The 58,555-nt window shown below is 41.8% G+C and overlaps 6 protein-coding genes across 6 annotated transcripts; 2 read left to right on the top strand and 4 right to left on the bottom strand.

Annotated features, from left to right (window-relative positions):
- Positions 24,807-27,614, bottom strand: LOC8078750 (bidirectional sugar transporter SWEET4). Its single transcript, XM_021456034.1, has 4 exons — positions 27,551-27,614; positions 26,302-26,714; positions 26,086-26,205; positions 24,807-25,157 (listed from the first exon to the last, which is right to left on the bottom strand). Exons 1-4 carry the CDS (start codon positions 27,597-27,599, stop codon positions 25,068-25,070), a joined length of 672 nt encoding a protein of 223 aa, XP_021311709.1. The 5' UTR covers positions 27,600-27,614; the 3' UTR covers positions 24,807-25,067.
- LOC8078749 (bidirectional sugar transporter SWEET7b) lies at positions 29,964-32,178 on the bottom strand. Its single transcript, XM_002454997.2, has 4 exons — positions 32,126-32,178; positions 30,849-31,240; positions 30,620-30,745; positions 29,964-30,427 (listed from the first exon to the last, which is right to left on the bottom strand). Exons 1-4 carry the CDS (start codon positions 32,151-32,153, stop codon positions 30,332-30,334), a joined length of 642 nt encoding a protein of 213 aa, XP_002455042.1. The 5' UTR covers positions 32,154-32,178; the 3' UTR covers positions 29,964-30,331.
- On the top strand, positions 36,524-38,954 carry LOC110433427 (protein ALP1-like). Its single transcript, XM_021455556.1, has 5 exons — positions 36,524-36,665; positions 36,758-36,878; positions 36,995-37,528; positions 37,619-37,844; positions 37,930-38,954. Exons 3-5 carry the CDS (start codon positions 36,995-36,997, stop codon positions 38,379-38,381), a joined length of 1,212 nt encoding a protein of 403 aa, XP_021311231.1. The 5' UTR covers positions 36,524-36,665; positions 36,758-36,878; the 3' UTR covers positions 38,382-38,954.
- On the bottom strand, positions 40,596-42,259 carry LOC110433360. The gene is made up of 4 exons (XM_021455290.1): positions 42,177-42,259; positions 41,550-41,916; positions 41,129-41,315; positions 40,596-41,029 (listed from the first exon to the last, which is right to left on the bottom strand). The coding sequence occupies exons 1-4, from the start codon at positions 42,257-42,259 to the stop codon at positions 40,596-40,598; spliced, it is 1,071 nt and encodes a 356-aa protein (XP_021310965.1).
- On the bottom strand, positions 47,436-50,762 carry LOC8084375 (phosducin-like protein 3). The gene is made up of 4 exons (XM_002454996.2): positions 50,426-50,762; positions 49,973-50,116; positions 48,575-48,783; positions 47,436-47,987 (listed from the first exon to the last, which is right to left on the bottom strand). The coding sequence occupies exons 1-4, from the start codon at positions 50,665-50,667 to the stop codon at positions 47,830-47,832; spliced, it is 753 nt and encodes a 250-aa protein (XP_002455041.1). The 5' UTR covers positions 50,668-50,762; the 3' UTR covers positions 47,436-47,829.
- LOC8084374 (FACT complex subunit SSRP1) lies at positions 50,926-57,906 on the top strand. Its single transcript, XM_002457172.2, has 16 exons — positions 50,926-51,116; positions 52,269-52,454; positions 53,266-53,371; positions 53,470-53,606; positions 53,974-54,057; positions 54,143-54,234; positions 54,320-54,428; positions 54,528-54,614; positions 54,727-54,819; positions 55,991-56,188; positions 56,265-56,416; positions 56,504-56,657; positions 56,753-56,851; positions 56,932-57,099; positions 57,236-57,314; positions 57,466-57,906. Exons 1-16 carry the CDS (start codon positions 51,063-51,065, stop codon positions 57,585-57,587), a joined length of 1,920 nt encoding a protein of 639 aa, XP_002457217.1. The 5' UTR covers positions 50,926-51,062; the 3' UTR covers positions 57,588-57,906.

Below are 58,555 nucleotides of genomic sequence, written 5' to 3'. Positions count from 1 at the left end.
GCTTCCAGGCGGCGGATCCGCTCTGCCTCCTCATCCTTCTTTCTCTGGCGGCTTCTGTAGGTATCTTGATCGGCTTGGAATGATTGCAGCCACGGAACTGCCCCATAGCCTCTCGTACGCCCAACGTGCTCAGGATTTTCAAGCGCATAGGTGAGTTCATCCTTCTCCCTGTTAGGCCTGAACTCACCAGACTGAACCGCCTCTCGTGCACGGACTAGTCTCTCTGCTGCTCTAGAGATTTCTTGGCCCCAAACTAGCGCCCCGGTGTCTGGGTCCACGCTTTCCCCATGACCGTAGAACCAATGCTTGGAGCGCTCGCTCCAATTCTTTGCTATTGTCTCGGGTGTGACCCCCCTAGCAAGCATCTCTTGTTCCATTCGGTCCCACTTGGGAACAGCACTCTTATAACCACCTGATCCCATATGATGGTGGTATGCCTTTTTACTGGCATTCTCTTTGTTTCTATTGGCTCGTTCCTCGCCCTCTTCTGATGTTTTGTACTGCACAAAGTCATCCGAGAAGGCCCTCAGCTTTACATATTGCTTGAGGTTGAAATCTGGAGTCTCGTTTTTCTTGACATATTTATTGTACAAAGACTTCTTCCAATTCTGGAAGAGTACTGCCATCTTCTTCATAGTCCAGTCATAAATTCGCACCTTCAACTCTTCATCGTTGGTGTCAATGGTGAAAACGTCTGTGACGGCTTTCCAAACTAACTCCTTGTCACGATCAGAGACAAAACTGATCTCACGAGCACCTCGCTTCTCTCTCCATTCACGACAACTGATCGGTATTTGATCTCTTACAAGATATCCACAGTGACTAACATATTTATTTGCATGCTCACCAAGTGGTCTGCCTGTAGCTATCTCAAACTCAGAGATTACATAGCGGCCCTCCAACGGCTTCTTTGGCCCTCGTGGAGGTACGCTTCTCCCCGTAGAGGTCGATCCAGAAGGCTACACGTACATATAGAAACAAAAATACTAAATTAATAACCAAGTAATAAGTCTAAAACCTAATGTAAGAGATGCATTATTTATATATGTTTACATTTACATACCTCGCCAGTATTTTCTTCTTGTTGCACGACAAGTTGTTGCTCAGGGGTATTGCCCTCTTGTTGCTCAGGGGCATTGCCCTCTTGTTGCTCAGTAGGATTGCCTTGCATGATGTCGTGGTAATCAACAAAGTACTGACTACCGTCGTCGATCATATTTTGAATGGCAGCTTCCATATAATCAGGATCATCATGAAGACGGTCAGCCATTTCTATGTCTGCAACCATACACACACATATATATATATATATATATATATATATATATATTCTATATAAGATAAGAAATACACTAATACTACTACAAATGAAAGTGTTGGAGTGCTCTAAAAATAATACTAGGATCTTTTAAGCCAAGTAATACATTAATAAGAAATACACTACAATTCATAATACACTACAATTCAAAACACTACAATTCATAATATACTAGAATAACATACTAAAAAGTCTTTTAAGCCAAGTAATATACTAGAATAATATACTAAAATATAATACTAAAAAATAATACTATAATAATAGTATAAACTAATAGTATATGTTTTAAGCCAAGTAATACACTTGCACATAGAATAATGTATTAAAAAATTCATACTACTACAAATTGATACAAGAATAATATAAGTGCATATATATACATAATAATAAATACACTAGAATAATATAAGTGCTAGAGTGCTCCAAACTAAAAAGTAATACTAAAAAAATAATACGGACAATAACACTAGAATAATATACTAGCACACAATATATTTCATAACAATTCAAAACACTAGCACAAAATATATTTCATAACAATTCAAAACACTACAATTCATAATATACTAGAATAACATACTACAAAGTCTTTTAAGCCAAGTAATATACTAGAATAATATACTAAAATATAATACTAAAAAATAATACTAAAATAATAGTATAAACTAATAGTATATGTTTTAAGCCAAGTAATACACACTTGCACATAGAATAATGTACTAAAAAATTAATACTACTACAAAACGATACAAGAATAATATAAGTGCATATATATACATAATAATACAAAATAATAGTATATAAACTGTTCGGTATGAAATATAAGTGCATATATAATGATACAAAATAATAGTACAAAATTAAGTGCATATAAAATAATAGTATATATACATAATGATACAAAATATATTAATAATATAAAATAATGATACAAGAACAAAATGATACAAGAATAATAGTATATATATATATATATATATATATATATATATATATAAATTGTTGGTATTCATATATATCTATACAATTCATATATACAATTTTAGTCTATACATATAAACTGTTTTGACATTCATCCATATATATATATATACACACGAGCGATCGATACATGAAGAAATATACGTAGATCTGTGGAGAGCCGCTGCAGCGACGCTGGAGATGAACGGCGGCGCTGGGGAGACAAACGGGCGGCGCTGTAGATGGCGGCGGCGGCGCTGGAGACGAACGGCGGCGCTGGGGAGACGAACGGGCGGCGCTGGACGATGGCGGCGCGGAGATCTCTGCTCGACGAAGACGAAGACGAAGGGAACTGCCCAGATCCAGGGCGCCGGCGGCTTATATAGGGGCGGACCCTTTAGCACCGGTTCCCACTATGGGCCGGTGCTAAAGGCCCATTTTTTAGTTTAGAGTTTTTCAATTGTTTTATATATACAGTTTATATTATAAATTGTATAGTAAATTAAATATTTTGCATAATGTTTTTAAAACAGTGACATATATTGTAATTTGTTTTAATGTACACATGAAAATTTTTAAACTTAAATATCTTATTGTATTTTTATAATTTGCAATGATTTTGTAAGAAATGTTTAGTATTTTGTTAATGCAAAAATATATTATTCCAATAAATTTACAAAAACTATATCCAATGAACTGGAAATTTATTTTCACATCATATTGACTTAAAACTTTTTATTTTTGTTATTTATTACTAGGAATGCTAGTTGGGTATAATTTTCATCAAATAAAAAATCATATACAAATATATATCTTGATGAACACACCCTTTGACCGAACCCTAGATTGTCCCAAATGGAAAAGTCATGAATACAAAGTTTGCTACACTCATCAAGTTCTACATTTTGTCTAATGGTCAACTTTTCATTTGGAAAAGTTTGAACCACTAAATTTTGAATTTTCATAGAACTCATAGCCACGCAGCGGTTTCGGAACCCTAGATGGTCTCGAATGGAAAAGTCATGAATACCAATATTGTTCCACTCATCAAAATCTACATTTCATATATAGACCATTTTTGCATTTGACAAAGTTTTGGGAAGGTGTAGTTGAAAATCCACAATTGACACATATAGTTTCATATAGTTTGTGTGAGATTCAAGAATTGGTGGGTATTGTTAACTTAGACTTTCTCAAATGGAAAAGTTGTGTATATAAAAAGTTTAGATCTTGAAGATATCTAACAACTTTGTATTCAAAATATTTTCATTTGAAGTAATTTAGTTTGTCATTTGACCAAGTTTGACCAAAACCCGTCTTGGATTTTATAGAAATGTAATTAGGATTGGCTCAAAATTATCCAAATGGAAAAATGGACAATATATAAAATATAGATCTTGATGATCTCCAACAACTTTGTATTCAAACTTTTTTCATTTCAAGTCATCAAATGGGTTATTTGACCAAGTTTGACCAAAGTCAAAGCATTGGTTTTTACAAACACACCCTTTGACCGAACCCTAGATTGTCCCAAATGGAAAAGTCATGAATACAAAGTTTGCTACACTCATCAAGTTCTACATTTTGTCTAATGGTCAACTTTTCATTTGGAAAAGTTTGAACCACTAAATTTTGAATTTTCATAGAACTCATAGCCACGCAGCGGTTTCGGAACCCTAGATGGTCTCGAATGGAAAAGTCATGAATACCAATATTGTTCCACTCATCAAAATCTACATTTCATATATAGACCATTTTTGCATTTGACAAAGTTTTGGGAAGGTGTAGTTGAAAATCCACAATTGACACATATAGTGATGATAAATTTTGCATTTGATGATCTCTAACAATTGGAAAAGTCATGAATACAAAGTCATGAATACAAAGTTTGTTACACACATCAAAATTCACAATTCTCAAATATAGTTTCATACAAAGTCAAGCCGACACAACAGTGAACTTCTTCTTGACGTATGACCCTTGGTTATGATCCTGCCGTAACCATGGAGTATCCTCATTGTTTAACAGAATGCTTGGGTCTTTGTTGACTATGAAGGGCGGAATTCGATCATCCCTTTCGTAATCGCCTGACATGTCTGACTTGTCCTCAATTCCGACAATGTTTCTTTTTCCAGAAAGGACAATGTGGCGCTTTGGCTCATTGATGATTGAGTGGTCATCATTTTTTCCTCTCTTTGGTTTCGTAGACATATCTTTGACATAGAACACCTGACTCACGTCTGCAGCAAGGACGAATGGTTCGTCTTTGAACCCACTATTGTTAAGGTCCACGGTTGTCATCCCATACTCCTTGTCGACTGTTACCCCACCTCCGGTCATCTTCACCCATTGGCACCGGAACAAAGGAACTTTAAAATTAGCTGCATAGACTAGTTCCCATATGTCTTCTATGCGTCCATAATATGTTTGTCTGTTCCCATTTGGATCCGTGGCATCCACGCGTACACCACTATTTTGGTTGGTGCTCCTTTTATCTTGGCCAACTGTGTAAAATGTGTTACCATTTATCTCGTACCCTTTGTATGTGAGGACATGCCATGATGGTTGCCTAGCCAACAAATAAAGCTGCTCATCAATGTTTTCATCACCTTGACATTTTTTGCGCAACCAATCGCCAAAAGTTTCCATGTGCTGACGCATTATCCAAGCTTCATTCTTCCCGGGCCACTAGGACCGTAGGAAATCTTTGTGTACCTCAACATATGGTTCCACCAATGAGGAGTTCTGGAGAACTGTGTAGTGTGCTTTATTGAAGTAATCGTTTCCCGTACCAATATTTGTTTTCTTCCCAAGTGTTCCCTTTCCGCTGAGTCTGCCCTCGTGTCGAGATTCAGGAATGCCAATTGGGTCAAGGTCTGGAATAAAGTCAACACAGAACTCTATGACCTCCTCTGTTCCGTAGCCCTTGGCAATGCTTCCTTCTGGCCGGGAACGACTATGGACATATTTCTTTAGGACACCCATGAATCTCTCGAATGGGAACATGTTGTGTAGGAACACAGGACCGAGAATACGAATCTCTTTGACCAGATGAACTAGGAGGTGTGTCATGATATCGAAGAAGGATGGAGGGAACACCAACTCAAAGCTGACGAGACATTGAACGACATCATTCTGCAGAGTAGCTAGTTGCTCTGGATTGATTGCCTTCTGAGAAATTGCATTGAGGAATGCACATAGCTTTACGGTGGCTAGACGTACGTGTGGAGGTAGAATTCCTCTTAAAACGACCGGCAGCAATTGCGTCATTAGAACGTGACAGTCATGGGACTTCAAGTTCAGGAATTTCTTCTCTGGCACATTAATTATTCCCTTGATATTGGAGGAGAATCCAGATGGGACCTTGATGCTGCTAAGACATTCAAACATGCTTTCCTTCTCTTCTTTGCTCAGAGTGTAGCTAGCAGGGCTTAAGTAATGACGTCCATCATCTGTCTTTTCTGGATGCAGGTTGTCTCGTTCTTTCATGCGCTGCAAGTCTTGTCGTGCTTCAAGTGAATCCTTAGACTTCCCGTAGACACCCATGAATCCGAGCAAGTTCACACAAAGATTCTTTGTCAGGTGCATCACGTCGATCGCGTTGCGGACCTCTAGGACATTCCAGTAAGGTAGCTCCCAAAATATGGATTTCTTCTTCCACATGGGTACGTGTCCCTTAGCATCCTTGGGAATAGGTTCGCTGCCTCGTCCCTTTCCAAATACTACTTTTATATCCTTGACCATTTCGAGTACATCATCCCCGGTTCGATTGAGAGGTTTGGTCCGGTGGTCTGCCTTGCCTTTAAAATGCTTGCCTTTCTTTCGTACTGGGTGGTTCACAGGAAGAAACCGACGGTGGCCAAGGTACACGACCTTTCGACATTTTTTCAAAAATACACAGTCAAGGTCTTCATAACAATGTGTGCATGCATTATATCCCTTGTTTGACTGGCCTGAAAGATTACTCAGAGCTGGCCAATCATTGATTATTACAAACAGCAATGCTCGCAGGTCAAAGTGCTCTTGTTTGTACTCATCCCACACGCGAACTCCTTGTTTGCTCCATAAAAGTTGAAGTTCCTCAACTAATGGCCTAAGGTAGACATCTATGTCATTGCCAGGTTGCTTCAGTCCTTGGATAAGCACCGGCATCATAATAAACTTCCGCTTCATGCATAGCCATGGAGGAAGGTTGTAGATACATAGAGTAACTGGCCAAGTGCTGTGACTACTGCTCTGCTCACCGAAAGGATTCATACCATCTGTACTTAAGGCGAACCGCAAGTTTCTAGCATCATTTGCAAAATCTAGGAATTCTCTGTCTATCGCTCTCCACTGGGATCCATCGGCAGGGTGTCTCAGCATATTGTCTATCTTACGGTCTTCTTTATGCCACCGCAACAACTTTGCATTGTCCTTATTTCTGAACAGACGTTTTAATCGTGGTATTATAGGAGCATACCACATAACCTTGGCTGGAATTTTCTTCCTATGACGTTCTTCACCCTCAACATCGCCAGGATCATCTCGTCTAATCTTATACCGTGATGCCTTACATACTGGACATGCATCCAAATTCTCGTATTCCTCCCCACGGTAGAGGATGCAGTCATTAGGACATGCGTGTATCTTCTGGATTTCTAATCCCAAAGGGCAGACAACCTGTTTTGCTTCATACGTAGTGGTGGGCAATTCGTTGCCTTTCGGAAGCATCTTTTTTATGATCTTCAATAACTGCCCAAATGCCTTGTCAGATGTACCATCCTTTGCCTTCCATTGCAGCAATTCTAGTGTGGTACCCAGCTTTTTTTGCCCCTCTTCAGCGGTGGGATATAGCGATTTCCTGTGGTCCTCTAGCATGCGCTCGAACTTGGCTTTCTCTTTATCACTTTCACATTCTCTTTGTGCATCACGGATGGCATCACCAAAAGCATCATCGCCCCGATCATCTTCTGCCGCCACCTCTTCTTCCTTATCTCCCCCCATTGCAACATCATTGAAGCCACCGTACTGAGCAATAATATTGGCATGGTCCAATTCTTCTTCTTCTTCTTCTTCACCTTCATCCATTATAATCTCGCTTTCTCCATGTTTGGTCCAACAAATATAGTTTGGTACGAAACCAGACTTTAATAAGTGTGAATGAAGAGTTCTTGAGTTAGAATATTCCGTCAAATTCTTGCACACGGCACATGGACAGCACATGAAACCGTCCCTCTTATTTGACTCGGCCACACTTAAGAAATAGTGCACGCCATTAATGAACTCTTCGGAGCGCCGATCGGCATTATACATCCAATTACGTGTTACCATCTGCATTAAAGATAACATATATATTATGAAAACCATGCACACATATAGTTTCTCATCTTATTGCACAACATGTCTAAGATACATAGTTGATTAATTTACGAAAGCTTGGCTACAACAAATACAATCGCAACTAGCATTAAAAAAACAAAACTAAAATACACTTAAGCAACATAATTAGTTCGCGTCCGATCCCAACTATAATAGATAGATCATTCGCTTGATCAACATCATTGAACTCCTTTCGTCGGCTCACTGCCTCACCACCTTCAGCCTCAACCACCTGTGCAAAAGATTTCTTAATGTGTTCAATGTATTCTTCCTCCCAGTACCAACCTGTACATCCGCCGGTACCGTCCCACTGAAATTAAAAGAGAGAATCAAAAGTTTAATTAATATCATTTAAAAAAATATGCATATATATAAGCAAATGTCTGGAAATAACTCACATTACGATCTGGACACTTGTAGAATATACGACCCTTGTTTACTCCCTCTTTCGACATTTTGTACTCCATCAAAATCTTCTGCCCACACTTGCCACAAGTAATGAGAGGGAGTTCCGGACGATATCGCTTTTGAACCCGTTGAGAGACTGAAGACCCGGTCACGGTTGCCATCTACTATCCATACTCAATTTTAAAACAATTATAACTTCCACATTTACTAGTAAACATGTATGATACAATGGACATTATATGTAGTAATAAAAATAAATCAAGTGATATTAACAAACCAATTAATTTGAACTATCCTACTTTCTATGATCATAAAAATATACTATAATTCATTCTTGCAAAATACATTAAAACTAGGTCAACCATGAAATATGATATATATATATGGATACTAATTCATGTGAATGATTCAAAATAACAAAGTGGATTTGAGCTAAAAAATGATGGGAACATCACAAGCCAAAAACAACATGAAAAAGACAAGAAAGGCTGAAGTTAGTCACCTCCAAGCACGAAGAGACGATGACGGAGTCGAAGAAGATCAACGATGGGCGTTGGAGATGAAGAACAAATGAAGAACAAACAAGAAGAAGCTCCAAGAACAACAATGGTGCTCTCGGTTTCAAATGGGTAGAGAGGAGGAGGGAGCCGGCCTATAAACCGGACCTTTAGCACCGGTTCAGAGCAAAAACCGGTGCTAAAGGGTTATCTTTTAGCACCGGTTTGTAACACAAACCGGTGCTAAAGGGTTTGCCTCGGCCCGTGGCTCTGGCCGGTGCTAAAGGGACCCCTTTAGCACCGGTTCTTGTTAAAAACCGGTGCTAAAGGGTCCCTGCCCCGACAGCACATGTCAGTAGCCGTTGGGCAGGACCCTTTAGCACCGGTTTGTAACACGAACCGGTGCTAAAGGGGTCTTTAACCCCGGGCCGCAAAAAGGCCGAGGTTTTTGGCCATTTTGGGCATCGACCAATGCCTCATTCTGTAGTAGTGATGCTAGGGAGGGACGTTTCATGTTCCGTACGTGTCTAGATTAATTAAGTTTCGGTAATCTACATTTCATGTTCTAAGTTAATCTACGTTTATTTCATGCATGTCGTCCCGTGTCTAGATTAATTAAGTTTTTGTAACTAAGTTGAATAATCTGAGCTTATCAATACATCTGATCAAATCTCAAGACAGACCTCGATCGTCGGCGTGTCTAGTGTACCGGGCGCTTCCGGCGACCTGTGTGAACACCATGTATCCATGCATTACAATTCACGCTGATGCATGGCCGCTCTTCATGACTTCATGCCACCAGAGTTGCCAAACCCAAAAAAAAAACTTGGAGAACTAAAGAAAGCCGAGAGCAGCGAAACCAGCAGATAGCTAACAAGAAAGCAGCATGTTTTGCTTGGTGCGACGGTTGTTCCTTTTCCGAGTCTTTTATCTGTATGCCATTATGAAAGATCGACCAAACCAGGAGACCACTAAAAAGTTGTTTCGCACCGCTGTGCCCAATTTCATCTTCGACTATACCTGTGTACCATTCCGTCCATTTTGAAGCCTAACGGGAGTTAAGTAGCTTGGCAATAGACTTGAATGCCCTTAAGCCATTTGGTCTTCACAATAAATTTTTCTTGTCTCCTATGCCACTAACTGCCAATTTTCTTGTCCCCCGAGCCTGGCGCTAGACCAACTGATCATCATACTTGACCAACATTTCAAATTAAGCACATACATATTAGTGTTTTTCACTCGCAACAAATCACCCAACAGTATTTCTGTCATGGCTTATCAACCAACCGTATTTTTTGCCATGGCTAGTCACGTACAGAAGATAACATATATGAAAAGAATGACAACGTTACCTGTACATAACATAGAAACTTATTGGATTCTCACCATGCGTACACATTAGCTTTCGAAATTACATAATAATAATAATAAAAATCTAGATGAGATGAATTTGTATTCGTATTTCATTCATTCACGGCCACTGCAAACATTTCTCCAAGCCAAACAAGGCGACCGTATCTATCTTCTGTGGCTGCGCCCCTGACCCCACCTGGCAGAGTCAGAGGAGAGCTGCTCCTCCGCTGAGCAAACCGCTCTGCTCCAATCCGCGGCGAGCAGCATGGCTCCGCGGCCGCCGCCGCCGGAGCTGATGGACAAGCTTGTGCAGAAGATCCTCCTCCGCATCCCGCCAGACGACCCCACGCGCCTCCTCGGCGCTGCGCTCGTCTGCAAGCGTTGGTGCCGCATCGTCTCTGTCGCCGGCGCTCTGCTCCGATCCGCGGCGAGCAGCATGGCTCCGCGGCCGCCGCCGGCGGAGCTGATGGACGAGCTCGTGGAGGAGATCCTCATCTGCATCCCGCCAGACGACCCCACGCGCCTCCTCCGCGCTGCGCTCGTCTGCAAGCGTTGGTGCCGCATCGTCTCCGCCGCCGGCTTCCGCCTCCGAAAACAGATTGAGCATCATCACGAATGTCCTGAATCACCACACAGGATCTTAATGCCTGGATCACACTGGAAACAAATGTGTTGCTGCGACGACGGTGCTGGTAGTGCGAGATCCCCGGCCTCGTGCAGACGCTTTAGCTCCTCAGCGTTGCCCACGAGCTCCCCGTCGGCGGAGCGCGGCGGATGCGGTCCAGGAGCGCCGCCAAGGGCCGGGTGATGATCCGGCTGCTGCTGCTGCGCGGTCCCAGTCGCCGCGGCGCGTGAGGCAGCAGCGGCGGCTGGCGCTGGCGGCAGCGGAGGAGGCGCGAGCGCGGCGTGCGCCGGCAGGCCCAGGTCCCACCGGAACGGGTGCGCCGCCGAGCATCAGCCGCGTCGAGGAGGTCACGGAGCCACTCGATCCCGCTCGCCCTCGCTCCTCTATCTCCAGTGACTTGTAAGGGTAGGAATGACATTATGCTATCTGGGACCTACGTGTCAGACCTCTTAAACGGAAGAAAACGAACGGAATAGAGACGGAATGGCATAGAGGTATAGCCGAAGATGAAGTTGGGCACAGCGGTGCGAAACAACTTTTTAGTGGTCTCCTGGTTTGGTCGATCTTTCATAATGGCATACAGGTAAAAGACTCTCCTTTTCCTGCTTGTTGGCACGGTGTCACGGAATTACAGGGTCCCCAACCTCCGGGGCCTCGCCGAGCGCGGCATCGACGGCGACTGCACAGACGCTACGAGGAGGCCTTGAAGCCGGAAGCCCGCTACTTGTGACACCAGCACCAGAATCACCGCCGGCAGCAGGATGAAGTAGGCCGCCGCGACGAGGACGAGTACTATAGTTGCTGCTTAGGAACGTTTTCATGTTCCGTGTCTAGATTAGGGCCTTTGTTTAGTTCCCAAAATATTTTGCAAATTTTTTTATATTTCCCGTCATATTGAATCTTGCGGCACATGTATAAAGCACTAAATATAGATAAAAGAAATAACTAATTACACAGTTTACCTGTAATTTGCGAGACGAATCTTTTAAATCTAGTTAGTCCATGATTGGTCAATATTTGGCAATACAAACGTTATATTTTGCAAAAAATTTTAGAAGTAAACAAGACCTAGATTAATTAAAGTTCCCGTAGTCTACATTTCATGTTCAAAGTTTCGGTAATTTATATTATCTTACGTGTCTAGATAAAGTTTCGGCACAATCTCTAGGTGCTGATTATATATGTTTTGTTAATCAGGTGCTGGTGGTGGAATAGATGTGTAACTAAGTTGAATAATAATACTCATGCTGTGTTTGGGTCGGACGATGAACACCATTCTTTTTTTTTTGTGTTTTATTGATGTCTCTTTTTAGATTTGAGTTGATGGTGTTTTTTTTGTTAGGATTGAAATTCGTGGTCACATGGGACTCGAATCTCGCACGGTGAAGTACATGACGGTACTCTCTTCGTTCCAAATTATAGATATATTAAGAAACTTGAAGACACTGCCGCAACGAGCCCATTTCCACCTCCGTGGCGGGCACAGTTTTCGCCCGCCACGGTTATTCATCCACACGCCAGAACTACCGACCACAGGAACGCCCGCTGCGGTAAACGATTAACCGTAGCGGGCAATATAAAAGGCCCGCTTCGGTTAATCTTATTAACCGCAGCGGGCTTCGTAACATATCCGTTACGGTTAATGCATTTACTGCAGCGGGCTGTTTAAGATACCCGCTGCGGTTAACTGACATTAACCGTAGCGGGCACTGTATATTGACCGCTTTGGTTAACCGTTGCCACTATAAATAGCAGCCAGCCGACCCTCTTCTTCTTCCTGACGGCTCCTCTCTTCCAAAACGTGGGGGAGTGGTTTTGCCCTAAAATTTGACCAAATAATTGAATTGTGGTTTAGAACTTTGATTTTGTGGAGTAGGACATAAGAGGTACATAGGAGCTCTCTCCCCTCTTTCTCCTCTTTCTCTCACTTTTGAGCCTCCTCTATGTCTATATATAGCTAGATCTAGATCTAGTTTCATGGAGGAGAGAGAAAGTTGTGTTTTTTGTCTAGATTCTTAATGGATGCATATGAAACCTTCTTCGCAGACACGAGATGGATAGGTCGGAATGGATGTACGGGATGAATCGGGTGCTTGACCCTCGATACCTTGTTGAAGTGAGGAAGTTTATTGCCGCGGCGAAAGCTCACCGTGAGAGATCGAAGCGGACGACAACCATATGTCCATGTTCTCAATGCAAGAATCTGACAGCCTTCACGAACGACGGTACGGTGCAGTCTCGCTTGATTCGGTTTGGTTTCATGGAGGGGTACACAGTCTGGACTCATCACGGTGAAAGAGTGGACCCCAGTGGCGATGCATCTGGTTTGAGCTCGGCGTCGACGACCATGAACCAAGAACCAAGAACCAAGAGCGCCCATCTCATCTCCAACGACTGCAGGGCCAACCTGTGGCAACAATGACAGTGCTCGTGATTACATCACGATGGAGGATATACTCGGGGAGATGGCAGATGGTGTTGCATATGGCGAGGCGGCTACCGTGCAGGAACCCGAGGATATCGAGGTGATTGAGGGTTTAGTCAGCCACATCGATGAAGACGACGTTGTGTATGGCTCCCCGAAGTCAGTCAAAAAATTTTAAGTTTGATTAAAATTATTAAAAAATTTAAAAGATTTATGACATCAAATACTCCCTTCGTCCCACAAATAAACACATTTATTTGACTTCTATGATTTACGTTTGACCGTTTGTCTTATTTTAAAAATTTTAATAAATAATATTTATTTTTATGACTTATTTTATTAGATATACTTTAATAGTAATTTATTTATTTTATTATTTACAAAAATTTAAATAAAATAAATGGTCAAACATAAATCGTACCGGTAAAAAAAATGCATTTATATGTGGGACGGAGGAAGTAAGTATCCTAAGAAAATATAATTCATGAGAAATTTAATGATACTTAGTTGATATCATAAATGTTATTAAATTATTATACAAAATTGTTTAAACTTAAGATGTTTTGACTCTCTAAATTTAGGATGAAGAAAGTTTTTTTTCTGATATAGGATTGAAACTCGTGGTCGTACAGGGCTCGAAAGTCGTGGTCATACAGTACTTAACTCTCGAGCGGCGCACGTGTCAGACGGTAAAAAACTTGTACGTATTCGACCAAGTCGAGCGCTTGAGGACATTAGCGACACTCCATGACGCCGAGCGGAACCGGCTCTTCGCTATCGCGATCCCGCGGAGGCAGGTGCGCTTAAAGACTCCACGCATAGACAACCGATGCTTAAGTAGAGATTTGTTTAGACACGCCAACTGATATGGTTTTTTCTCCCTTTAGAGCAACTCCCCAACTGACAGTGACTCACAACTATAGGTCAAGGCGAGCAAAAGTGATTAACCGAGGCGGTTTTCGCAAGCGACTCAGACAAAAGATCACGGTTAATCATGACCCCCATCCCTGTCCCGCCGAGCCCATCCATGGCCGCCATTGTCACGTACGCTCCGCCACCGGATCTGGCCACTGGTCGTTAGATTCGGTCGCTTGCTTGCTAGATCTGGTCACCTACTCGTCGGATCTAACCATCTCGTGTCGGAGGAGAGAGGGTGCCGCCACAGTATGCCTCCCGCCGTTGGACCTGCCATGTTGGAGCTAGATCCGCCAACGCTAGAAGAGGGGACCGGGCGCTGGAAGAGGGGGCACGTCGTTGTCGCCACCGTCGAGGCCGCACCCACACCCACGCTGCCGGCACCTTGGCCGTCGAGGAGCCTAAGAGAGAGAGGAAGGGAGGGGAGGGAGCAGTGTCACATGGATAGCAGTGATGGGAGCCGCGCCGACCGCAAGCCAACCCCTACGACGCCACGCCACGTATGCACTCGTGCCTATGGAGGAGCCACCCGCCGCTCGCGTCTGTGGAGAGAGATAGAGGGAGAGGGAGTGAGAGAGAGAGAGGGCTGCCGGGCTGTGGAGATGGGTGCATCTAAGGGTCTAGGAGAATGATGACTGGTTAGGGAGGGAGGGAGATTAGGGTTTTTGTTTATATATCGTGACTAGTTACCGGGCTGAGTGGGCTTTCTAGTGAGCTTGGCCATATTAACTGAGATGAGCCTTTTAATGGGTCTGCTTTCAAAAATAGGGGTATTTTTGGAGGCGGACATCTTATATTGTCCGCCCCGGTTAATATATTAAACAAGAGTCGTTAGAAAAAATAGGCAGAAATTTTGGCTCGTTGACACCCTTTTATTATTATATTTATTATTATTATTTAATTAACTACTCTGTAAGCGCCGATGCATTGAACATGCCCTTAGCAAAAGTCGTTAGGCCGGGGAAATAGGCAGAAATTTTGTTCTACATGAAGTTATATAGGTAGACTCAGATTCGAGAACTGGCAAAGGTCATTGATTGGGGGGCTCCCACCCAGGGTTCAAATCCTGGGTGCGGCACTTTATTCTGGATTTATTCCAGGATTTTCCGGCGCTATGCATTAAGTGGTAGGCGACGTGCCCGTCGACAGCGAGGCGCCTGTGGTGACTTCGTAAACTTCAAGATTTGCCGACACAGTCCTTCGAAGGTACTCATAGGGATAGGGTTTGCGTACGTGTGTTCATAGGGGTGAATGTGCGTGCGTGTTGAGTGTCTGCGTTGTACTGTGTAATCTCAAAAAAAAAAGAGTGGACATCTATAAAATAGAAGTTTCTATATCTATATACATATGCTTAAATAGAAACTTTATTTTATGCTAGAACCGTGCCAAAAAAGTATCATCTAAATAAAACTTATTTTTTTCTCTTTTTTTTTCTTAGATACACTGTCATGTCATCAAAATACTATGTGGTAACCTATTTAATGAAGTGAAACTCACTTGAAATTTCCATTAGTAGATCTGTTTCTCTTGCTTCACTTAACCAGCACAGAGCTGCATGCATGCATGCGAAGCGTGGGGGGTATAGGCGGGTACGTAGCGTAGACGGATCGAGGAGGGCGCGCAGATCAGCCTGGCCCTGGACACGGCAGGATACGAAAATAGCGCGGGGCGGGAGAGGGGGGATGTGGATCATGATGATGAAAATCTCCGATTCCGTTAGAGGCCGGGCTGAACGGCATCCGAACCGGTAAAGATGCAGAAAGATCGGATAGGGCAACTAAATTCTGGTACACGTACGCGGAGGTTGTTGGACACAAAATATATAACAGAAACAGATCTATTACGTACGTGGTCAAGTCCAAAGAACGGCGCGGGGGTGTATATATAAGAGAGCATGAAAACCGATTGACAACGAATCTAATAGCTATCAATAGATCAGCTTTCAAGAAACCTCCTGTTGGTGGCGTGACTAGTGTATCTCGATCGGGCGCTTCCGGCGACGTACGTGTGTAAACACCATGTATCCATGCTTTTCAATTCCCGCTGATGCATGGTCGCTCTTCTTGCCACCAAAATTCTCTGGAGTTGCCAAACCCAGAATACCTTGGACAAAGAAAGCCGAGAGCAACGACAAGAAAGCAGCAGCATGTTTTGCTTGGTGCGACGGCTGTTTCCTTTTTTCCTGTTTGGCACGGTGGTGGGCGCGTACATGGCGCAGAACTACAGGGTCGTCTTCGTCCCCAACATCTGGAGGAGCCTCGTCGAGCGCGACATCGGAATCACCCAAGGCGGAAGCCGCAAGCCCGCTACTTGTGACGCCGACACCGGAATCACCCAAGGCTGGCCGCCGTGACGATGATGAGGAGTAGTTGTTTTTGGTGCTGCTTGCTAGGGACGTCTCATGTTCCGTTTCCGTAATTTACGTTTTCATGTTCTAGTAAGTTTCAGTAATCTATGTTTCATGTTTCGTGTCTAGATTATTTAAGTTTCGGCAATCTATGGGTGTTGATTTAGGTAAACTCTGGGTGCTGGTGGAATAATAGATGTGTACTTAAGTTGAATAATAATACCCATGCTGTTTGGATGACGATGAACACCGATTTTTTTTTGTCTCTTTTCAGATTTGATTTGACGGTGTTTTTTCTGTTTGGATTGAAACTCGTGGTCACGTGTACGTGGGACTTTAATCTCGCACGGCGAAATTCAAGCGTAGACGGATTCGATGGTTTTTTTTTCATGATATATACTCCATTCGTCTCAAATTAAAAATCTATTTGGTACAGTTTATAACAGTTTCATAAGTTACTGTAAACTGTTTTTTTTTGCCAATAACTTATTTTCAAAACAACTTTGTGGATGAAGCACCGCTCTCACAAAGACATGAAGTTGTTGGTGAAAATATTTTGCTAAATATTTTTTTCAAAACAACTCAACTTCACCTAGAAGTTGATTATGAAGTTATTTTTTTAAAAAAAAAACCAGCTTTAATAGTGAAAATGATGTGTGCCAAACAAGATCTAAATGTTATTTTTGGTTTTCGTGTTACACATTCGACTTAATCTATAGAAAATTTATTTAAAAAATTAAATTAAAAAATTAAATTAAAAAATTGTTTTCAATGATATTAATCATATATGTAATAAAAATATTAATATTTTATATAATATACTTCCTCCATACCCGAAGTTGTTACGTTGAGGGTATGATTATGCTTATCAAGGAGTAATTAATTAGAGAGTATTTTTCTATATATATCTTTATTAAATAGAGTTACGGTTGCTTTAGACAAGAAAGTCATCCGGCTTAAGTGGCTAGTGAGCGAGACCTATTGTGCAATGCAAAGTGATGAAAACAACGGTTATTTTAGGATAGAAGGATCAGGATTGAAACTCGTGGTCATACAGGACTCTCGCGCGGCACATGTGTCACGTTTGTATTCGATTTGGTCCGATCCTGTCAGTGTCGACCAAGTCGAGCGTTTGAGGACTGAAGCGACGCTCCATGAAGCTGCGTCTCAACGGGTGATTGTTAATGCACACAACAATCATCATCAATGTAATTACAATAAAGTACTCTCTCCGTTCACGAAAGAGTCAAATTTTTTAAACTTTGACCAAATTTTTAGAAAAAAATGCTAAGATTTATAATATCAAATTAGTATTATTAGATTCATCATAGAATATATTTTCATACAATGTGCATTTTATATTATAGATGTTGTTACTCTTTTCTATAAAGTTAGTCAAACTTAAAAAAGTTTGACTGGCACGGATCCTAGGAATTGATTCTTTCGTGGACGGAGGGAGTATTAGCAAAAGATTTAGTTCCACAACCAACACATTTACTAACCTCCACATGTTTTAGCTTTGAATTAATTTACATGTATATGTAGCGATAGCGATGCGGCATATGCAGCTAGTATCGAGATCTTTGAGAATAATAAGGCCCTTTAGGTCGTTAAAGTTTAACTCTCGTCACATCGAATATAGAGTACTAAATATAGACTATTTACAAAACTAAAAAACATAGTTTGAGAGTAATTTGCGAGACGAATCTTTTAAACTTAATTAGTCTATGATTGAACAATAATTATCAAATAAAACGAAAGAATTACCGTACTTGTTAAACTTTAACACCTCTAACCAAATACCTCTTAAGGAGGTGTATTGTTTCCTGAACAAGAGGTTTTGTTTGCCCATGACTGGTCAGTTGCCGGCTAGATCGAGAATTGATGTTGAAAGATTAGAATAGAGGATTGGTTTTTTGCCCATGACTGGTCAGTGCCCAGCTAGATCGAGAATTGATGTCGAAAGATCTGTGAAGAATGTAGTAGCTTTATGGCATTGACAATTCTTTTATCTGTTTTTCTACTCCAAACATAAAGTACGTACTCACATGTTTTTCTAGATTGGATTTCTTACATATCAGAACCACATGATTGAGACGAGACTTACCTGAGAATTGACGTTCTTGTTACAATTGACTAGACCTTATCCCTAAACTCATTCTATATCTTTATCGTAGTGATCCTCAAGTAGCTCATATATATATATATATATATATATATATATATATATATATATATAATGTAGTTTATTGATGATGAGAGTAACTACACGTACGTGTAGAAAGGAGTTTACGTTTTTTTTACACGCGCGTGTAGTTACTCTCATCTATATATCTCTAAATTTAAGGTGTATATGACCGAACGAAATGTATATAGACAAAGCATATGATCATACTAGATCATCTAGAGTAATATGTATGTTAAGTATACATGCATACATAGAGTATATGGTTATACTTATTTTATATAATATAGTAGTGACATTTTAGTAATATATTTAAAATATTTTTTTTTGAAAATTTTTCACGTGGTAAGATCTAGAGTATCTTAATATGAGTATATAAATATACTCAAACCGATAAACAAGTATGAATACATACACAATGTAGTTTATTGAAGATGAGAGTAACTACACGTACGTGTAGAATGGTATTTTCATCCATGTGTGTGTGTGTGTGTATATATATATATATATATATATATATATATATATAAATATACACGTATGCCTTGTTTAGTTTTGGGAAAATGATACTGTAGCACTTTCGTTTTTATTTGACAAACATTGTCCAATCATGAAGTAACTAGACTTAAAAGATCCGTCTCGTGATTTATAGACAAATTGTGTAATTAGTTTTTATTTTCATCTATATTTAATGCTCTATGCATGTGCCGCAAGATTTGATGTGACGGAGAATCTTGAAAAGTTTTGGGTTTTTAGGGTGAACTAAACAAGCTAAGGCCTCAATAAACTCTGGGCCTTGTTTAGTTCCCAAAAAATTTTGCAAAATTTTTCAGATTCCCTGTCACATCAAATCTTTAGACGTATGCATAAAGTATTAAATATAGACGAAAATAAAAACTAATTACACAGTTTGGACGGAATTGACGAGACGAATCTTTTGATCCTAATTAGTCCATGATTGGACAATATTTATCAAATACAAACAAAATTGGTACTATTCATATTTTGCAAAATATTTTGCAACTAAACAAGGCCCTACTACACTTTTTCTCACATGGTAAGCATAGCCGACACCAGGGCCAGTGGTGCAACAGGCCTACCGAGATCTCGTACCTGGATGAAATGACTTAGATATCCATACAATACTCACCATCTGGCAACAGAGTACGTTGTAAGCCTCTTTCCACAATGGCAGGACAGCATCACATAAGCCTAATTGTATAGCTCCAGAAGCAATGGCAGATGATTCCATTATTTTCTTAACAACAGCCAGAATACTTTTAAGGTGCTTGCCTGTTTGTAATGTGTGATTGCCAACAAGTAAACTAATCTTTACCTAATATCTAAACGTGAAAATTTCAGTCCACCCCCATGATTTTGTCTGCCCTCTGTTGAACTATTCGGTCGCAAAGTCTGGATATGTAAAGCAAACTACAGTCCATATAGGACTTATTGCTGGGAACTGTAGTCGCTATAGCCTATTAGGCCTTGTTTAGTTCCGAAAAAATTCGGATTTCGTTACGGTAGCACTTTCGTTTTTATTTGACAAATATTGTCCAATCATGAACTAACTATAGGATTAAAAGATTCGTCTCGCGATTTACAGACAAACTATGTAATTAGTTTTTATTTTCGTCTATATTTAATGCTTCATGCATATGCCGTAAGATTCGATATGACGGAGAATCTTGAAAACTTTTTGAATTTCGGGGTAAACTAAACAAGGCCTTAGACAAATAGCCGAAAGAACTCTTTACCGTTTCCGTCTTCATATCTGTCCGTCAGGCATGAATTTCAGTCCGTATCTACCACCAGCCATTAATAATATGGTGTTGTCCATATTCTTTTTCTTTACCATTTCCGTCTTTGTTCCTTCTCTCGATGTCTTCTTTTTGTTTTCTTCATGCATAACCTGAGTTCTGTACGTGAGGTCTCAAGAAACACGCTATGCCCTTATCTTTAAACTTCCGGTCCATATATAGGACTATAGATTCCGTATAGGAATATGGTATTGTCCACCTAAATAGAACTGCATATATTTTATATAAACAAGCCTAGAGAGAGCAAAGCAAAAACAACATAACAAATTCTTCAAAATATCATGGATATCAACGACCAGCGTCGGGCCGCCGGCTACCGAGTTCACCCCTTGCGACGCAAGTTGGGGCCAGCGCTGGCCAACGAGCCAGCCTCGCCGCCACGTCCCCTGTCAGACATGCATCTAGATCTCTATACATTGATGCCTGTTAAGATGTACACATTGGAGGTCAAGATGTCCACACTTAAGGTGGCATAGAGGCAACTGAAAACCTAAAAACAGAATTGCATCGAGGTAAATTTACTACAATATATTGCTTTAATGTTTTTCTCTATTGTATTCATGAAAAATATCACATTGTTCTTATTATACACTCTTTTTGATCTACAGATCCATACATTACAAAAAACAATAAGGCAGAAGATACATTAATGGATGCTAAGGAAAAAAAGGAAAAGAGACAGAGAGCGGTATGCTAAGATGACAAATAAAAAAAGCAGGAAGCACTTAAAATTCAATCCTACTTCGTTTTAATAATAATTTATACCTATCTATATCTAATCTAATACTAAAGAGATAAAATTGCAGTTAACTTTTTGATCTATTTTTTTTATCTGGCCTCCCTTGCTAATCATACCATGTTTAGCTTACATACTCATCGGACTCCAACCGAGAGAAAAAATTAGGATTCCCTTGTCCGTGTCACACAAGGTGTAAAGTATCATATTGCTATCCGGCATCCAGGCTGCACACATATGGAACCAAATTTAGATTCTAGATCCATCCAGAACAGCCCCTCAAAAAAATAAAAATAAACAAGGTCACTATTAATTTTCTCTACAAAAAAAAATTTGTGACTAAATTGTTAATGCAGTATTGATTACAAAAAATGTTTTCATTAAAATCTAAATCAACCAATAGTACATGAACTAAATCTTGATCAGTTTGTTGTGGTTTGTTGTCTAATCCAGTCTAAATAAATATATTTCTAGAATCATCGATGATGACTGCCATGTAAAAAATCAAGAGAGGTCACTCATCATAATCATCATCGCACAAATAAATTCCTGACACGTCGACAAATAACTCCTTATAGACTATAGTTAAGCATTTTATGGGTAAAAAAAGCCATAGAGCTCGATTGATTTGGACACGTCAGCAAATAATACAATTTTTTGTGTCTTGGAACAAGACACCAAAAGAATCTCTCAAGATTATATTTAATTTGATACAAATTTAATAAGACATGTCATATTAATGACAACACTAAGTTATATTATGGATATCATAGTCATCGTAAAATAAATTACAAATTTCAAGTTTTACAGAAAAAATAAATTACAAATAGAAATTATATTAATACCATGATCCCTTCCCATTAAGGTTTGAAAGTTTTTCCCCGTGGCAATGTACGTTCATATTTTGTTAGTAACCTGTAAAGTGCAAGAACCACTTCAATAGTTGATGTAAAAAGACAATAGTACTTTGAAACATAAGCATATAGGGACTAAGTACTTCAATAACACACAAATACAAAAGCCAACTGGTGCCCATGCACGACATGTCGACATGGCAGAAGAGAAGCGGACTCAGGGCAGTGCAGCGGTCTTCCATATTTGCTTGGCTCCAACTGGCGCAAAAGAGCCAAAGAATATGGCACCATACACAGAAGTAGCAGAGTAATTTCGATCCTGAGGCCTTGATCATAAAATTCAAAAAGTTTTTCAATTTTTCGTCATATCGAATTTTGTGGCACATGTATGAAGCATTAAATATAGATGAAAAATAAAAACTAATTGTACAGTTTATGAGACAAATTTTTTAAGTTTAGTTATTCTATGATTAGATAATGTTTGTCAAATAAAATAAAAGTGTTATAATGTCAGAAACTTTAGGTCTGGGCCAGTCAACCGCCATGAGAAGGTGTCAGGTTGCTGCGACAGATGAACATGCTCCAACAGGTCCCCTGCTATGCTGTTGACAGGGTTTGCCTGATTTGCCGACTCGTCTAGGGCCGCATTATTATGTGGAATGCGAAAGAGGCCCAGAACGGACAAAATACATCCCTTAACTTTTAAAACAGTGCACATTACATCCTTGACCTGGTTTTGAGAGTGGTTTTGTCTTTTTCTTTATATTTATTTTGGCTGAATTTTTTAAAAAATCATAGTAAATCACATAAAAATCATAAAATAGAAAACTCAATTGTGTTGGACTTCAGATCAGTAGATCTACACATTGAATATATAATATAGTATGTTCTAATACAAATTTTTTTGATGCATCTTTAGATCTATATTTTTTGTAATTAATTAGACTAATTATAGCTACATTTTCTATGGTCTAATTGTGATGAAATTTATATGGTGAGCTAATTATTCTATGTTTGACATATAGTAAAAAATGTATACTCATTGAATCACGTATTACTTAGTTATAGATTTATTTAGGTTTATCCTTGTTAAATTATAAAAAACTTATAACTAAGTTATACATGATCTAATGAGTATGAAATTTTTACCCTAGTTTAAGCATATAATAATTAGTCTAACATAAAAAAAATTCACACAATTGGACCATACAAACTATAGCTATGAATTATTCTAATTAATTATAAAAAAATACAGATCTAAAGCTACAATAAAAATTTTATACTAAAGCATACTATATTATATGTTCACTATGTAGATCTACTTATCTGGAGTCCAACAAAATCAGATTTACTATTTTATGAATTTTATGTGATTTACTATAATTTTATAAATATTCAGCCAAAATAAATAAAAATAAAAAAGACAAAACTGCCTTGAAAACCGCTCATAACCATGTCAGGGACGTAATATGCATGGTTTCAAAAATTGAGGGATGTATTTTACCCGGTTTTGAAGTTCAAGGATGAAAAATAGACTTTTGCGAAAGTTGAGAGACATAAAGTGGACTTCCTTTTCCTTTCCGCGAAGGCGGCGGCCTTCTGGGCCTAGGTCGCGGAAGGAAGAAGTCCACTTTAGGTCCCTCAACTTTCGTGAAAGTCTAATTTTCATTCCTGAACTTCAAAACCGGATAAAATACATCCCTTAACTTTTAAAACCATGCATATTACGTCCGTTGTTTTGTATTTTTCATTTTTTATTTATTTTCGTTGAATATTTGTAAAATTATAGTAAATCACATAAAATTCATAAAATAATAAATATAATTTTTTTGGACTCCAGCTAAGTAGATCTACACAATGAATATATAATATGGTATGCTTTAGAATAAAGTTTTTTGTTGTAGCTTTAGATCTATGTTTTTCTATAATTAATTCGAATAATTTATAGCTATATGTTGTATGACCCAATTGTGGAGAATTTTTTATGTTGTGCTAATTATTATATGTTTAAACTATGGTAAATATTTCATACTCATTAGATCATGTATAACTTAATTATAGATTTATTAAGATTTAACAAGCATAAACTTGAATAAATCTATAACTAAGTAATACATGATCCAATGAGTATGAAATTTTTACTATAACTCAATCATAGAATAATTAGCCCGCTATATGATTTTCATCACAATTGGACCATAGAAACTATAGCTATAATTAGTCTAATTAATTATAGAAAAACATAAATCTAAAGCTGCATAAAAAAATTTGTACTAAAACATACTATATTATATATTCAATGTGTAGATGTACTCATCTGAAGTCCAACAAAATTGAGTTTCTATTTTATGATTTTTATGTGATTTATTGTGTTTTTTCAAAAAATTCAGCTAAAATAAATGAAAAGAAAAAGACAAAACCGCTTTCAAAACCAGATCAGGGATGTAATGTGCACAGATTTAAAAGTTGAGAGTTGTATTTTATCCGGTTTTAGAATTCAGGGATAAAAATCAGAAAAGTTGAGAGAGATCTAAACTGGATTTTTCCGTCGCGGAAAGCTGTCTCCAAGCAGCGTTCCCTGGTGCGTGCATGCCATGCTCGAGAGTCGAGACCGGAGACTCTCGCGCGCGCCAGCAGCTGGTGGTGAAGGCCGCGGCATATCTCCAGCATGCAGTTTGTTGCATCCCCAAATTAAAGCCGATGATCGCTCTCCCAAGCAGGTGAGGCCGCCATCGACTCCCGCCGCCAGCGACAAGGCTGTGAGAAGCTAGATCTTCTCTGTCACTACAGCAATCGCAGCAAGGGCCATTCATTTGCATTTCAATCAGCTAGCCATGCATGGGCACCGTCCATGTCAGTCATCGCCATTGTCACTCAATCGACCTGACTACATTAATTATTAGTGAAAGGAGCAGCGTTCATTCCCCTGTTGTTTATCGGACGGACAGTACACACTAGCTAGCACGTGAAACCGGCCTTATGTTATTAGCACACCCAAACCATCAATACACATGCCTCATCGAATTGTGCTACGGTTCCTCTCATGATCAAGCAGTGTTGTGTGACTACAAATTTGACTAGTTTCTTCCCGACATCAGATTCATCCAATGCATATGGTCCTCATCATTTACTATTACAAAAATTCATTTTGAATGATAAATGGAGATACCAAAAGAGACATCCTGCTTGCACAGAAAAAGAAAACTTTCCACTGCAACAGACTATTTTGACTAGTTGTTACTTCATACAGTTCCCGACCTCCGTTATGCGTCGTTGTTGTTGTTGTTGTTGTTGTAGCGGAAGTAGACAACCAGCTGCACCACCGTGCACAACGCGCCAATCAGATTGGGGACCTGCAGTGAGCGAGGTCTTTTTTAGATTAAACTGGGAGCAAGGTCCAATTCACATTGCATATATGACCCAGCTCAGAGCAGCCCGAGACAGTGGGCAAGAAACAAAGTCTTATAATAACAAGCACTTAGAAACACAGAATCATGTTGTAACACATATGCAAATGATCACATGGATCTATAAAATGGATATTAAGAGCAAAATTTAACAAAAAAAAAATCACATCCTAGTTTCCTGAATCAACTGCAATAATTAATGAACAATCGAATGGAATCAATTAACCAAATCACCAACTATCAAATTATGCCGAAATTTATCTGCTCGGCTAAGTATCCTCTACCTATATCTGCCATTTAATTTGTTACGAATTGAGATGACCAATAATGCTGTGATGCGCGCGGTGGCTGAGTGATGATGTTACGTTCCTCCCTTTGACTGTTTTTTGTGGATGTTGTTGCTAACTTGCATTGCTATAGCACATGGTGGCCAGCGCTCAGCTAGGTCGATCGGCGCAGCGCTGCCCTCTTACACTAGCAAAAGGCATCTGGGGACGAGGAGGTTGAAGGAGGAGCGCCCATATGGCTCATCCAGGAGGTTGAAGGGGATTTGCGAACATCTCAGGAACCCATGGCGATGACGGGTGATGATTTGGTCTCAACGGTGGCCAGGTGGCCAGCGCAGGTCATGGCCAAGTAAGAGCTAGCGGAGAGCTGTCTGCGTGACTACCGTGCGATCGAGCCGAGGCAATGCAACTGTATGACCGGCCGGCCGGCCGGCTATACGGCTAGGGAGGGCCCCCCAGCCGCAGTCGCAGGTGCAGCATCTAGCTAGCAACTAATTGAACTCCTAGCTAGCTAACAGCCTACAGTACAGCCTAGCTACCACTACTTTCTTCGACGACAGTAGTAGAGAAGTAGGAGAACTTCTTACCAAGACGTAGAAGTCGGGGCCGAGGCACGCGTAGACGGTCCAGACCGCGGAGTTGCCGAGTGATGCCCCAATTAGGAGCAGCGACATGCCCTCCACGTTCCCCCTCTCAACCACAGATCTCTGATTCAGCAATAGACAAAATCAGATACACGTAGAATTACCACAATGCAATTAAGGCCCGCAGCATGCATAGTATATGTACATACACGTACGTACCAGCTGGATGAGCGGCGCGGCATACATGCCAATGCCAGTGGCGACGCCGGCCAAGCCAAACCCCATGCACTTTTGCTCCGTCGAATGTGCCTGGCCGAACACCAGTGCCATAATGCCAACGAGGCAAACACCGGCACCGAACAACATGTAGTAGATCTGGTAGCGCACATCATCAACAGTGGTGTAGTACACGAAGATGACGATGTACAGCAGCTGCAGAAGCGAGCCAACGATGTTGATGCCGAACACCCATTTGCCGTTCGGGTGCACATAGCCGTAGAGGAGCCAAACGGCGCAGTTGAGGAGCCCCGCCAGGTACGGACTCGCCGAATACTGCTCCGACGACCCGTGTCTACTGATGTCCCACATGGTAGCCACCGGGGAGAGGAACAGCCCGCCGCAAGTGATGTCTCCTGAATGAAACAAATTAAAACACGAAACAAAAACCAGAAAATCGATCAGTATTAGATTAGACAGATGGACAAATCCTCCGCCTCCCAGAGATGAAATTAAATTGATGGTGGTGGCGGTGCTCCACTTGATCTCCCTAGATCTGACCCCTAACCAAAGCATCGAAACCCCCCGGCTGGTGCGCAAGGAAGGAGCCAGTACCCACGTACCCAATGGCCGATGGTGCTCGCCACGCTGCTGGCGCACACCCGTGGCGGGCCGCTTTTCGTCGGCGTGCTGCCGCTCACGATCGAGCGGCGGCGCGCCAACCGCGTCATCCACCTCCTCCGCGCCGCCCCCGCTCCCGCGCCTCGTCGCCCCTCCACTTCCGCCTGCGGCTCCCGCTCCGGCTCCACGCGCTCCTCCTGGCCCGCCTCGCCTCCCACGGCGGCCTCCACTCTCCTCCTCCACTCCGGCTCCACGCTCTCCTCCTGGATGGCCTCGCCTCCCACGGCGCGGCCTCCACTCTCTCCTTCGCTCCGGCTCCACGCGCTCCTCCTGGCCCGCCTCGCCTCCTCCACTCTCTCCTACGCTCCGAGCTCCACGCCCTCGCCGCGGAGCGCCTCCAGCCTCCACTCGCCAGTATCCAAATCCATCTTCCGCGCGGCCGCGCCCTCCCAGCTGCGCCCCGCCCGCTCGTCGCCGACATGCTCGTCCTCGCGCTCTCTCGGGCCTACCAGCCGCTGGCCGCGTACACGAGGTGTTTCTCCTGGCGGACGCGGGCGCTACCGCGCGCGCGCTCTTCGGCCTTCACCGTGAACGCTCGAAGACTAGAGATATGAGGAAGAAGACAACTGACCGAGGATGCCGAACAGCTCCTGAGCGATGTTGGGCTGGGCTCCGGCCATCGTCGCTGCGCGTTGCCTTCAGGAAGAAGAATGCTAGTACTAGTGACTTCGTGTATGTTGGCTTGTTGAGAGTGGGGGTGCGGGATGGGAGGAGAGGGCTGGCTTTATAGCGAGAGGAGAAGGCACTGCACCGTGCTGGTACACACACGATCCCATCCATTATTCCATCCATCCATCATGATCTCCCGGGGGTACGGTTCTGGCCGATCGATGAGCATGCCAGAGAGAAGGGCAAAGGCCAATAATGATTTCATGGGTATTTGTGTATTTCATGGCTAGAGAAAGAATGGTATTTCATGTGTACAGTATGTTGTACTAATTAGGGCAAAAAGGCCAATATAATTTTATGTGCTAGCTTTGGTCATATTATTATTTCACATTCTATGTAGTTGACGAAAAAGAACATCTATCTCTTGACCACACTACAAAATCATGTGAGCGTATTCATATATATTATTATGAGTTATGTGATAAAGAAAAGTTATGTTATAAGTTCATAATAGTAGTATTAAATAATTCATCTTAAGGTAATAACTATATATCTGATACTACTTAGCTAGTATTAATTTCTAGTATGCAATCTGGTTCTACTTCGGAATAAAAAAAGGTAGAGGGATTTGGCACACTGCACTCGCCGGTCAAAAAGATGTCCAAAGATGAAAGATGTGCGACGCAAATAGTACATACAGTACTCTTCTGTTGTGTGTATGTGTGAGAAAACAGATTCAAAATGCACTAGTGCGGTTGCATTGCCTTGCATTCCATGCCGATCGCCGATCGTCTCGTCCTACAACGGCTGCTGCTGCTCCCCTGCAAAAGTACAGCTGGTTGCTGCAAAAGTGAAGATGGAATCGAAACAGAAAATGCAGGAGGTGGGAAAAGGATGGAAAAGCACAAATGCTTTTTGGATTTGGGGCTTAGGCTCGATAGGCCCCACATGCATCGCCAGCACATTTGCCCTCCGGGCTCATCCTCACACACCTTGCATTCGATGTGGTACGGGAGGACGCATTTGGCCGTTTAATATCATCTACCTTCCCTGTGCCTGATACTATAGAACATCACATACAATTACACAGGAGATATATATGTGCCACTACTATATTTGTGAATCTTTAATTCTTTCTAGTAACTTCTCTTTAGTCACTCAATGAAGCACAAGGATTTTTTTTATTTTATTTTTATTTTTTATTTTTGTTGACATGAACATTGCACGTACACAGGTATAGTAGACCGCGCGTGCATGCATGCTGTTGTGCTTGGCGTGTGTTTTGCATTGATGCGTTCCTACCCTACAGACCCACACAAATTCGATCTGTACATGTCAGGTGGGCCAAGATTTTTGTGGGCCATTTGGGTGGCAAACCAATTGCCTTATTTGCCATTTCCCCCTGTATGTGGACCTTCCTGTTTGGTCCTTAGCCGTGCAATCAATATCCGCAATCACTGTACTGTTTGAGAGTTGTACACTTGTAAGTATTTCGACAAGAAGATGCACTCGTACGTACGAACCTTATTGCTATATATGAAAGCACATAGACGACTGACATAATATATATATTACTGAAATGGACATTTTATAATAGACTTTGCTCTTTGAACTTATCAGCTAGAATTCTATATGATCAACCAACGGTGATTTTCTCTTATAACAAATTAGCATTATCAGCTAGCATTACGGTGAAAAAGACCTTCAAGAAGCAATAAATTATACAATGTTGCACTTGCATACTACTACTAGTACGAGTTGCATTGATTAGAAGATGTTTTTTATTCCACGAAGTCAACATTTTGGCTGTTGCCATGAAAAGTTTTTTTTTTACACAATGATTCAAATAGTGGTATAAGATGTCAAAGATCGGGGTTCAGCATCATCAGGAATCCTTTGGAACGATTGAAGCAATAAGGTAGCTAGCTATGGTCTCAGCTGGGGCGCAAAAGTCCATATCAAGATACAAGTTGAAGCAGTCAAAAACAGTTGCAATACCAAACATGAGTAAGAAACAGCAGTACAGAAAGAATAAACAGAGCCAAAGGAGAATACTCAATAATATGACAAAGATTGTCATCAAGATACACCAATATCGACTCTTACTGTTTAGAATCGGTTGCTTTCCATAATTACTACTAAGCATGTTACAAAAAGGATTTCTGTAGGCCAATTACAAGTAAATCACAAATATGTGAAAACCAACAAATTAGTTTTTCATTATGTAGACCGAGTTGAACAGAAGGAACTATATAGCTCATTTGTTCTTAATGTAGAAGTATGCAAAACACTAAGTTAGAAAGTCAGCACAGGTAGATAATTCAAAAGGTAATATAAGACTCTAGCTAGTACACCCTCAAATGTACCATCAGGTGTAACTAAAAGCATATCACATCAGAACTTTGTCATCAAAACCATAGCTCCTTATCTGCCAGATCTGGCAATAGTTCTACATTCACAGCCCGCAAAAGTGCAAATGCACCATTTGAAATACGATACAAAATACTCATACCCATAAAGTGTCAAGAACTAAGCAGAATTGGGAATATGACCACACACACAGCAGAAAAGCAAAGGACATGAAAAGAGCAGTTCAAAGCACAGATGTGTGCATGTAGAGAATTAAGACGCATACAAACGGTTACTCGAGGCTCTGGATTGTCTAATATGTGGGTTCCTAGAAGAACAACGCAAAATAGACAAACGAGTCCAGGCTCTGCCGCCGCCGACGACCTCGCTTCCCTCATGCCACCACATCCTCCTCCTCGCCGTTGAAGTAGTAGTAGGCATACAGGGCCAGCTGCACCAACGCGAGCACCAAGCCAATCAAGTTGGGAATCTGCATGTACACGCCAATTCAGAGTTCAGAGTGCAGCACACCAAATAGGCAGTGTAGATAGCAGCATGCAGAAGAAAGGCAGCAACAGGTTCTAGGACTCCCACTCTCCCAGAGTCATGGCGCTGTGCGCGCGAGTGACCGGCCGGCCGTAGATATGGATAAGATGGGCAACAGGGCGAGGGAGGGACTTACTGCGATGTAGAAGTCGTAGGGCTTCGACGCGAACGCGTAGGCCGTCCACACGCTGCTGGCAGTCAAGGAAGCAAGGGCCATGAGCAAGGACATGTTCTGGACGTTCCGTGTTTCGAACACTCTTCTCTGAAATAACAAGACATTAGATCAGTACATAGGAAAAGAAGAGGGGGACGAGGGAGAGAGAAGGAGACGGAGACGGAGACGCAGGAGAGAGTGGCTGGCTTACCGCGACGGAAAGGGGAGAGCCGTACATGATGATCCCACTGACGACTCCGGCATAGCCGAACACCGTGTCCCGCCAGAGGTACCCCAGCAACGCCACAAAGGTGCCGAGCCCCCCCATGCCGAACAGCTCTATGAGAGCAACCCGGAGGTCCATCCCATCAGCGAACCAGATGTAGAACCCCATGAAAATGACCTCGATAATCATACCAACACTGTTGATTATGATGACGTAATCGCTGTTCGTGTGGACAGTGCCATAGAACAGCCAAATCATACAGTTCAGGAAGGCCATGGGGTAAGGGAGGAACGGGTAGCCCACAACAGAAGCTTCGGTGATGATTCTCCTGAAGATGAAGGCTGGCGACGCGAAAAGGGAGAACGAAGCCAGAAATCCTGAAACAAAACAAGAACACAACAAACAGATCGATCAAAGTGAGTACTCGCTCATCCCGCTTCTCCAAGCCCTCCTACTTCGCCCACCGCTCCGGCGGCCTCCACAGCGACGACCTCCTCCTGCTCCCAAACCCGACCTCTGTCGCCGCCGTCGCCGACCCGCTCCGGCCGCCTCGCCTGGCCCTCCAGCCACCTCGTCCTGCTCCCCGTCAAGGACAACCCCGACGCCGAGGACGGCTCCCACTGGCCTCGTCCGATCCTCGACAGCGCAACAAGTCCCTCGATCTCCCTGCCCCCGGCCCGGCCGCTTCGTCCACCACGCCCAACCTCCCTGTCGCAGCCCGCCTCGCCGACGTGCTCCGCGCCTCCGCCAGTCCGCCTTGCCCGAATCACTACCCAGCCCGATGCCCGAGGGCACTCGCTACGCTGCTGGCGCACCTCGCGGCGGGCCACTTCGCCCGCATGCTGGCTCTTCTCACGAGCGGCGGCGTGCCAACCGTGTCGTCGTCGTCCTCCTCCTCTGCACCTCCTACTCCTAGCCGCCCCCGCTAGTCCCGCGCCTCGTCGCCCACGTGCGGAGCGGCGGCGCGCCAACCGCGTCCGCCTCGCACCGCGTCCTCCACCACCTCCTCCTTCCTCCGCACCTCCCAGCCACCCCAGCTCTCGCGCCTCGTCGCGCCCTCGCACGCAGCGGCGGCGCGCAAACCGCGTCCGCTGCGTCCTCCACTCCACCTCCTCCTCCGCAACTCCCCGCCGCCCTCGCGCGGTAGTCTCGCGCCCACTTCCGCGCGCTCCGGCTCCACCACACGTACGCTCCTATACCTTAACCTTCCCGCCTCCCCGTCCCGGGCCCCGGCCGAGATGTAAGAAGAAGAGACTACTCACCGAGGAAGGCGACCACGTCGGAGACCATGGTGCTCAGGCGGCGGGGATGTGATGTGATGTGTCTCTGAGTGGGATGGAATGGAACTTGTAGCCTTTATATAGCCTAGTAGACTAGTAGTAGACTAGAGGAGAAAGGTAGGGTTTGCCTGTATTTCGCCTCCAGGCGGGCCTCTCTGTATAGCCGCATGCATGGGACACGCACGCACTGGACTTCGGTCTACGGAAGAGTAGAGTAGTAGGAGGCTTTGGAGAAGGGGAAGATCGGCACGGCAGCCCCTATCGTCAGACAAAAAAACAAGATGCTTCATTCGGCCGCTGCGGGGTAATTAACCAGCAAGAAAAAAGGTTGAGGGATTTGGCACGATGCTGAATGCTTTACTGCATCGTTGGGTCAAAAAGATGAAAGATGCCATGCAAAATACTCTTCGGTTTGTGATAATGTACGATCGTGTGTGTGGGAGTAAAAAAAGAATTCAAAATGCACTAGCGCAGGTTGCATTCCATGTTTCCATTCCATGGCATGGCCGATCGTCCTATATATAACAGCTGCTGCTGCTCTCTGCAAAAGTACAGCTGGCTCCTGCAAAAGTACAGCTCCTCCTACAACAGAAAAAATATGCACATGGTGGGAAAGGATGGAAAAGCACAAATGCTTTTTATATATGTTATTATAGTTTTTTTTGCATCATTGAAATTAAAATTCTTCTTCAAATGATATAGTTTTTCTTTAAAAAAAAACTGTGTACGTTCGAGTGTTCATCGACCTACACGGCTACACTGGTAAGTATTTGGACAAAGGAGATGCACTCATACAAATCTACAGCTATATTATATGCAAGCACATGGATACGTAATAAATTACTGAAATGGACATTTTGTAATTAAATTATTTAAAGAGCTTCAAGAAGCAAAGCATACTGTACTGTATATACTGTTGCACTTGTATACTACGTACTCCTAGTTGTACGCAACATGCATGCAGCGTTTTCTCTTTTCTTTTCTGCCAGTCGTCCTATGATCGAACGATATATAGCTCTTGTACGTCTAGCTAGCCGGTACTAGTATAGCTGATGACATTCCGTAGGCCACTAGACCAACTATTCCGTCTAGCTCTTGTCTAGCTAGCCAGTACAGTAATAAGCACCACATTTTGGTTTGTTTACTTCCAAAACTTTTTGCAAAATAGGAATAGTAGTACTTTCGTTTGTAATTGACAAATATTGTCTAATTATAGACTAACTAGACTTAAAAGATTCGTCTCGTCAATTCCAACCAAACTGTGTAATTAATTTTTATTTTCATCTATATTTAATACTATGCATACGTCTAAAGATTCGATATGACGGGGAATCTGAAAAATTTTGCAAAATTTTTAGGGAACTAAACAAGGCCTAAAATAAGGCGTTAGTTGCAGGGTAGCCTAATTGGATAAAAGGCTGTCAACTTTTTGGTTTGTTAACTATTACTGCATCCTTATCAAAAAAATATATTACTGCATCCATTATAAAAAGAATGTTGTTATTCTCTTTTTTTTACGTTTCACCAAATATATCATAATAAATAAATATATTTGGGTATATGCAATAGCTTTACAATAATGTTGTTTAAAGTGTAATCATTACGTTATATATACATACGTAATTTATAAATAACAGTGACCTTGTTTTAGAGTCCTAAAAGTATACTCATTTTTAAATGACGACCGAGTAGTAATCAATAAAGCACGAACGAAGTACTAGTAGGTTCATAAAGCAGTAATCCTGATAGGGTAAAGCAGAATCCCTCGGCACTGTTTATTATTGCATGCATGCAAAAACGAGCGACAGGACAGCGCAGCAGCCTTCCGATGCAAATTAGGGTGTATATGGGGTCGGGATAGCGCAACTGGCCTTGAGGAATACTCCTACATTCTTGCCTGTATACTCCGGCCATAGGCATATATATGCAGTAGCATCTGATCATAACGCTACTATATCTCCTCTCATCTGTACTCACAAGTTTTAATTTTATGCATTGCATCCAGAGAAGATAATTGTACTCCCTCTGTCCCAAAGAACGTCTCCAACAGTTGGCTTAGGATGCGTTTAATTCCTGAGTGAAAAGTTTTTAAATATCGTCATGTTCGTTTGGCTCATAAACCATAGTAGAAAATATTATTTGCTGATTTATATAAGAAAAAAACACTACTAAATGGTTAGCAGATTCGGCTGATAAGCTCAATCGACACATCGAATATTTTATAAGATGGCAAAAGAGATATTCAGAAAACTTATTAAGCATAACTAATCTAGCATTAGCACATTTGTGTTACTGTAGAAATTATGGCTAATTATGGATTAATTAGGTTTAAAAGATCTGTCTCACGGTTTTCATGCAAACCGTGCAATTAGTTTTTTTATCTATATTTAATGTTTTATATATGTATTTAAATATTCGATGAGACGAGTTGGGATTTTTTTGAATGGGAGCTAGTTGGCGTTACGTCATCTTTTCAGGGACGTTGAGGCGAGAAAAGCAGGGAATGAAAACGCTACGGAGTAGTAATCCGTATACCTAGCTAGTTCTCCTTCGGACGCACAGGGCTTAAAAGATTTGAAAACGCTACGGAGTAGTAATCCGCTCGGACTCACATGGCGTGTTTGTACACTCTTTTCTCTCTCCACTGCTTCTGGTACAGCACGCACCATGCATCCCACGCCACTCCTCAAGCGTGTCACCGTTCCTTGGATTAGCAATAGTACAATACTACTTTGGCTGATGGAATCCACACACTTTGAAGAACGTGCAACTGTTTGGGGGTGATTTTATGGGTTCTATGACGTGGAAGTTCTCCTAGCTAGCCTGCTACGCTAAATAATTATCGTTCTCTTTTTCAAGAAGTTATTTTTTTACTTAGCTAAATATATACAGGAAGATTTTAATATTTATAGTGTATAATTAGTATCCTTAGATAGTCTATCTTTACTGTAAACTTAATTAAAGATGCAAATGTTATTAATATTTTCTACGAGTCTAGTCTATCTTGAAAAAGTTTTGCCAACATGCAATACGATAACGATATTCATTTAGGGACAAAGAGTGTGTGCGCGCGCGAGCGTGATCAAAGTAAACACCCAGTCGTCATTGCCGAGCATGCAATAACAACATATTGGAAAATTCAATTAATTAATGCTTGCATGAACGTATTACGTGCGTTATTTTTGCGTGATCGTGATATATTTAGAAGTTTGTTCTCACAAAGCAAGATAAGAACTGAGCTTACTCCACCTAATACGTAATATCATCACATGGCTTTATTATTCATTATTCATTATTACTCTGATCTCTAGTTCCCGGACATGGCACGCGCCGCGCTTCGTGCATTCACCGAACTCCGCCGGTTCTAAGGCCTTGTTTAGTTACAAAATATTTTGCAAAATAGACATTATAATATTTTTGTTTGTATTTGGATCTTATTTTCGTTTATATTTAACAAATATTATTCAGTCATAGACTAACTAGATTTAAAAAATTCATCTCACAAATCATATGTGAACTATACAATTAATTATTTTATTAATCTATATTTAATAATTAATGTATATACTGTAAGATTTAATATAACAAAAAAATCTAAACAAATTTGTAAAATTTTTAGAAAGTAAAAAAGGCCCGGAAAAACTGCTGTGCGTGTGCGCCTTGAGAGCCTCGGCAACAACAGCCCGGTCGCATTGCATTGCATGGGGGTGATGGGGATCATTCCGTACGTATGCTTTGCCGGACGATTCGTTTGCTTTTTGCAGCACCAGCTCTGCACGCGCGCGCACACACACACACTCTGCAGGCCTCTGCACTGCCGTGGCCATGTCCCCGCATGGAAACAAAACGAGAAGCTGGTACATCATCTCCTGGGCCCATCCACATGCCGTACCCGTGGCGGCTGTGCGTTTCCTTGGGGGTAAAGAAGCCCTGAAGGCTGAAGCCAGCTGCCTCTGTCTCTCTCGGTCTAGTACAGGAGTGCACGATATACGACGAGAGCCTCAAGACAAACAAACAAAGTACTCTGATGTAGGGGCGTGTTTGGTTCGTGGCCACAGGCTGCCACGCCTAAACTGAAGTTCGCCACATCATGTTTGGTAGGTGTTTGGTTCATGGCTCAGATGTGGTACGCCACGGCCACAAAATCTCCCCGCCACAGAATTTGTTAGAGAAAAGTGTGGCGCGCGTTGGCGGCCGATTTCCCCGCCGCAGCACCTGTGGCGCGCCTTCACCGCATGGGAAAAAGACATCCAAGACAACCATAACCACTCATTCCTCCCGAAATAAAACGAAAGGCTCCCATGAATCCTCCTCCCCAGCTACTCGTGTCCGCCTCCACAGCGAAGGCAGCGCGCCGCATACAGGGCCTGCGCCGCCGGAGGGCATGGCGGGCGCCGCGTGACACCGTGGCGGGCGCCGCCGGGAGCCGGGCCAGCACCGCCGGGAGCCAGGCCAGCGCCGCCTGGGGCTGCGGCCGCGCCACCGAAGGATCGGGCGAGCGCCGCCGGGGGGCTGGGACGAGGTCTGATCTTCCAGCTTCCCACCTCTCTTACTTCAGTTGCATCCCCTCCCATAGTCCCCCAGTTCAGCTCTGATTCTTCTCCATGTGTGCAGATCTGAAGCAAATCAGTGAACCAGGTGAAGATCCATCCATCTCGTGGTTTGGTGATGCGCAACAACCAGTCCCTGCAGATAAAAAAGGTTCAAGTGCGGAAACCCCTTGCCAACAGAGAAGGTAATTCATTTTTCCCTTTGCTATTCATTTTCTGATGGAGAAATAAATGAACATTGAGATGCTTCTTTTTAGTTTTATTACTGATTTCATATATTTTTTCTGAACATATGTTTTAGATGGGTCAAAGAAAATTATACGTGCAATATTACTTGGACTACTGCCATTATATATGGAGGAGAAGATTAATTGCTGGTATTCTTGTGTGTATGGCAATGCATCTGTATAGGATTAAATCAAGAAAAAGAAGAAGGGCCATAACTTATGCTCCCATGATAGATAGAGATGTTGATAGATTGGTACGTCTAAATCGTTTATATCATGGTACTGAGGCCCATTGCATAAGTGAGTTGCATATGAGGAAAGCTGTCTTTCATAAACTATGTGTTGAACTAAGGTCACGTGCCTTGCTAGAGGACACTTTTCATGTGACAATAGAGGAACAAGTTGCCATGTTTATCCATTGTGTTGGGCACCATTGGTCAAACAGATCAATTGGTTTTGAGTTCATGAGGAGTGAAACTGTTAGTAGGTATTTCCATCATGTTTTAGATGCCCTTTGTACCCTTGGTCGTGACCTCATATGCATCAGATCTATTGAGACACACTCAAAGATAACAAGTTCTCCGGGCAGATTTCACCCTTACTTTGAGGTACCTCAAATTTGTAAATCAATGTTTTGAGTTTGCTTTAGGTGTCATGGTCATCTAATTTATTTTTTTTTTAAAAAAATATTTTCATAGGGATGCATAGGGGCCTTGGATGGTACACATATACCAGCATGTGTACCTTTCCATATGCAAGATCGGTTTAGGGGTAGGAAATCATATACCACCCAAAATGTGCTAGCAGCAGTTGATTTTGACCTAAGATTCATATATGTTCTTGCCGGATGGGAGGGCTCAGCCCATGACTCTTATGTGCTTCAAGATGCTTTATCACGTCCTAATGGGCTTAACATACCAGAAGGTAGGAATACCCCACTCTGTCCCAGCTCTAATCTGAAGCTTTGCATATATTCTAGCTAATTAACCTATAAAAAACAATGATGTAGGCAAATATTTCCTAGCTGATGCTGGATATGCAGCAAGGCCTGGTGTATTACCCCCATTCCGTGGTACCCGATATCACCTAAAAGAGTATAAGGGGACTAGGCAGCCGGAGAACCCGAAGGAATTGTTCAATCTTCGTCATTCCTCTCTTAGAACTACTGTTGAACGAGCATTTGGTACCCTCAAGAATCGTTTTAAAATCTTCGCAAGTCAGCCATTCTTCCCTTTGAAAACACAAGTCAAAATTGTAATGGCTTGTTGTGCGCTTCATAATTGGATCTTAATGGACGGTCCTGATGAGTTCGTGTATGATGATGCTGCTCCGTACAGAGTCCTGCCACGAAGTATAAGAAACCGTAGTGATATACAACAGGAAAATGTGGCATGGGCTAGAAAAAGAGATGATATTGCTCAAAGGATGTGGGAAGATAAAGTAGCAGCAGCTGTAGATTAGTTTCAAAAAAATAACCTTTGTCTATTGTTGCTTGTACTTTCTGCTTGTACCTTTGCCTATTGCTGCTTGTATGGAACACAGAGCGCCGTGCAGGGATAGCTAGGGTCGTCCGTGCTTGCCGGTGACGCTGCTTTCAGCAGGGCCGCAGAGGATTGGTGGCAGGCGCGCATGCATGCTGCCAATGCAAGGGATCGGAGAGCGGACGGCGGCGCCGGTCCTCTTTCTGCCGGCGACCGATGAGGAAAAGCTACGACCCGACCGCGCCCCGTCGTTGTGGTGCGGCCGTTTCCGTGAAAGGGCGGTGCGGCCGGTGGCGAAAAGCAGCTGGGAGAGCAGGGGTGCGCCGGCTGCGGCCTGCGGGACTGCGGGTGCAGAGGTGCAGGTGCGGGTGCGGGTGCGGGTGCGGTGCGAGCCGCGCGCGCTGCGTTGTTGTTCTGCATGCTGGGACCGGCCGGCCGGCACCGCGTCGCTGCAGAGGCAGAGCCCCTGCGCTGCGCGTGCTCGTCTCGTCTAGGCCTTGTTTACTTTAAAAAAATTTTGCAACAACTAGGCTCAAAAAATTCGTCTCGTCAATTCCGACCAAACTGTGCAATTAGTTTTAATTTTCATCTATATTTAATACTCCATGCATACGTTTAAAGATTCGATGTGACGGGGAATCTGAAAATTTTTGCAAAATTTTTCAGGAAGTAAACAAGGCCCTAGCTAGCTCGCACGCTTTGTTGGCTCCAGGATTCTTCCGTGTATTGAACTTATTAGTTGAACCCAACCCAACCCTAATTCATGAGTTTTTGTAGATTTATATAAAAAAGACCATGTAGACGTTTTTACAATAAAAATTATCTATATATGTGGGGCGTACGTCCATCCGGAGTCGGTCCTGGAACTAAAACCTTGATGGATTTTTTTTTTTGTCTCGTTTTTGCAAGCACAAAAATATTTACTTGTAAATGTATCGTCGTAGCCATGGCTCCGCTCGGCTGCACAGCCACAGCCGTAGCAAGTGTAACTGAGCAGGTTTTGCATTTGTTAGGCCTTGTGTACTTCCACCCCAAAATCTAAAAATTTTCAAAATTCTCCGTCACATCGAATTTTTAAACGCATGTATGAAGTATTAAATATAAACAAAAATAGAAACTAATTTCACAGTTTGATTGGAATTTACGAGATGAATCTTTTGAACCTAGTTAGTCCATAGTTGAACAATAATTATCACAAATAAACGAAAATACTACAGTGCCGCGAAATTTTTTCTTTCATAAACTAAACACGGCCTTAGAACAGTTAAATATAGAGTCCTCAAATCATATAGGTCTCTCGTCATAAACTTACGCCGGCACGTGCATATAGTATATATGGAGACCTATTTATTTATATTGGATTAATTGGACAATAACTTTGAGGTAAAAATCTTTATTTCTTAAGATTAAAAAGAGGTCAAGGGCTCAAAGTTCATATATAGTATTATATTTATCAAAGTCATATATTATCGGACAACAGAAACTTTAATTAATTAGTTGGACCATATATAGGATGAACTATGTTATAATAAAAATAGTGTTTGTATCTATTAAAAAAAAGGCATCAACAACTTTGGGGATCAAAAGGTCACGAATCAATCAGATCAAAAGGTCCCTAATCCAAACAAAATGAAGGCAATCATTATCCTTTTGGACGCGTGTCATCTTCCATTGCAGCTCACTAGTCTATCCATAATACAGACGACAGAGCTCACTAGTCATCTTCCCTTTGCATAATTACCTGTTGAATTTTTTCAGCATACATGGCAACAAACGGGTATATATAGACCTCAAGCGCTATATTTGCCCATTGTCATTGAATTACCAATGATCACCACTTCTTCTTTTCCGACAATGACACCAAGCTAGGTCATCCACTTGTCATTTTCTGGGGAAAGTTTACCTTCATGTTTGTGCTTCGTTCCTACATGAATGAATGTATGGAATGAATCATTATAAATTGAAGTGCTTCACCATCTAAATTATCTATACTTTGTTGTGAACCATGATTCCTTTGTACTTCTTTCATGTGTGTTAAGTAGGAAATACAGTTAACAATCTACGTTTAGTTCTAAGTTTCGGCAATCTATGTTTCATATTAAAAATATTAATATGTATGGTATATAATTAGTATTATTGAAAAAATTTTGAATGTAGTTTTTAGTAAATTTATTTAGAGATTATATATTATAAATCAAACTAGATTTGTAACGTCCACAGTGGTGGGTGATGTCGTTGCCCGTTGCACAACAGTGGTGGGACAGGAATCGCCGGCCTGCCACGAGGCTGCCCGTGGTGATTGTTCTTGATTTAATCCCGTTCCACTTGTGTCATTTGGACCTTCTTTTTCAACATATTGGAGCACTTGAATGACTTCAAGGAATAAACTACTTATCCTCAAAAGGGTTTTATAATGAGAGGACCAACGAGTATCACCGGCTCTTTGAAGTGATTGTTCTTGATTTAATCCCGTTCCACTTGTGAGTTGCCCATTGCATAGTGCTTTACTAACTCTCTCTTGTTGACTTTCTCTAATCATATCCTTCCTTTTGCAAGAGGCTCCAGCAACATTAATCAATAGAGACACCATATCAAAGAAATCACTAATATCATCATTCTTTTTAGCTACTGCGACAATGACTAACTGCAACTGATGAGCAAAACAGTGGATATAATATGCAGAGCTATTTTCCCTCATGATTAAAGCTCTTAATCCATTAAATTCACCTCTCATGTTGCTTGCTCCATCATAACCTTGGCCTCTAACTTGTGTTATGCTCAATCCATACTTAGCAAAAAGACTATCAATATTAGATTTAAGACATGAAGCTGAGGTCTCACTCACATGAACAACACCAATGAGTCTCTCTTTTATCAACCCAAGCTTGTCCACATACCGCAAAACCACCGCCATCTGTTCCTTGCCCGAAACATCAGCTGACTCATCTACCAATAAGCAAAATACATCGCCACCAATTTCTTCAACAATAGATTTTACTATTATCTGCGGATAAAAAAACACAGTTAACTCACCTATATAAGTTATTTTAATTGTAAATCAAAACCATAAAAATATTACCTCAGCAAAACAGTTTGCAATATCCTTCTGTATGTCTGGAGACACCATTTGAGCATTCCTTAGAATAACCTTTTTTGCTTTCTCATTTTGCTTTGCCAAAAGCTGTACCAATTCTCGAAAATTTCCCTTATTTTTGGACTTTTCTGACTCATCATGACCACGAAAAGCTAAACCTTGATGCAACAAGTATCGCACAGCATCAATAGAAGTATTCAATCTAGCAAGATACTCTGCTTTAGTGACATCTCTCTGCTTGTTGATAGCATTAGCAATGGATCGATCAGGCTTCATCAAATTATTGCACCTTTTAACTGATGTGTTATGAAAGCTATTTGGTCGGGTGCCTACATGATCTCGAAGCCTGTCCTTTTTGTTAAAGCCATCCCAACCATTTTTCACAAATGCATCATTCCCAGCTTGGCCCTCATTAGAATCTCTAAATAAGTAACAATATAAACAAAAACATTTATCCACTTTTTCACTGTACTCTAGCCAATCATATTCTGTGAACCATTCAGGGTGAAATCGACGTGGATGACCTGCTATAATCTTTTCTGGATACTTATAACCAGGTGGTGGTCTAAAAGGACCTCTAATCATATATTTTCGTCTTATCTCATCTTGTAAATTTTGGCCTATGTAATCTGAAATTTTCCTCCTATCCGCTGGATCATATGGAAGCTCATCAAAATTTACCTCCCACCGTGAGACTCGCGAAGAACGAAGAGCAATATGATTAGTGTTTCCTGCGCTTCCACCTCTTCTTGAGGTGCCTCCATCAAGATTTTCATTGTCATCTCTTCTTGCGGTGCCTTCATCAGGGTTCAGATCAGCAGGAGGATCCTTTCTTTTCAAGAATCGATCCATTGTGCTTTGATTGGCTATCAAATTTGTGAACACAATTAAACACTAAAGTAGATATTGAATAATAGCAAGCAGCCTGCAGCCATACGTATAATTTTTTACCTGACATGTTGATAACTTGATACTGCTCCAATCAGGAATCTGCCAACGTCTCGCCTGCACTAGCCACGGCAAGATACGTCGATCTCTACAGGCTGTAGCGTCAGGCACTCAGGCTGTAATGCTGATTGCAGTGAGGGGCAGGCGAGTGCAAAGGAAGAAACCTAGAAGTTGAATCGCTAAATCGGAAAGACGAAGCGTCAGGCGGCGGCCGGCACAAAGCTTCTGTTGTTTATTGCCTGCACGATGTCCCCATGTATTCATATTGGGCTTTTGCCTTTGCGGCCTGCTGGCCTTGGCACTGGCCTACGAAGTTGTTGGGGTCAATATTTATTTTTACTGGGGTCCAATATGGTGAGAATACAGAGGGTATCGCTGGTTCTACGAAAATCATCGGGGTCGGCGGACCCCGACGCTTTACTGTAGATCCGCCCCTGGCAGCAGGAGAGGCTCCTCCTTGTCTCTAGCAGGCGCTCAGGGCTTCACCAACGCTACACGGTGGCGTACTGCCCCATCCTCCACGTTTTCACCCAGCCTCCACAACAGATGGTGGCCTTGCAGGTTGGCAGAGACTCTTGCAGAAGAGTCGATGGTCTCATCTGACAAAAGCTGCAAGCAGCTGTTCGAGGACGCGTTGTGGAGATGGAGCCACACTACGACAGACATGCACAGAGACGTTGATGACGCACATTCTGGGCCCAGGGAGGAAGCACGCCATCTGCAGCCTCCGTTGAGAGTTCTGGCAGCCTAAATTATTAATGTCTATGTGGCCTGAATTTTTGGTGTGAGGCATATATGAGTTATGGCCTGCGTTGAAGAAGGCCTCATGCATGCCGGCGATTGGAGGTCACATGCTGAGCAGCCGAAGTTTGGATCGGAGGCAGCAGGGCAGGAATGATTACAGAACACCACGGGTCCATGAGCTTGACCACCCAGAGCCAATCGACTCTAGAGGCCTTGTTTAGTTCATCCCGAAAACCAAAAAGTTTTTAAAATTCCCCGTCACATCGAATCTTGTAGCACATGCATTAAACATTAAATATAGACAAAAACAAAAACTAATTACACAGTTTAGCTGTAAATCACGAGACGAATCTTTTGATCCTAGTTAGTCTAAGATTAGATAATATTTGTCACAAACAAACGAAAGTGCTACAGTACCGAAAACTTTTCACTTTTCGGAACTAAACAAGTCCTCTTTGGGTAACGCCCTCTCTCTGTCACCTTTACGGAGGCACCAACCGATATTTCCATTGTCGGTCTGTCGCCGGAACTGGCGGCTTGTGGGTAGCTCCAAGCCTCCTGCTGCTGGCTGCCGCTGCAATACGTACAGAATAGGATTGACTGAGGGCTTGTTATGCAAAAACTTTTTACATTTTGACACTGTAGTACTTTCGTTTTTATTTGACAAACATTGTCCAATCATTGAGTAACTAGGCTTAAAAGATTCGTCTTGCGATTTACAGACAAACTGTGTAATTAGTTTTTATTTTTATTTATATTTAATACTCCATGCATGTGCCGCAAGATTCGATGTGATGGAGAATCTTGTAAAGTTTTGGGTTTTTGGATGCATCTAAACAAGGCCTGAGTATCAATGCTGATCGAAAATTTATTGAGGTCTTGTTTAGATCTGAATTTTTTTTTGAATTTTTACAATGTAGCATTTTCATTTTTATTTGACAAATATTGTCTAATTATGAAGTAACTAGACTTAAAAGATTCGTCTCACGATTTACAGACAAATTGTGCAATTACTTTTTGTTTTTCATCTATATTTAATGCTCTATACATGTGTCACAAGATTTGATGTGATGGAGAATCTTTGAAAAGTTTTTGGTTTTTGAGTGAACTAAACAAGGCCTGAACAACTGAATTTTTTAACTCTGACAGACAACCATTTAGTGAGAAGCACGTTGTAGACGTCGTCCTTGAACTTCCACAATAGCAGACCAATAATTCTATTGCCTGAGTTGTCGCCACTCAGGCCAATCGAACAAGAATACATGCTCTAGCTCTAGCTAGCTCTGTATTCCTTCTTTTTTTGCTTAATAAAATTCCTGCAGGGGCTTTGTCCCTCCAGTTTCGTCAAAAAAACAGCAACACAAGGCTTAAGCCTTGTTTATTAGTTCCCACAAGATTTTGCAAAACACTTTAAATTCTCCGTTATATCGAATCTTGCGGTGCATGTATGGAGCATTAAATATAGATAAAAATAATAACTAATTGCACAGTTTGATAGTAAATAATTTCAATTCAAAAAGTTATTAACTAAAAAATTATATAATTCTAGGAGCATAATGAATTCAAATGAAGAAGTTGTCAACTACAAATTTGTAGATCTCATCGAGGTCCACAACTTTGGCATGCGCCTATACGAGTTTAATTATTTGAACATTTCTAAAATTTAAATTTCAAATTATGAGAAATTCAAACAAAAATTTGGGTCATTAATTGATTTGTTGTGATAATTTCTTCATTCGATTCACAATGTGCCTTATTGATGCAAAAAAAGAACCCTGTAATGGTCAAGGATTGGAATCTATCCAAAAGTCGACCCAATTATAACGATTCTCAAGAGAAAAGAATCATATAGTTTCATTTCACAAAGCAAAAGAATTTTGAAGGAAAAATTCGTCAAAACAAAATTTGGTGCTACAGGATTTTATATACAAAGAAAAAAGAGCGGTAGGATTTCTATAAACAAAATACTAGTACGATAGGATTTCAATTGTGAGCAAAAAAATTGGTGCTCAAAAGTTTGAGTAGGGCCAACAGCGGTCAAGCTCAACCTAATGAGGGAGCCTAAACCAAGCCACCCGGCCTAAACAAGCCTTGCAGCACAAGAATCATGTAGTAGTATATTAACTTATTAAGGGCTTGTTTGTCACAGCTCAACTTCACTAGTAAAACTGTTTTATTAGAAAATAGTTTTATGAGCAATTTTTTAGATGAAGCTGAGCTGTTTTGGAAAAAGTGTTCGGTACAATAGCTTCACCAACTACTTCATACATAGATGAGAGAGTGAGAAATGAGGGAGAGAGCTGCAATAAACTATTTTTCTTAGCTTCATCTCAACTCATGTCTTTGTGAGAGAAGAAAAAAAATCAGCTTCACCCATGAAGCTGAAGCTATTTTAAAAATAAGTATTAGCAAAAGAAAAAAAACAGCTCACAGCTGTACTAAACAGGCTGTACTAAGAAACTACCAACCAATGGTACTCTCGCTTTTAAATTGAGTTGGCTTATTCTAAGTTGGCAAGGTGGTGCAAAAATTCTATCTGCACTCATCATGTCTCCGCAGGTGGCGCTTGGGCCGGCCCGCTGAACACGCTCACGCATGGCCCACCCTGCAAATTCCCGCAGAACGTGGTCACGGTACCACGATGGTTTGGGGGAGTGCCAATACTAGGCCGGCAGCCCACGGAGCAGCGACAGGGTCCGGCCCAATTGTTGATCCCGGCGTCCCAGCCTGCTGACCGACTTTTTCCCCCTGAAACTCATGCTGACCGATTTTTTCGCCCCCTGAAATTCATGCTGAGTGACTTGATGCTCTGAAGCCATCGCTGGCAGCACGCAGCACCTCCAGTTAGGCGTTCCGGATTTTTTTTGTTTGAGTATGGTAGTATTTTTGTTTTTATTTAGTAAATATTATTTAATCATGAACTAAGTAGGCTCAAAAAATTCATCTCGTGATTTATCTAATTTTTATAACAATGTAGATGCACTAGACGTGTGCATCGTTTCACTTCTTTTTTTATCAAAAAACTCATAAGTGTATTTTGTAGAGTTTTCATGGTTCTCTTCAAGAAACGGAAGGTTTGTGTTAAATATGAAGTGTGTTTGGTTGCCTGATTCCAATGCAAAGCTTATTAGTATGGCCGTCGGTGCATGAGCATGAAAAATAAGGACCGCCTACGACATGCACCACCTAGCAGAGGCGGAGCCACCAATAGGGCGAGCTAGGGCGTCCGCCCTAGGTCCCTGTGGCCGGGCACCCTTTCCCCACCCTTGGACCCGAGGTTGAAGACGAGTAGATGACGACGGTAGTGCTGCTCGCGTTCTGTTCGAGTCGAGATGAGGCAGAGATGTAGACAGGAGAGAGTATCATGGGTCTGCCTGTATAGAAGTCCAACTTACACCCTGCAGCCAGCGTACAGAAGCGTCCACAAGCAACTTCAATTCCATTATCCAAAAAGCGTTATGATTAGGCAGGCAACTTTAATTCCTCTATCGAAGAAGCCCTATAAAAAACTAGGTATTGTCAGATTCCACTGTCCAAGAAGCCCTATAAGTCATTAGTCATAGAATTTGATTACCGATTCATTGGTTAAGGCCTTGTTTAGTTCACCCCAAAAATCAAAAAGTTTTCAAGATTGCCCATCACATTGAATCTTGCGGCACATGCATAAAGCATTAAATATAGACGAAAATAAAAACTAATTACACATTTTGTCTGTAAATCACGAGATAAATCTTTTGATCCTAATTAGTCTATAATTGGAAAATATTTGCCACAAACAAACGAAAGTGCTACAGTAGCGAAATCCAAAAACATTTCGCATCTAAACAAGGCCTAACTAAAATTTTATAGTATAATCCGCCCTAGGTCGTTTCTCCGGCTAGATTCGCCACCACCTAGATCTAGAAAAAAATCGACCATTCAAAAGCCACGAAGGCACAGGTAGAGAGGCGAAAGGGCCTCTAGCCTAGTGGTTAGAGTACCTCAATAGCACCTAGGTTTGACTCTCCATGGAAGCAAATTTAAGCAGGTCTACATTATATAAAAAAAAAAGCACAGGTAGAGAGCGAGAGAGCAGCGACGCGTGAAGGAGTGGGTGGACGCTGAAGGCAGGTTTTATTCGGTGCACAGTGGAAGCCACATACGCCCTCTCGTTTCCGGGAAGCCTGGCTACGAACCCCTCGTGGGTTTGCAGGATCCGCAAATTGCACTTTTAACTAATTCATTCACAAAGGATCATAAAGATGCATATACACAAATTAGATAACTTATAATGTTTTGTGTCGAGAAATGTTCAGGATAGTGAAATACTATGGATTCAAAGGTTTGGGTCATGCTATACAAGTGCACTAATAATCTCTGATCTCTTAAACAAGATAATGGAGCTATGTTACAGCTTAAAGGTTACTAACACAAAGACTTTGCTGGCCCATATAGTTATGATTCACACATCTCTAACTGCAAAACCAGGCAATAAGATCCCTGAACTGTTAAAAGCTTCACCCACACAACAAGGTAACCAGAAAACTCTGGCAAATTTCACCCACAAAATCACATATAAGATCAAAATCACATATAAGATCAGTAAACATTGGAACCAAATTGGATCTGCCAGCTGAGGGAAACTAACACAAAAAGTATAAGCTTAGTCACTATCCTCTTCTTCCCGCTCTTCATGCTGTGCCACAACCTTCTCTATGAACTTCCTGCGAACACCTTCGATGACATTGTCCCGAGATGAATCGCTGCCACCATGTCCATCATTCAGTACCGGGTCTGACTGGCAAAGGGCTAATGCAACAGCTGAAAGGAACATAACAGTGACTTAGCGAAAATAGATGAAACCCATGTATATCGCTGGGAAAAGAATTTCTGGAACGATGTTGACGTAAAGGAAAGCTTCCATAATTTAGTGTAATCTAAATGTGAAAGATTATTCTCTAATTTCTTATTACAGAAAAGGATCAATGATATGCAGACAAATGCCTAAGACTAATGTATAACTGGGAACCAGCATGCTGCTATTTTAGACAAACACCATCGAAATATTTGACACATGAAACAACACAGACAAATCAAAATTGGATCTGGGGAGTGTATGCACTAAGGCATGCAGGTCATAATGAATTGTTTACTATTGATTTTTTTTTTAAAAAAAATTATCACCTGAAGGTCAATATTTTGCTTTAGTTAAGGAAGTTCAGGTGGTATATCCAAAAGGAAGCGGATTGTGGGGGCTAAATGGCATAGGCCAATATGCCATTCATAAATTTACAGGTGTGAGCTCAAAAAAGACCAATCAGCAGCCCATAGAATTGGAGCAACTTGAATCAATCAACTAACTGGAAAAGCAGATACTGAATATTTGCAGTATACGAGTAGTAACTTACATTCAGGTGTGCATCTCTTTCCACCAAACTTCTGCAAACCAACATAAGTCCCTTTGACAGCACTGTTGTTATACACCAGTATTGTAGGAACATTCCTATCTGGGTAGTTGGGGATGCAGTCTGTGGAGATAATTTTAACAAACTTTGTCGCTGGGTATCTTGTAGCCAATTCCTCCAAACAATTCTGAAGCAATCCACATTCAGGTATCCTGTCATCAGATTTATAGAATTCGATAAGCGCCACAATTTACTAAAGAACATCTTGCTTCATACATCAGATCAGGTATGGAGCTCATTACATTCCAATGAATTCAGATATCCTATATGTACAATTTTGATGCAAGCAACACATGGAAGCAGTAAAATATCACACAGAAAAGAGCAATAATTTCATGGAAGGTCATCGATGCTGAAAAACTGCAGCATGACAATCAATTAATTATATTACAGGTTAAAGCGGTGGACAAATCAACAGGAAAATGTCCACTAAATCCAAGAATTGCCAATTCTTGGGTGCCGCTTTGCGGGGCACAATAGATGCTGGGCGGCGGATAGACTGGCACATCACAGTCTAATGCACTCATCTTGCAACCCACTTTGCGACCCAGGAGGAAGGAATTGAGCACCTCATGTCAACCTGAGTCTTCTCCCGCCAGGTTTGGTCCACTGCTCAGAGCCTACAATCACTAGCACCATCCGTGCACAACAGCTTCCGAACATGGTGCTGCAAGGCAACACATAGGGATCCAAAGGTGGCGAGGAAGGGCCTCAATTCACGGGTGCTCTTCCTGGCATGGACTCTATGGAAACAAAGAAACCAATGTATATTTGATGGAATCACACCGTTGGTCTCGGCAGTAATCCAAGAGGCAAGCGATTAAGCACATTTCTAGACCAGCGAGCTGAGTAAAGGGGCTGCACGTATTGTTTAAATGGTTGTGTTCATGCCAAAAAAAACCCTAACCGAGCCGTGGAATCAGTTTGTACTCAGACCAGTTTTTCTATCTATCAATGAAATGACATGCAACTCTCCAGCACGTTCGACAAGAAAAAAGAAAGCATGTTCACAGATCATATATATCGAAGGTACGAGCTGCTGAGACCTATTTCACAGCAATAAAATGTCTGGCTACGAGCCAATGGCGCACAACACAAGTATCAGAATTCCTATATCCAGCCAACCATAGTCAAATTTCATAGTTGCCTAGTCTTTTCAGGCAACTTTCTATAGAAAACCAACACAACTAAATAAATTGCAGTCAAAGTCTGAATTTAGTTCAATCTGGTTCCAGAGCTATTTGGTCGAATCATACAAAATAAACCCTAGAATTGTTGTCCCATGCATAATCATTGACATAACATGCAAAAGGATGCAGTAAACTGTGAAGAAAGAGTTACCCATCCTTGTAGAGGAAGACCACAACCCAAACATCTGATGGTGCCTGAGACACCTCCCGCACGAAGTCTGAGCCAGTGATGGGAACTATACTACCAAATCGCGCGGCTTTTGCGGCCTCCCTCAGCTCTGCAAGCCTCATCTTCCTGCAGGCATCGAATTACACCAAATCTTCACAATCAATTCCCACTTGTACCAAACGAATCACAAAACGCATTGAATAAACCAAAGTCCAGAACTACTGCGAGGAATCCGGATCAAACAATACATAGACATGAGATTCCTATCAGAAGCACACCAATTATACCAGTTAACCACGCTAGTCAGATCAGATCAATCAAACGCGGCAGGCACTAAAGCTTCTTAAGATGCATCTAACAACAGACGGGGAAAAGACAGCATCACGGATCAGCAATCAGACTGCAGACCGGATCGAGCCTACGGAGAGGCCCTACCTGTACTGCTCGAGGAAGCGGTCGTCGTCCAGGTCGTCCTCGAGTTCCTCGAGCTCTTCGGGCTCGCGCTCGTCGAGCCATTCCTTTGACTTGGGCTGCTCGTCGGCGTCGACCTTGGGGGCGAAGGGCGGCGGCTTGAAGGGCTCCGGCTTCGGAGGCAGGTTCCCGAGGCGGCGCTGGATGTCGTCCCACTCTGTGCTCCTCCCCTCCACGTCCTTGTACACGAAGTGGTAGTCCGCCATGGCTGAGCACCAGGAGCGCAGAGAGAGAGACGGAGGGAGAGGCAGGGGATGCGCAAAACCGCGAGGGGAATGGAGAAGTGTAGGGAAGGGAAGGGACGAGAAGGGAGAACAAGAAACACGCCTGACGTGCGGGGCCCACTTCCAGGGTCCTCTACCGGAGCGCCTTCTTACAGGTAGGACCCCCGCGTCGGTGAGATGGCAACCAATTTCGCTGCGGCTCTATATAAAAACAGACTTCGCTGCGCCGCGCGCCCCCCTCTACCGCCTCCGCACCGCAGAGCCGCAGCGAAGCAAGCTGCGCCCCTCGACTTGGCCTCGCCGGAGAAGCGGAGCTCGAGTAGAGGCGGCGCGCGGGAGATAGCAAGCAGTCGGCCGCTGGTGCCGCGTCGGCGGAGATGACGGGCGGCCACCACTTCAACAATATCCTCCTCGGGGGGCGCGGTGGCACGGTAAGCTGCTCCTCCGCCGCCGCTTGGTCGATTCTAGGGTTTGGTCCGGAAATAGGATATCGCGAGATGATGTCGTGGCTGGCGAACTTCTGATAAGCTAGTGATTTTAACTGGTTAGCCCATTTGCCCCCCGACGATTAGCTGCGGCTGTATATTGGTTGGCTTTTAGGGTTTGTGCCGTATTTTAGGCCAAATTTCGCTTTCTTTTGTTTTTCTGGTCCACTTGGTTGACTCAGGTGCTTGGTTGGGGGCGTTTCCTCATTCTAACTTGTTGGATTTCGTTGTTGTGGCCTGGGTTTGGCCAATTTGTGCCGAGGTTTTCATGTGAAACCTTGGATTCGTATGGTGGGTTTGGGGGCTAGAGTGTTTTCTAGGCTCGACAGCTGCAGAATACAAGGACGCCTATATCTACTAGTAATTACAAATCTCTTCTCCGTTTTTTTGAAGCTTACAAGAAGAATACAATACAACATGATGCCTTGTAGGCCTCCCCTTCCCTGTACGCCAATCGCCAAAAGAAAGCACACTCTCTCTGTGCTTATCAAATTATCGTGTTTCCATTGACACAATTAACGTTTGCCATGTTGTCGATATCTTTGTGAACTTATCTAAATGTACAAAACAATGCTTGCCCTAACCTAGATCCTATAGCACATTGGCCTTGTTTAGTTTCTAAAAATTTTGCAAAATTGACACTGTAGCAATTTCGTTTGTATTTGACAAATATTGTCCAATCATAGACTAACTAGGCTCAAAAGATTCGTCTCGTCAATTCCGACTAAACTGTGCAATTAGTTTTTATTTTCGTCTATATTTAATACTCTATGCATGCGTCTAAAGATTCGATGTGATGGGGAATCTGAAAAATTTTGCAAAATTTTTTGGGAACTAAACAAGGCCTGAACACTCTCACAACTCATGCATTGGAAAATGATCTAGTAATAATCTTATCTGACGCCTGACCATTTTTGTTATTATACCTATACTTATGTATCCTTGAGACTAAACGTTTTGCATTCCTTCCGTTCAAGATCTATTACTGTTTCTGCACCTATGTTTGGCTGTTTGTTGCTCTTGAATGGTATATGATTTATTACTTTTTGTGAACGTATAGAATATTAACATGTTGTCATGACCCTTGCACCTGTGCAGAACCCTGGTCAGTTTAAAGTGTATTCTGGTGGACTTGCATGGAAGAGACAAGGTGGAGGAAAGACCATTGAGATTGACAAAGCTGATGTAACCGCAGTTACTTGGATGAAAGTCCCCAGAGCATATCAGCTTGGAGTCAGGATTAAGGATGGCCTGTTCTACCGATTTATTGGCTTCCGTGAACAGGTTCCCCCACCCCACCCACCCCGTGCGTGCCTTTAATGTTATGTAGTTTATTAATGGTGTTGGCATTGGAAATAAAGAGGCTGCTGCATCTGGAGAACTGTGTATTTAGAACACTTGAATCTGGATACATTTCTCAGTAAAATTAGGATATATTTGTTGATGCAAAACTTATACAGTTAAAAGTAGCACTAACTTTGTCTAGTTAGAATTTTGGAAATGCACATTCCTGACCAAATTTTCTATCTTAATATGGCATATGATTATAATGAATATTGCTTTTAATATGAATTAGATCATGGAAAAAGAAAATGCTGCAGTTTGCCCAAGTTACTCTGCTGTGAAACTGAATTTATATGTGATATCTTATTTTGCTATATGTTCTTCATGTGTTGGTTAAACCTTGAGCAGTTCGATCTTTATATCCACTAAAGCAAACTACTCTTGTTCAAATTAAGGTGAACAATTACTATATTCTTTCATGCCACTTGGTAGTTGGTATGCCTGTCTTAAACAAGTCTTGCAGAATATGCTGTCTTTTGTACATACTGTATCTATTATGTAGTTAAGACTTACCTATAGATAATATTTGAAGGAATAGTGTTCATGATTCTGTATGCAGTTTTATTCAATGATGGAAAATTCAAAATTATATTTGGATTATCAGATTTTCTTTGGATTTGGTTGTCTTGAAATATTGTCAGTCATTTCTGAGAGTATGCTTTGATTTTTCAGTAAAGATGAATGATGAGATTAATATATTTCTCTTATTGTTACCTGACGAAAATATTTGATCTTTGCCTTTCTTGCATAGGATGTGAGCAGCTTGACCAACTTCATACAAAAGAATATGGGTGTCACACCAGATGAAAAACAGCTTTCTGTTAGTGGCCACAATTGGGGAGGGATTGATATAGATGGTAATTTGGTTGACCTTTACCTTTTATTATTTTAACATGGGACCCCTTTTAACATATGTTCAGTTTGTTTTTAATGTTTGTTACCCTTGCCTCTGTAGGAAACATGCTAACCTTTATGGTTGGTTCAAAGCAAGCATTTGAAGTATCCCTAGCAGATGTTGCACAAACCCAGATGCAAGGAAAAACAGATGTTCTCTTAGAGCTTCATGTTGATGATACTACTGGAGCCAATGAGGTTTGTAGTGGACAGTAGTTGTAGTGGATCCACTCACATTTCCTGCATTGCCATAGTACTTATTGAGTTGCATGCACCAACCAGTTCAACCCAAAAGCTTAAGCTGATGGGGAGAGGTGGGCAATTCACTTATATTCCAACACTCCCCCTCACGTGGAGGCTCCCTCAGGCCTCAAACGTCGAGCAGCAATTATTTAATTTAATTGCGCTAACCAGGATTCGAACTCAAGACCTCTGGCTTTGATACCATATTGAGTTGCATGCACCAACCAGTTCAACCCAAAAGCTTAAGCTGATGGGGAGAGGTGGGCAATTCACTTGTATTCCAACAGTACTGTGCTAACATTTTAATCCCTCATGGTTGCAGAAAGACTCCCTCATGGATTTAAGTTTTCATGTGCCTACTTCGAATACTCAGTTTGTTGGGGATGAGAATCGCCCTCCAGCTCACGTAAGCTCACTCAGTAAGACTGTTTAAATGAAGCACATTGAAGTTGCAAAATACTAACTAATGAAAACCTATCTATTTTCTGTAGATTTTATGGGAGACTATATTGAAATTTGCTGATGTTGGTTCTTCTGAAGAACCAGTTGTCACATTTGACGGAATTGCGATTCTTACACCAAGGTGGACAATATGAACCATTTACCTTATGAGAAACACAAGATTGTTGAGCTTAAAAAGCTAACGATTCTTTGTTTTGGCAATACAGAGGACGTTATAGTGTTGAGCTTCATCTGTCATTTCTGCGACTCCAAGGACAAGCTAATGATTTCAAAATCCAATACAGCAGCATCGTTCGCCTCTTTCTTTTGCCAAAGGTTCTGTTCTTGTATCCTATGTTGAGCTGTGCTTTATTGTTGTGCATAATATTACACTCTGACATGTAACTAAACCAATTGCATGGTTGAGCTTTGCAGTCAAACAATCCTCATACATTTGTTGTTATCACTCTTGATCCACCAATCCGTAAAGGACAAACATTGTATCCTCACATTGTTATTCAGGTATTCCACTGCAATTCTTTCATAATGTTTAGTTGGTTATAGTTATATTACCACTTCATTTCAGGATTTGTTTTGAATAGATCCACTAATTTGTTCTCTTATCTCTTAATAGTTTGAGACAGAGGCAGTAGTTGAAAGAGACCTGGCATTGAGTAAAGAGCTGTTGGTTGACAAATACAAGGACAGGCTTGAGGAATCTTACAAGGTGGTGTCTGTTAATTTGAAAGAATACTGTTTACTTATTGACTTGATCCATTCCAGTTGAAGACCAAATCATATTTCTAAAATAAAATTAACATGTCGAAACAAAATTTCTGAGTATGGCGAACTCCATCTCAAGCATTGTGTATCCTGTTGAGAGATATTGTGGTCACCTGCGAGCTTTTTCCATTAGCATAATGCATCTTGCCTTCTATGGTTTCTTAATAATTGTGCTATGCCTTTGCCCTTTGCCAAATGTGTTTTCGATTTGAAGCTGATACATGAAGTTAGGCTGAGCTAAACACTTAATTACTCTTTTGATATGTATCCTATCCAAATCTGCAGATACTTCATTATAACCTGGACAGTGAGAATTCCTTTAATATTTTGCGCCCATCTTCTGTTATCAAGGGACTGTGCAACAGTGTGCTGTCTCCTTAATTCCATGTTCAGTATTCTCCATTATATTTTCATAATTTGAGAAAAGAACTATTTTAATACCTACTACTCTCCACATTGAGATAGTTGATCTAATTTACTAGGACTTCTAATATTAAAATAGATGTATATTGACAAACTGAATACTAATGTTTTTTCATGCTCATCCATGCAATTTATGATCTGAATTTGTTGGGCATTATGAGAGACAATATCAGTTGGGATAAATTGTAATGTTCTGCTTCTCCTTGCAGAAGGCTAAACCATAATATTGTAGATACGTTTGGGTTTTCAGGGGATGGTTGTAGTATGTGCTGCTATAATTATACAAAAAAGATTGAACATTGATAGTCTGAATTTCTGTGATCTTAAGTCAATACATGTGCTGATTTTATACAATATTGCATGCTTTTTGTGGTAATTTAGTGGGCAGCTAATTTTTTCCTCTTCATGGTCAACTAAGGCTCCATGGTTTTTCACCTTCTTTATTTTTCTAATCTAAAAGAATAATGTATGCTGATGTTTGCAAGTATGAAGATGTAGAGCTTAAGTTTTAGAAATCCTTGAAAATTTTGCATTTAGGCAATCTTCCATTTATTGGACTATGTCAGTAGCTAGTTCTATGCAACTCTCATGTCTTCTTTTTTTAATTTCTTTTAACAAGATGCAATCTATACTTGCTGGTAACTACACTTAACTTATTCCTTTTTCTTACATTGTTCTCAATATATCCATAGGGTCTAATACATGAGGTATTTACCAAAGTCCTCCGTGGTCTATCTGGTGCTAAAGTCACAAGGCCAGGTTCTTTCAGAAGTTGCCAAGATGGATATGCAGTTAAATCATCACTCAAAGCTGAAGATGGACTGTTATATCCACTTGAAAAGGGTTTCTTCTTCTTGCCAAAGCCACCTACACTCATTCTTCATGAGGAGGTATCAGTTTATATTTGTGGTAGGAACTCTCAGTATCCATTCGTAGTAACTGCTGTTTATTACATTCTCAATGCAGATTGAGTTTGTTGAATTTGAACGTCATGGTGCTGGGGGTGCCAGTATATCATTTCACTATTTTGACCTCCTTGTCAAACTGAAAAATGACCAAGAGCATCTCTTCAGAAATATTCAAAGGAATGAGTACCACAACCTCTTCAACTTCATCAAGTATGTTGTCCCTTTTATTGCCTTCATCATCTTTCATGTTATACAGAAACTTAAGTTTTCCTATCCTTATTTTTGACATTTTTTTAGTGGAAAGAACATTAAAATAATGAACCTTGGAGGAGATGGTCAAGGTGCAAGTGGTGTAGTTACAGATGTTCTACGAGACACTGATGATGATGCTGTTGATCCACATCTAGAGCGTATTAAGAATCAGGCTGGGGATGATGAAAGTGATGAAGAGGTATGCTGCCTTGTTGTTATGTTACTTGATGCTGCCTTCTCTAATAATCTTATTACTGAGCCCTTCTATGTACTTATTATTTATATTCACTGTAGGATGAAGATTTTGTTGCAGATAAGGATGATAGTGGATCTCCTACTGATGACTCGGGTGATGAGGATTCAGATGCTAGTGATAGTGGTGGTGAAAAAGAGGTATTTTTAAATTTATTGTTGTTGTAGACCTGTAGCAAGCCTGAAGCCATGTTTTAATATGCAGTTGTTTTTCTCCACAGAAATCATCCAAGAAGGAAGCAAGCAGTTCAAAGCCAGTTCAGAAAAGGAAGCCTAAGGCCAGGGATGACGAAGGGCATGAGAAGAAAAAGGCAAAGAAGAAAAAAGATCCTAATGCCCCCAAAAGAGCAATGACACCGTTCATGTATTTCTCAATGGCTGAACGAGGAGTAAGTTGCTTTGGTTAATAATTCCCAGCATTTTAGGTCGTTTAGATATTTTGTGACATCGAGGGTAGAGCAGAAACCGTCCCACACTAGAAACTGATACTGAACAGAAGTTTAAAGTTTATTTTTGATGATGCAGAACATGAAGAGCAGCAACCCAGATTTGCCGACGACTGAGATTGCAAAGAAGCTTGGGGAGATGTGGCAAAAGATGTCAAGTAATATTCTAGACCACTCTCCATTATATTGTTCGAATAATAGTATCAGCACTGTTTCATCTGCGAGGCAAATTTTGCAATGTTGTCATCATGTTTACAGCTAAAACAAAAGCTGTGTGCTTACGGTTCCCACGTTCCTTGTCATGAGCAGGCGAAGAGAAGCAGCCTTACATCCAGCAGGCCCAGGTCGACAAGAAACGTTATGAAAAAGAGTCTGCCGTCTATCGTGGTGAAGCTACAGCTGATGTGGATTCTGGCAACGAGTCTGACTAGATTCAAGCTCTTGGAGATGGTGGCACTGAATGAAATTCTAGTGGCATGTACTATTATTACGTCGGCAACTGTTGCCGCTAGGTGAAATTGCTAGCATGCGTGTGCGCGCGCCCTACGGTGCCGGCACTAGTAGTTTGCCTCCAGCATTGCTGACAGTAAAGAGGGGGTTTCTTGTAGCGTACCTCTGCAGGGCAAAAGATTGTATGAGTGTAGAGTCTAGTGACTTTTGTGGAAAAACCAACATACGTGGTTTATGAGACATGGTATTTGTGTTGAAGCTTCTTTATTTTTCCCCAAGGGACGAAAATTGATCTATTGATGATGGCTGTTTTGCCTGATCTCGTCGGTGAAAATCCCAACAGATCAAAACACGCGGTGCCCGCCATCGCAAGGGACACAAGCTCCCTAGGAAAGAGCGGTATAGCAATCCTAGCCTCCAGGGATTTGATGTCACCGAAAATGTTAAAATTTTTTGAAAACCAAACAAGGCCACTTTTGGCAAGAGTCACCTCGTGCGCCTCCAGGGAAATAGGGGCAGGAAGACGCCCCGGCGGCGACGGCGCTGCACCGTACCTGCCACAGGGCGGCAGGCGTCATGATACGATGCTGCACCGTACTGCACCGGGGCCGGCTACAGCTACAGGGATACGATGCTGGTTCCGCACTCGCAGGGCTGGTTGGTGGCCGGAGTGTACCTTGGCGCATTGGTCTACGGTGGCTTCAGCGACGGCAGGCACCAGCGTCGGGCAGCATGCTTCCGCACCGCAGTGTGGTAGCATTAAGGAGTCGACGAGTCGTGTCCCTACTGGATTTAGGCCCTGTTTAGTTCCCCACCCAAAAATTTTTCATCCATCCCATCGAATCTTTGGACACATGCATGGAACATTAAATGTAGATAAAAAACTAAACTAATTACACAGTTTAGTTGAGAATCGCGAGACGAATTTTTTAAGCCTAGTTACTCTATG

Source organism: Sorghum bicolor, chromosome 3 (genome assembly GCF_000003195.3).
Source record: "Sorghum bicolor cultivar BTx623 chromosome 3, Sorghum_bicolor_NCBIv3, whole genome shotgun sequence".
In the NCBI taxonomy this organism is placed as follows: domain Eukaryota; kingdom Viridiplantae; phylum Streptophyta; class Magnoliopsida; order Poales; family Poaceae; genus Sorghum; species Sorghum bicolor.
The sequence above is the reverse complement of the archived record's forward strand: the minus strand, read 5'-3'. Positions and strand labels throughout refer to the sequence as shown.

Excerpts from the sequence above, each read along its gene's own strand:
- LOC8078750 (XM_021456034.1), bottom strand. The coding sequence starts at position 27,599 with ATGGCCGGAGCCCAGCCCAACATCGCTCAGGAGCTGTTCGGCATCCTC. Across the intron at positions 26,206-26,301 it reads CCGCGCCGCTCATCCAGCTG|AGATCTGTGGTTGAGAGGGG; the intron begins GTACGTACGTGT and ends TTGCTGAATCAG. Across the intron at positions 25,158-26,085 it reads GCCCCGACTTCTACGTCTTG|GTCCCCAATCTGATTGGCGC; the intron begins GTAAGAAGTTCT and ends CGCTCACTGCAG.
- LOC110433427 (XM_021455556.1), top strand. The coding sequence starts at position 36,995 with ATGGGTCAAAGAAAATTATACGTGCAATATTACTTGGACTACTGCCAT. Across the intron at positions 37,529-37,618 it reads GATTTCACCCTTACTTTGAG|GGATGCATAGGGGCCTTGGA; the intron begins GTACCTCAAATT and ends ATATTTTCATAG. Across the intron at positions 37,845-37,929 it reads TGGGCTTAACATACCAGAAG|GCAAATATTTCCTAGCTGAT; the intron begins GTAGGAATACCC and ends ACAATGATGTAG.
- LOC8084375 (XM_002454996.2), bottom strand. The coding sequence starts at position 50,667 with ATGGCGGACTACCACTTCGTGTACAAGGACGTGGAGGGGAGGAGCACA. Across the intron at positions 50,117-50,425 it reads CGCTTCCTCGAGCAGTACAG|GAAGATGAGGCTTGCAGAGC; the intron begins GTAGGGCCTCTC and ends CGATGCCTGCAG. Across the intron at positions 48,784-49,972 it reads GTCTTCCTCTACAAGGATGG|GATACCTGAATGTGGATTGC; the intron begins GTAACTCTTTCT and ends ATCTGATGACAG.
- LOC8084374 (XM_002457172.2), top strand. The coding sequence starts at position 51,063 with ATGACGGGCGGCCACCACTTCAACAATATCCTCCTCGGGGGGCGCGGT. Across the intron at positions 54,615-54,726 it reads ATCCTCACATTGTTATTCAG|TTTGAGACAGAGGCAGTAGT; the intron begins GTATTCCACTGC and ends ATCTCTTAATAG. Across the intron at positions 57,100-57,235 it reads TCTCAATGGCTGAACGAGGA|AACATGAAGAGCAGCAACCC; the intron begins GTAAGTTGCTTT and ends TTGATGATGCAG.
- LOC110433360 (XM_021455290.1), bottom strand. The coding sequence starts at position 42,259 with ATGGAGGCACCTCAAGAAGAGGTGGAAGCGCAGGAAACACTAATCATA. Across the intron at positions 41,316-41,549 it reads AAAATGAGAAAGCAAAAAAG|ATGGCGGTGGTTTTGCGGTA; the intron begins GTTATTCTAAGG and ends GGCAAGGAACAG. Across the intron at positions 41,030-41,128 it reads TGGAGCAAGCAACATGAGAG|TAGCTAAAAAGAATGATGAT; the intron begins GTGAATTTAATG and ends TCATTGTCGCAG.
- LOC8078749 (XM_002454997.2), bottom strand. The coding sequence starts at position 32,153 with ATGGTCTCCGACGTGGTCGCCTTCCTCG. Across the intron at positions 30,746-30,848 it reads GCTCTCCCCTTTCCGTCGCG|AGAAGAGTGTTCGAAACACG; the intron begins GTAAGCCAGCCA and ends TTGTTATTTCAG. Across the intron at positions 30,428-30,619 it reads CCTACGACTTCTACATCGCA|ATTCCCAACTTGATTGGCTT; the intron begins GTAAGTCCCTCC and ends GTGTACATGCAG.